The sequence below is a fragment of the Chaetodon trifascialis genome, chromosome 1 (assembly GCF_039877785.1).
Source record: "Chaetodon trifascialis isolate fChaTrf1 chromosome 1, fChaTrf1.hap1, whole genome shotgun sequence".
Classification (NCBI taxonomy): Eukaryota; Metazoa; Chordata; class Actinopteri; order Chaetodontiformes; family Chaetodontidae; genus Chaetodon; species Chaetodon trifascialis.
In genome coordinates this window covers 18,827,672-18,882,948 of record NC_092056.1, presented here as the reverse complement: position 1 = coordinate 18,882,948, position 55,277 = coordinate 18,827,672, and the positions used below count along the sequence as shown (strand labels likewise).

The window sequence follows — 55,277 nt, the reverse complement described above, 5'->3', positions numbered from 1 at the left end:
GTCAGCGTCAGACTTGGTTGTTGGCATAAAATGGGAGGCGAGTGGTCAAACAAGAGGAAGATCCAACACATTTCAGTTTACAGCTAAAAATCAGTCCAGTTTCTCTTTTCTGCTTTTTCTACTGTGTTAGTTCAGTTTCTTATTCTTTTCCATTACTGTCTTACTGTCTTCCTTTGTTAATGACCCCCCCCCCCCCCCCCTCTCTGTCCAATTCCAGTCACTGCTACATCAGGCAATAGTCTTGAGTACTGGGACTGGTTACTCACACACACACACACACACACACACACACACACACACACACACACACACACACACACACACACACACACACACACACAGTTACAGAGTTGTTCCCTCTGTGTTTAGGCCTCAGCTAAAGAAAGGAGTTTATATTTATAGACTCTGCTGTAAATACAGAAGGGTTATATTTGGTCTCTATGGCTGTGTGTATTTTTGGACGCCTGTGTCACTTTGGTGCGTGCCTCTGTAAAATCGACTCAAACAACAAAATAACAAAGCCATTTCTGTCGCCAAGACTCTTTCTGTCACGCGCGCACACACACACACACACACACACACACACACACACACACACACACACACACACACACACACACACACACACACACACACACACACACACAGAATCAACCAAGAAAACAAACCACCCTTCTTCTTAGCATGTCTATGCAACAACGGTTTAAATGAATAAAGAGGCATCAGTGCATGAATACAGCTGTTCATTTAGACAAAAAGGTCCTCCAGTAATGATTTGCAATAAGCTGTATATCTAAATGTGTTCAATAGGTTTCCCTCTGCAATCCTGACGCCCATCCTGTATGTAAGAAGGTGAAAACACCAGTTGGGAGGTTTTCACATAACAGCACTTTAAGGTACGTGTTAACTTAGTAGAACACATGTTATTCATCATATAATAATAACAATTACCCTCTATAACAGCTGGTTTGATGGCAGGTGTTAACAAGTGGTGTTGCGGTGGAAGTAAATCCATGCCTGCTCTCACATTTTCTCCCAAACTGCTGTAATTTGATGCTGCTCAGGATTGGAACAAACAAGGGAGCATCATCCACCTCATACATCACTTACTGACACCCTCCTTCTAACAGGACTAAGAGTCCACAGTCATGCGACCTTCCCTGTGAGGCAGAGAGGTGCTTTCAGTTAAATGCTAACGTCAGCATTCTAACACTTGCTAAAATGCTGATGCTAAGCAGGTATAGTGTTTACCATGTTCACCATCTTAGTTCACTGTGTCAGCATGGTGATACTTTCTAATTAGCACAAATCACAAAGTACAAGTGAAGCTGATGAGAATGTCAGTTTTGCAAGTATTTGGTCCAGCTAAGGAATGGACAAATAACATTTCTGGCCTGACGACAGACAAATTCCACACATTGAAAACATGAGTGTGACATCCTGACTGCAAAAAGAGTTTCTTTGCTTGTTGTTCTTGGCTGAACAACATGAAAAAGTGAAAAAAGAAAAGACTATATGACTACATAACAAGGATAGGACCAAGGATGGAAAATACAGAACGGATGCAGCGCTCGAAACAAGTGTCCAGTTTACTTTCCCAGTGCATGCATATTCTGTGTTTCAGGCCGTGTATGGACGCCCGCACAGGGGACCGTGCATACCTTCACGGCTCAGGTGCAGAAACCATGAATTGTCCTTCAAACGAAAAGTTAAAGGATCAAAGTTCTGATAATTCATTCTGAGGAAAACATCAAATTTATGTCTGAACCAAATTTCCTGCTGAGCATTCAATGATTGAAACATGTCAGTTAAGAATCATAAATAACAACCTCATGGCGGTGCTACAGAAAACGTCAGGGGGTCACCAAAGTCATGAGAATTCATCGTCTAAGAGCGATGAATGTCCGTGCAAAACGTAAAGCCAAGCCGTCTTCCAGACTTTGACCTGAAAAGTCAGGGGACCACTGAAGTCAGTCGGCTTCATCTGCTGAGGAAGAGGATTGTCTGCAGCAAATTTCAATAAAATCTATCCAATAAAAATGTACACACAGCACATTAAGGCACATATAGTGACGACTTCATCACTGTAAATTTCTCCATTTTAATTTCTACCAGTACTGTAGTTGACCCGGGTGAACTTTGTTGTAGTGGTTTTGAGGTCACAACACGAACATTTTCGTGCCACCCATTGCGGTCACCGCTGGACACCACAAGGGTTTAAATCAAATCCCCTTGGTCCAGATGGTTACACAAGTGGGTGCCTTGTTTGATGACTTTGTCGGGACAAAAGCCTCAGAAAGTTTAGATAAGACATAGAGAGAGTGTCAGGCAAAATGGAGTCGACAGCCTGTTGAACAACTGCCACCGGAGAGGAAAGAGGCCAGAGCCAATCCCAGGGAGGAGGCCTCGAGAGGGGGTTTGACTGTTTGTCTCCATGCTGCTGGAGGGACCACGCCCAGACCTCCACCACGCACACACACACGCAGGAAGCTGATCTGTCCGCCAGCCAACAGAGTTTCCTGTGGTTAAGGCAAGACTACGGACTCAAATTGCTTGTGTTCTTAACTCTTCTGTCTTAACCTTTTCCTCTCCTCAAAGTTCACCTCCTCTCTTTTCTCCACTCTCATCCTGTTTTCTGATGTATTCTCTATTCTTAGTCCTCCACCTCTCCATCGCCTACTCCTCTGGTGTGTTTCCCACCTCTCAATGTTTACTTATCCCCTCTCCTTTACACTCCTTCATTTCCGTCTTCCATTTTGTTTTTTTCCCTCTTCCTCCCTTTTTAACCTTCCATCCCTCGCTTCCTCTTCACCACAGAAAACATCCCTCCTCCTGTTATTGTTATTATGCAGAAGGGGCAACTGGACCTAAGTCATGCATGTGTGTTGCGTGCCCCACCCTTGTCGCCCCTCCTCACGTACACACCCACTCACCACAGTTACTAACCCAGAAAACACACACACGCTCTGTTGTTTCTTCTGCTGCCTGTAGACTGAGGGGAACAACAGGGAGTGGACGTTTTGGTCACATCCCCTTAGAAAGGTTTTACATGTGACTCTAATAATCTCAAGGCTGTTCGGTTCCTTGTCCCTAACCTCTTAAAACCTCAGCATGAATATAAAACAGTAGGAAAAAGTGATTACAACATGTAAGACGCTATGTGAGGGATTACAATCTGTGCGACCCATCAGCGATAAATACTCCCATCTGCTTATACGTTTTCCTGAACCCATTATGATCCGACGTTACAATGGGAACGTTAGCTGAGAGAGAGCAAGTTGTCCCAGATGTAGATCCCCGTGCTGTGAGCTAACAAGGATATTACACGATGCTACTTTCTGCGTTTGCTCAGAGGCAGACACAGCGTTCCTCGTATCCCCATTTCTCTGCAATGGAGGTGATGAGTGAAGTTAGCATGACCACGTTTACGTGAAATACACCTGGTTCAAATATACTGAAGATTTCCTTGAACAGATGCAGCACACACAAGCTTTGACACAGAAATGTACGAACGCATACAGAGTTTTATTTAAATATCTAAGTTGGCCTAAACTTTCATTTCTCCATTGGTGCTGCCCAGGCACGCGCCAGGATTTCAATTTTGGGTGGGCCTCTTAATTACAAAAATTAACAGTGTGTGGTACGGTGGGACAGTGGAAACGTCGCGCCTCGCCTAGAAGGTCCCGGGTTCGACTCCCACCTGGGGCGCTGGGGGCGTGTCCTCCATGCCTTCGGTGCCTGCTGCCCCTCGAGGAAAGGGGCCTTTCTGTGTGGAGCTTGCATGTTCTCCCCATGTTCACCGGGGGTATCCTCCATAAAAAATGAAACCTCTCTCTAAAAAACATGCATGAAGATCACCACCTGACCAATGGTGACGAAGAAGAAACTGGGTCCCCGGGCGCCGGTCGGCTGGAAGCCCACCGCTCCTGGTCTGCCGCGGAGGAAGGAGCACCAGGATGGGTCAAAAGCGGAAGAAGAATTTCACCAAGCATGGCACGTGTGTGCATGTTGTGTATAGTGTGACTAATAAAGGATGTCTTTCTGTTTCCAACTGGTAGTCTCACTTAAACAAAAATGACTGGTATCATGCTGTGTCATGCTGAACAACCGCCAGATTGTGACGTGCATGCACGAGCATAACATGTCTGGGGCGACCAATGATGGCCAGCTGTGACCGGACTAGACCTCATGTGATAATAGCCGAATAAGTGTTGTATTTTTATCTTTTTTTAAATGGAAACATTTTTGTTTTAAGGGTTTTATTAAAATGCTGATTTTAATCATTAAAAATAAATGTTAGGAAAATTCTCCAAGTCATTCAGGGTGGGCCAGTTGTACAAGTGGGTGGGTCCAGGCCCATCAGGCCCACCCCTAACGCCGCACCTGGTGCTGCCGCTGTGCTGACAAAAGAAACCTCGTCCTGCTTTACACAATGTTGAAGTTTCATGTTTGACGACTGAGGAGGGCGACTCAAACAGAAAGATCAGCCTGAAAGTTTTTAAAAATTAATGGAAGTTTGTTTCCAAAAATTTAAATGTTTTTCAGTGTTTTAAATAGAATTTTAACCAGCAGGATTTTATTCTACATTTACGAAATATATAAAAAGGCAAAAACAACACAGCACAGTAACAAAACATATAAGGTTTATCTCACACACTGGTCACGTGTTGAGCGCTTTTTAAAAGTCACCATCTGATATATCGTGATATTTTGTAGTCAAGACTCCAGATCTTCTGCTTACAGGCACACACACACACACACACACACACACACACACACACACACACACACACACACACACACACACACACACACACACACACACACACACAGAAAGAGAGGAATAAAACTCTCAGGCTGTGGCACTTTCTCTGCATCCTCTTCCTCTCTGGTGGGTTTTACGACATTCATGGCGCTACAGGAAGACAGACGGTCAGCATGACTGCACGGGCCATACATTCCTCATCAACCCACGAACAGTGTAAGAGCGGCTGTTCAAATAAGAAAGGACGTGCCGACATCAAGAGTCTTTGTGTGAACAGACAAGAACTAAAAGTGGATTATGGCGTTATTTACTTAATAATCCACGAGTGGAATTCACAGTGACGTGTGTCATCTGTTTGGGGATTGTTGCAAGATTTTCCTGTGGAAAATGAACTTTAGAGATTTTAGACGCAGCAGAAAAATAAACATTTTGAGTTTAAAACATTTGGTGATTTTGGAAGAAATTGAAATACGATACTGAGCGTTACCAAATGATCAAATCAGTAATGTGAATTAAAATGTGAAACTTTAGTGTTGTTCATTCATCACAGACAGCTCAGTATTAAGACAACTGATTTGTAGATACAGAACAAAACAAAGCAAGGTTCAACTCATGTTCCAGTGTGCATGAAAAAGCAGAAATTCAAGCTGCCTCACTTTGTTTTTAACGTCACAAGTGGCTCTTAGTATCCGTTTATAGAGGCGTATAAATCTCCAGTACTGATTTCAGCCGATATCCGATACCAGCATCACTGTTTCTCTAGTCCTTTAAAGGGATTATGCCACTGGACACACACAGATTTTAAGATCTTTGCCCTTTTATTGTCACAGATAAGAGTCCAGAGCAGGCTTGAGGATTGGCCATTAATCCACTTCTCAGTGCATGTTTGAGGTGGCTCATGCCTGTGTTTGTTTAGCAAGTGCTCAGGCGTCCTCTTCATTTTCTGTCACAGTAAAACAGGTAAGTTGTCCTGAGATAAAGGAGAGGCTTTGAAACCACTTTAAAAGAAGTATGTTTACAGGATTATTCTGAGATGTGCACGAAGACAAATTCAGGTTAAACTGGCAAATTAAATAAACGTCTTGCTAATCTCCTCATCTCGCCTCCTCTTGATCCCCATTTCTCGACCTACTGCATCCTTTAGACAAACATTCCTGACGGATAATTCACTGATCAGTTTGTTCAGAGAAATGTGATTCCTTCACTCCTTTCATCATGTCTTTCCCATCCTCTTAACTCCTCAAATCCTCCCCTCTAATCCTCCTCTTCTCTCCTCTCTGTTCAGGCTCGAGTTATGTTCCTGGGGCAGGAGGCTGTGACCATCTGAGAGGAGAGGAGAGGAGGAAACATGACATTATAAAACAGATAAGAACAGAAGAAACATGAGAGAAGAAGACGTTTTACTTTCATAGTGGCGTTACCTCGGAGCCAGCCGGTACCTCCCTCTGCTTTGGTACGATCCACGTCTGCTCTGTTTAGGTCGATGGAGCATGTTCTGGGCTCTTCCATCATGGAAGTGAGAATAAGAGTGAGGTTGAGGGGGGAAATGTCGGCCTCCTCTCACCCCCCCTATTCCGTAAACTCCTCTCTCCCACAGTCTCTCTGTGTTTTCATATTCACTCCGGTCTCCCCATGCCTCCCCGCTCTCCCTCCATCCTCCTCCATGGCCTCCTGTGGTCTCTCCTCTTTCTCTCCAGCTCTCACCACCACCTGGAGGCCGACCTGAAAGTGAAAATGAGGTTTTAGTTATGAGTCGACACAAGCCTTTATACTTTTATGAGTCTGGGAATTGACTAACAAAACTTACTAAATCTTGGTTAAATGCAGCATTTGGCACAAAGTAAGTATCAACAATTGTTCCTCTCTCTCTCAACCAAACGCACACACGCACGCACGCATGCAAACACGCACGCACACACACACACACACACACACACACACACACACACACACACACACACACACACCTTTCCTTAAAAGTCTGTCCTAAATTATTCCAAGGCTACCCACAGAACAGAAAAAGAGCCATTTCGCAGCAGCAGACATACACACTCACCATTTCTACCAATGCCAGTTCCAGCCGAAATATTCAAACAAAGAAGAAAGGTTTCATGACGCTGAGCGCTGACAGACCTCTGTGTCAACTGTCGTCTAACAAATAAAGAAACCTCAGCTCAGATGAGACATATTGCATTTATTGTACTCTGTGACTTTTGCTCTACTTCTTATTATAAAATTGATCAACAAGAAGAAAAAGCGAAATGTTTCCCTCTATCTGATATGCTGCCCTTAAAATTCATCCTTGTATTCATAAAAACTTGTGACACACTTTTCATGTAAGGAACTCTGACAGATGTGGCTGATTTCAGGACAATTATAAAGTGCTTGAAATGAAACACCAACTCCAACTTTAGGCCTTGCCAAAAGGAGCCATCCCCCCATCAGTCCGCTCACTGAGTGTGAAAGTGCAGGGAAAAGCACATGAAAGCATGCCATGCATAAGTGGATGTGTCAGTCAGGCCACAAGCACCAAAACTTCTTTAAGGCCTATTTCTGTGGTCAGTATGTCTTCTGGAGAAGTTTCAGTTTCTAAAACCAAAGAGGGAGTCGAATAAGATTTTAGAGATTAGAGAAAATGTGTTATTCCTGTCAGAGAGTTAAATATGTGTTAATGAAAATTATCAGAGGACAGACTGGAGGAGATAGGAGAGGTCCATCACTGCTCTCAGTCAGTAAAATGAACTCCAAAACCAATCTGAAAATGAGGTTGTTTTCATTTACTTTTTATCTTTTTGGGCAGAAATAAACTGAGGAGACGTGGGAGAGCAGCTATACTAGATTCTCTGTTGGAGTGTAATTGCAAGGGCAGGCGGGCAGAGGAGATATTTGCTGAGGAGACTAAACATCAGGCCTGATTCCAAACAAAAACCAAACCGGGCCCTCAACGATACCACATAGCGCCACCACTACTCTCACGCACACACATACTCTCTGTCTCTCTGTCTCTCTCTCTCTCTCTCTCTCTCTCTCTCAACACACACACACACTCTGTGTCTCTCTTGCTCACACACACACTCCTTATCCCCACAGTTCTGTAGTAATGATTGCTGTCTGCGTCTGGCAGAAATGAAACACTGAGGTATAAAGAGTGTACAGCCTTCCATCTATAAAACCAGAAACATCCTCATGAGACCCACAAGGGTTGACTTGGGCAAAAAGCAGACAGTTCGGCGCAATTCAGAGACTCTGCGCCAACATGGCACACAGAGAGACGGCCCCAAAAGGTTTACAAGTCACAGGGTTGAATTGAAACTACTGGTTCACATTTCATAAGCTACTGCTGAGTCGTCTTCTGAGATTGACCACCAGGCAGGACGGAGTACCGACAGGGCACAGAACAACTGCGAGCCTCAAAGCGTCATATACAGACAGGCCACATTAACACATGTCAAGTGTGTTGGAGGGTGAATATGTTTGAAAATGAGTGTATAATGAGTCGGAAAGGCGTCTGCACGCAGCACCAGAGAGAGAACAGTGAGAAACACAAAAACGAATCAGAGGGAGGGTGAAGGAAAATAAAAGGATGAAGAGTTAGAAGGGAACGACTGCGGGGAAGGGGAGCAAAACGAGGGGAGAGACAGAAGAGAGAAGTCTGTAATCAGTTAGTCTTGTTGTGTGTCTTAAAATAGAGCTCTCCGCCTATAAACAGAAACCTACTATTACTAGTGCACTGACAAAGCAAGTCTCGAATGCAAGCGTGCGCGTGTGCACGCGTGCACACAAGCGGCGGTATGCGTGAAGGCCACAGCACACATGGAGCTCATTACAGCACGGCCCTCTGGGTAATGTGGTGCCATGAGGGGCACCAGAGAACTACAACCACAGATGAACTGTCAGATTAAACTGCTGCTCCTCTGTTTGGCTCCAGCAGTATTTTCATCAGATTTTCAAATGAGCTACAGTATGTTTCTACCGCTCGACCAGACCACTCCAGGCCTGTTTAGCTGTCTGGACTTTGAACACTGATCAGAAACAAAGACTCCAAAACAGAAAAACTGAACTACTGGAGCCTTAAAAATAATACAGACATCACAACATCACTTTCATAATGATTGTTTTTGCCATTTTTGTCTATTTATTGGAAAGTTTACAGTATAGACGCAGACAGGAAGCATGGGAAGAGAAAAAGGGATGTGACATGCGACAAAGCTCCCCAGCCTGATTTGCACCAAGGACATTGTGGTTACATGGTATGCATCTTAACCACGAGGCCACCAGGGTGCCCTAGAAACACCATAACATTTCTTAATTCAGGTCAAAACGTTATTCTCTCTCTGACCTTTGTTTAACCAGGATGGTCTGAAGATCAAAAACTCTTTTTCCAAAGAGTCCTGGCCAAAATGGCAGCATAATTATGCTGAATGAAACAACACAGAACCAACATTCACAGAGAGTGAATGTTGAGTACGAGCAAGGACAGAGAAACATAAAAGACATTAAATCACTGACAAAGCCAAAACCAACTGAACGGACTCATTTCAGTGCTTAAAACACTCAATGATTAATTAGAAACTGGAAAATTTGGCAAATTTAAAGACACTGATATATTTTTGTCATGCGCTGTGACCCTTCTTATGTTTTTGAAGTCTGTAGGTAACTGTGGCACTTTTAAATGTTTCACATGTATACAGCCGCATCTTTGAGGACAAAAGACACAGGTAACAAGTCTCAGTCAGTCAAGTTTCTCACCTGTGTATCCATCTCTGTACCTGGGTCCTGGTGTGGTTTTAGGACTTTGTCCTGGATCACTAGGTCTGGACTGCAGGACTCTGCCTCGCTTCCGGCAGGTGTCTGTCACTTTCTCTCTCAGGAAGAGAAACAGAGACAAACAGGACGACTGGACACAGACAGACAGACAGACAGACAGACAGACATGCACATTACACATGATTCAGACACAGCTCAAAATCATGCTGTTCATCCAGCTTAAAAAAACACAAAAACTGCAACAGAAGACAACTTCATCACCCCCCCCCCCCCCCCCCCAACACACACACACACACACACACACACACACACACACACTCCTTTTTGTTTGTCTGTCTCAACTCACATCGCTGTCCAGCAACACAGTTTTCTCTGTGCTGCTATGTGACAGCAGGTACTTTGAGTGGAACAGCCGTCCATCGAAGCTGTGCCAAGGCATCAGGGCAGCGCTGGGCAGCGGGCAGCCGCTGGCACAGTTAGCACCCAGCAGGTGGCTCAGGCCTCGGACGTAGAGAGAGGCCAGCTGCACCGCACGACTGGAGAGGAAAGGCAGCTGAGAGCAGGGGAAGAAAAGGGTTTGGTTTTACATTTGGTTGGCAGTATATCTTTATGATGAAGATTGACACTTTGGTGTATATTCTGTTACTGCACACACACTTCATATTTTCACATGAGGCAGCCATGAATGCAGCAACAGTGACTCTCTTTTGAGCTCCCTGCAGGTCATACTTGACTTCACCACGTTTCACAAAGCAAACATCCTCATCCCCACAGTGAATGACCACACAGCCAATCACTCCCCCATACAGGGAGAGAGACTCACTCTTTCATTTAGTGACGTAATTAACTAATCAAACTACATCATCACATGTAATGGTCTTTCTCAGTCGTATGTCCTTATTGTTCAATAATACGTATCGATATGGGTCACCTTTGGCTCACTGGCATATTTATCATTCACATTAATAAAGCCTCTTAAACGTAACAACATTAGCTTCAATCAACACATGACAAATATCTTCCCACGCTGAAGTTAAACTGTCCTCCTGTAAAGAGTCATCTGTTTCTTCAATACGCTTCGTGTCACACACATTTCTTAACCTTTGACTCACAGCTGCTATAATAATTCCTGTATCCCAGCCCCACCTTGCACAACCTAATCTGCTCCAACCTGACACGTAAATCACTTACATACAACTCAGACCACCCACTTCACTGTCACCATCTATCTCGCTTGGTATGTGCAGGTAACAACACTGATTGGCTGCTGTGGCCACTATATCTGACAGGGAAACTGCTGAGATTTACTCACTGCAACAACATTTCACACTAATATGACAGTAAATTAAAAAAGTATATGTATAAGAATGTCAACTTGGCCTTACGCTATTTTTAATGAAATTATACACTACAAGTTGTAAACAGATGAGGAACTGACGAGATGGGGGAAAGGTGAGGGTGAAAAAACTCTGGTTCAATATTTATCCGAACATGAAGTTCCATAAGTTCTTATGTTTTAGGATATAATGACATAAGTGAGTGAGTCCTCAAGGTATTAAATATAAAATTATGAAAAAACAAGATAAAGAACTATAAATATAGCATCTAATCTCCAAATCACTGACCATGAAAACCAGCAGAGACAGACAAGAAAGGTGAAACTGGAGGACAATAAGGAAAAAGAAGACGAGGACAATAAAGAATAAGAGAGGAAGCTGACTGCAATGGCAGCAGGCAGATGTTCTCCGTAAGTGTGTGCGTGTGCTTTCAGCCCTCACCTGTCCTCTGGCAGATAGCACTGATAACAGTGATTACGTGTACACACACACACACACACACACACACACACACACACACACACACACACACGCACACACACACACAGCCCTGCCTGCCACCTGCCTCCAGTCAAACACAGCTTCACCTTCTGAAAACAATGAACCACTGGACAGAGACACAAAAGCCTGAAGGCACACACAAACACACACACAAAGAGAGAGAGAGAGAGCAGACAGACAAAGAGCAACGTGAAGAGAGACAGAAAAAGAGAAAGTGGTCGAGTGTAAAAAGCAGAACATGAGAACACATAGAGTGAGAGAGACAAAGACAGAAACGTGTGTGTGTGTGTGTGTGTGTGTCTGTCCAGTGGGGCGGAGTGTTCTTGGTGTAAATAGCTCCATGTGGTGAGCGTCAGCCAGGACAGACAGGCGGCTGTCGCCAGCACACTCTCTGTGTCACACAAACACACACACACACACAGACGCACACACACGCCACAATCACAGTCCCATGAGGAGGAATGTTGCAATGAAACCAGTGCATCCCAAAACCTCCCCACAACCCCTTTCCCCTAAACACACACACATAAACACACAAATGATGTGACTCATTTTTACTTAAATGAACGCACACACACACACACACACACACACACACACACACACACACACACACACACACACACACACACACACACTACCTAATTTTTTAAAAAGCAGTGTTTGTTGGGGACAGGGGCAGGTTTTCAATTTGCTTGCATTGTGATGTGCTGAAGTGTGTGTGTGTGTGTGTGTGTGTGTGTGTGTGTGTGTGTGTGTGTGTGTGTGCGCGTGCGTGCGCGTGTGGGAGAATCTGCATCTCTCTGTATGTTACACACACACACACACACACACACAAAAATGCATACACAATCATATATTAAAAACTGGCTTGTGTGTTCACCCAAATCTAGGTGTAGATGTGAGTATAGGAATTTATTTGTGTGTGTGTGTGTGTGTGTGTGTGTGTGCAGTTAATCCGTTCACTAGTCACTGAGTTAACTCCCTCCTGCTGCTCTGAACTTCTTCCAGACAGCATATTCAAATCAACGCCCAGCCCTAATTATTGTGTAGAAAACAGACAAGCAGCAAAAATACAAATTACTAGACACAAGTATGGTAATTAAGCAGTAAAAATAAATGGGCTTACAACAAGGCAGCAAACAGCTCGGCCATTTTCCCAGAGAATGGAAAAGCACAGCTGACTGTGATTCTCGAATCTGTGAGAGCGCACAAGTCAGATCAACGGAGCTAACTGAAGACTGAGAAGACACGAGAGTGACGCTGATTTCAGTGACACTTCTGTCTAGATTAGGACGGTCAACTATCGATTTATCCATGAATTAGGGTAGACAAGATATTCAATTAAGGGTGATGTAACAGAAAAAAGAGCAAATCCTCACGTTTAAGCAACTAAAGAAACAAAATGTGCAGCATTTTTGTTTGATCTCAATTGATTCTCAAAATAGTTTTTGATTAATTTCCTGTCAATTTCTGTCCAAACACTGAACTGTTCAGAACGGTCATTCTTCATTGCCGAGCATCAGAGTTTCGTGTTCTGCATGCAATTTTAATTTGTACTTTAATACAACATCAGTATCATTTAAAATACTGCGCAACAAGATGATCACAGTGAAGCTTTTTCTACAACACGTTCGGACATATTTGGCTCCGTTTTCCCTGAAAGCTGAACTGTCTCATTGTTTGTTCATTAGCTGTAACACGTGCGAAACAGTTACCACAAATATCAACTTTTAGCTACAGTTAATACAGTGAAATCACTTAAAATCATCAGGTTAAAAATTGTGTAATTTTTACATTTTATTCTTCATAATTCTATAAATGAATCTGAAAAATCTGGAAACGTATCTGCTTTCATTTTGAACCAGTAAGAAATTGGTTCACTTTATAAAAAAGTAGAATCACCATTTGTAATACAACCACAGTTTAAACATTATTGTTTTGGGTTTTTTATTTGTTTGTTTGTTATTCTGCAGACTCAATCAGCAGCTTATTTGCATTTTCTCCCCATTTGTCTCCTCACTTTCTATGACTGGAAATATTTTCTGAGCTGTGTTTGTCAAAAGCTGACCTTATTTACTGTAAACTACGAGGGACATTGTCTTCTTTGAGTAGGAAATTCAACGACTTCATGGTGCACTGGGACAAAACATGAGTGAAAAATGTGAAAACAGATCTGTTCCTTTTTTTAAAAAAAGAAAAAAAAATTAGTTGAAGATCAGCAGAAATCATACGTATGTTTGTGTTTGCAACTTGAAACTGACCTTGATCCGTTGAAGCTCCTGAGTGGACTTCAGTCTCAGACACACAGCCTGACTCAGGTAAGCATCCAAGTCCTCTTGAGACAAAGTTTGTACCTGAAAACACACACAAACACAAACGTGCACACAAACACACACACACGCATAGAGAGGAAAATATATGGTTAGCCAGTTCAGTCACATCCCAGCGTGTCTTCTATGTGGGTCAGTTTGTTTTGTCTGGTCTCTGTGTGACAATTCAACAGAGAAAGAAACAATGCTGAATGCAGAAACAAGGCTGCCCAGTTGTGTGTACAAAACAAACAAACCCTGAAGCTATTTAGACAGAGGAGTGACGAGGGAATGTGAATGCCGCAGTGATCAGACAACAACAGCTACTGTTGTCTGTCAGCCTGTCTGCTCGTCTTTGATTGTCCACTCATCTAAAAGTCCATCTAACAAGCTGCTCTTCTGTCTGTCTGTTGGTACTTCATCCATTTAAATTGGCTCCAAGTGTCCGTCCATCTGTGTTTGCCTAAAAATCTGCATGAGTCTGGAAGGCTGCCTGTCTGAAGAGAGTACTATTAGAGTACTATGTTGTGAATGCTAATATGTGCTGTATTTCTCTGGTTTGTTAAAACTTCACTGATAGCTCTCTCATGGCCTTATTGGGTTAAGTTAATTTCTGCACTGACAGGGAGAGGACATTTTACTGTTGTACAGGTCAGGCTACAATTTATTTGGGCACAATGTGAATAAGAGGCTGCTTTTGCTATTAAAGGAAACTGCACACGTTAAAGTCTGTTTACAGGTCTTGGGGAGTAAAACTGCATATGTGAAAACAGCCTTTCGTAACTCCAGAGGGAGCTGCATGAGGTCTGACAAATTGCCTCAAGTGATGTCACTTGAATCAGTGTCAGTTAGATCTGAAGAGTTCAAGTTTGAAAATGAAAAGAATCTGGAGGTGTGGAGCTTGAAAAAAGTGAGCTTAACAGGACCTCAGTGACCCTCGTCTCTACTAGCATAACATGACCTAACTGTCAGTGGTCGAGTTGCGTTGTGGGTAATGTAGGAACCAGGTTTTGAAAAGGAAACCTGCGAAACTAATAACAAACAATATTTCTGGTTTCGGTGCATCCATTTTGTTCCTTTTCTTTTTTTTTTACAGTTCATTGTGATTCCAACAACGTTACAGGAAAACAACACTCAGTTGGCAAGCCAATTAAGTTTTCATAAATAGATTTGAGATGAATTTCCTTGAAGACATTCTGTTCTTATTGAGGCATTAAAGAGCGATTTAAAACCTTTCTGTCACAAAGCTGATAAATGAATCTACAGTCTAATTTTTGTTTAACTTCTGCAAAATGACGAATACACCTTTATCCAGGTGGTGTGATCCTGTGATCTCTGTTGTGTTAAAGCTCAATCAGATGACGTCAAAGCAAAATGTACAAACGAAGAATCTAAATCTCTGCACTTTCCCTTTGAAAACAAGGCATTACAACAGGATTACAAACAGCATAAATGTTTTGGGTGTACAATTTACCACCAAAATAAGGACACGATTGTAGTAAGGTGAATTAAGAAATGGCTCTTAAGATATTCAAAGTCCCTGGGTGGTTATCAGAGCACTTGTTGGCAAAACCGCTGGAGTTACAAAGGCCGGTGTCTGTGGCTAATCCAGGGACTCAGTGAGTGATAGTGGCTTCCATTAAGCCACGGCAAAACAACACAGAACAGACCATCAATAAGTGATGTTTAACTTCAAATCACACATTGACAAAAGAGCTGAATAATTGTTGTATATGTTATTGATGTAAATCCCAAATCAAAAGCTGACTTGTGTGTTTAATTGTCGCTAAATACATTTGGTCTTTTATTTTCTGTTTACATAAATCACCAGGTGTAGCTTGACTACCCTGGCATTATCTTGACTGAAATGCCTAAATACAAACTGACTCCATTGTGCTCGACTGTTTCATTGAACAGCTTAACTTATTCACTGAAGGCTGAGCCAAACATACAACCCGACCAATGACAACCAAAACATAAATCAATCACAGTGCAGACGAGGTTTATTTGTGGCTAACAACACGTAATATGACTCAAAAGAAGGTTGTAGAGGACTATATGCGAGTATAACACTGGAGAAAATCACTTACATGTATTTTCAATTAAAATAAAACTTTTTTTTTTTTTCATTCATGATTGTTTCTATACTGGCTCATACATTTATATGATGAATGAGATATGAGAGTAAATAAGTCCCTTAATCAAATCATTAGACTGCATGTACAAATCTTTGATAGGGGTTTTTGGTTTACCTTTGGATTACATATAGCTAGATTAAGTATTTCCATCTTTTGAAGACAAGATGGCACCAGTGTGTGAGGCGCTCCATCAGCCGCTCCGGACACTGTGTGTGCTTATTCTGTTTGTAACAATTGTTGCACATAATGTCAACTCTCTGCTGGTGTATAATCGCCAAACGTTGCTAGATCTGAGAATCCTCGCTGAAGATCTGGTCAACTTAGATCATTATGGACATCAAACTCTGCCTCCTCTCCTGTCGGACATCCCGGCATCCTGTGCCGTACGTCAGGGGCGCTCCCTCTGCGAAAACGCCACTGCCACCAGGGCAAGCGTGGCGGCTGTCTGGTGAGGCTGAGGGCCGGGTTGGTGCGTCCTGATCATGGCGGATGTGGAGCGGTGCCTCGCCTTTGTGTCTCTCGACGTTGGCTGGACCCTGTCGCTGTCTGCTTGGTACCGGTGGCTGGCTCGGATGTCCCGTTCCTGCCCTGCGGTCCCTGTCCTCCTCATCCCCGCTGGCGCAGAGTGGATCCGGGGAAACAGACCCACCAGCTTCAGCCAGGTTTGGCTTGGTTAACGCAAGATCGCTTGCAAATAGAACATTCATCCTAAAGGATTTCTTCCCATCTCGTGAACTGGATTTCCTCTTTGTTACAGAGGCTTGGCTGAGTGTTGGTGAGTCCAGTGCTTTTACAGAACTTTTACCTGCCGAGTGTTGCTATTTCAATTCTCCACGGACATCTGGTCGAGGAGGAGGAATTGCAACTATTTTTAAAAGCAATTTTAAATGTAAACAGATATCGCTGTCATCGGCTCTCCCCAGCTTTGAATCAAGTTTGTTTGAGCTGGGAAGTCTTTACACAGTGCTGTGTGCTGTGGTTTATCGGCCTCCCAAATACACACAGAGACTTTTTAACTGACTTTTCTGTGTTCTTATCTGATATCATGCCGAAATATGACTGAGTGTCCCTGGCGATGGATTTCTTAAACATAATTGACTCTTTTAATCTTGTACAGTCTGTACTGGGCCCGACACATGTGCAGGGACACACACATGTTCTTGTTTCATCATATGGTTTGCCTGTTTTTAACTTGGAGGTCTGTGAAGCGTTTTTCTCTGATCATATGCCTGTACTTTTTTGAGCTGCTGTGTGCTGTAACTCAGTTAAACCTCCCGCTGCTGCTCGCAGATGCCGGGTTATTAACCCTTTCACTGCTGCTCGCTTCTCAGCTGCCTTCAGTCAGAACTGCGTCTTTCCCAATCCTATGTGCGATGATACAGAGGCTCTTAGCGCTCAGTTTCTTGACATTTGTCAAACTGCCATTGACTGTGCTGCCCCACTAAAGAGCAGGCAGCATAAAGTTGAATCAGAGCCTTGGTTGAATGAAACAACCCACACTGCCAGGCAGGAATGTCATAGAGCTGAGCGCAGGTGGAAAAAGGATAAACTGGAACTGTCTTTTCAAATATTGAGAGATTGTTGGCATCGTTACCAATCCTCTGTGAAAGAGGCCAAAAGAAAATACTTCTCTGATATTATTGTCTTAAACTGTCACAAACCTTGTGTGTTGTTTAAAGTGATCAACTCCGCTCTGAATGCACCACAGACTGTGGGAATTGAGCCCTCCCCTTCTGTGTGTGAAAACTTTCTTCACTGCTAAAGTCACTTCTACCAGAGCATTTATTTCACCTCCTGCTTATGACCCCTCAGCGTTTGTCCCTTGTCCTGCTGTTTTTGACTCATTTGAGCCTGTGACCCTGCCTGTTGTACAGGAGACTGTGGGGAATTTAAAGCCATCAGGCTCGCCCAATGATCCTGTGCCTTCTCAACTTTTTAAGGAGGTTTTTCCCACTGTTGGGCCATATTTACACAGCATTATTAACAGCAGTCTGTCTTCAGGAGTGGTTCCTGTAAATTTTAAACATGCAGTTGTCTATTCAGAAGATTGTCTACTCTCAGCTCATGGACTTTTTAAATGAACAAAATGTTCTTGAAATTTTCCAATCTGGTTTTAAAACATTGCACAGCACAGAATCTGCGCTTTTAAGAGTTTTTAACGACGTCGCTGTGTAATCCTTGTGCTCTTAGATTTAACTGCAGCATTTGATACAGTGGACCATGACATCCTGACTGCTCGTTTGGAGCAGTGGGTGAGCATCAGGGGCTCGGCGCTGGAATGGTTCAGGTCCTACCTGTCTCATTGGACATTCTATGTCAGCCTGGGTGACTGTGTCCTCCACTGCTCCTCTCTCATGTGGGGTCCCACAGGGCTCAGTGCTGGGCCCTCTTTTATTTTCTTTATATCTTCTCCCACTTGGTTGCATTCTCAGGAAGCATGGCATTTTATTCCACTGTTATGCTGATGACAGCCAGATCTATGTCCTTCTTAAAAAGGCTGATTCATTCTCCCTTAAGCCACTGTTGAATTGTTTAGATGATGTCAAGGCCTAGATGGCTCTTAACTTTTTAAATTTCAACAAAAACAAGACTGAAGTGATGGTCTTTGGTGGCACCTCGGTGACCCCCCCAGTCGATCTGGGTTCCTTGGCACAGTACGCCAAACCGATTGTTAATGATCTGGGGGTAAAAGTGGACGCGGATCTTAAGTTTGACAGCCAGAATAAAGCAGTGGTGAGAACGAGCTTCTTCCAGTTAAGGCAGCTGGCAAAAATAAAACCTTTTCTCCAGGGACAGCACTTTGAAACAGTAATCCACGCCTTTGTGACCACACGACTGGATTACTGTAATGCACTTTATATGGGGGTTAGTGGGTCCTCCATCGCACGTCTGGTACAGAACGCAGCTGCACGTCTTTTAACTGGCACAAGGAAATCTGAGCACATTTCTCCAATTTTAGCTTAACTCCATTAGCTACCCGTCCATTTTAGAATTCATTTTAAAATTCTTTTATTTGCTTTTAAATCTCTAAATGGTCTTGCCCCATCGTACTGAGCTTCTGCACCGCTACGCATCCAGCCGATCTCTCAGGTCAGGAGACCAGCTGCTCCTGAGGGTTCCCAAAACTGGGCTGAAGCTCAGAGGGGATCGAGTGTTTTCTGTTGCAGCCTAATTGTAAACCTCTTCTTAAAACGCACCTTTTTTCTTTGGCTTTTCACACCACTTAGGTTGTTGATTTTATGTGTTTATTATATATTTATATGTTTTATTGTGTTTATTTTACTGTACAGAACTTCAGAAACCTTTGTGTTTGTTTAAAATTGTGCTTTATAAATAAAATGGATTGGATTGGATTGGATCTTTTCCTGTTTAAATCATCGAACTTTTGTTCAATAAATACTCTCCTCAAATTGTCTAATGACCTCTGTTTGCTTTCTTCTGGCTGCATTGTCATTACCCCATAAAAACAATTAAAGATGAAAGAAAAAGTTGATACCTGGAGGACAATGTAAGTCACCAGGCACAGAGCGGCGAGCAGAGTGTCTTCAACAGCCCCATACAACTCGAAATATTCCTGGCAGTCGAAAACTGAGAGGAAGGACCTCAGGCGAAGAGCAGAAACTTCAGGGTCAGTGCCAAACCATAACAGGTCCAGACTGGGCTGATCACCTACACATTCAGATAGAGAAAAAACACTGTGGGACTCTGCTTTGGATGCAAAACTACTGCATGAAATGTGACAAGTAAAACGATTGAATTCAGACCATCAGATCATAACTCAGTATACAAAAACACTTAACAAGTAGAGTACATGGGAGGCTGACTGGGACGGGGTGAACCAAGTCAGGTTCCTTCAGAGGGTTTCCAGGGTAGACAAACCACTCCCTGACTGCTGGAGGGTCGACAGTGCTGCCTGAAAACACCAAATCAAGTCAAGGTTAGACTTGATTTTGCACCACTGTCAGGGAAAGACAAAAAGCATTCTTGTCTTTATTCTTTAACCACATTATACACACGAAACCAAAAAATAAAACTGCAAACTCCATTCTCAAGCATGTATTTCTCCTGTGCTGTTGTTACAGTATGTGTATGTCCACGTCTATATGCACAGTCTGCATGTATGGTAAAGTATGGCCTCTCCTCTACAAGTTTACATGTGCATTTGTTACAGTTGTAGTGTGGTTTTCTGACTGTGTGCATCGTGTTGTCAGACCACATACGTATCTGCGCATGTGTGTTTATGACATTGAATGTCTTTGTGACCCAACCACTGAGTTTACTGTCCTACCATCATGCCCATGCAGCAGCAGCAGCAGCCCATAGATGAGTTGTCTGCAGGGTTTGTAGACGAGGGCCTGAGGCAGCAATTCAACATCCTCTGCATCTTCCAAAGTGTTGCTACATTCAGTGACTCCCTCCCACACGACACCATAAACCATGAAACCCTCCGCTGCTACATGCTTCTCTCTACAGGCCTGGGGAAAACCACAAAGTAAAACATAATAAGCCAATGTGGCATTTGGTACTGTCAAAACAGAAGAGACAGGATGAGGCACAGAGCATACCTTTAATATTTCTGGACTAACATGATTCTCAAAGGCTGGGGCAGAGGGAAGTGCAGAGATGGCACCTCCCTGAAGAGCTTCCTGTTCAGGCAGTAAGTAGGAGCAAATCCCCCTCTTCAGGAGCTGTCTGTGAGAAGCTGACAGATTCAAAGACTGGGGGATAAGCCCAGGCTCTTCCTCCAATCTGCCCCACAAGGAGTTCACAAGGTGGGATACAGCAAGTACCATCTGACCCTGAGGAGCACCAGAATGTGGTGCGGTATTGTGTATCCTGGGAAACAACAGAAGTGCTGTCATGGAACGTCTTCATCTGAATTTTAGCTATGTTGCTCCCCGTTATAAAACATTATAAACATGATATTCATGTTGGCCCTGCAATCGGCTGGCGACCGGTTCAGGGTGTACCCCGCCTCTCGCCCATTGTAGCTGGGATAGGCTCCAGGCCCCCGCAACCCCGAAAGGGATAGGCGGTATAGATAATGGATGGATGGATGATATTCATGTTCTTATAACTAAATGTAGTCAATGACAAAGGTGACATTTATTTGGAACAACATAAGAATGAGAATTTCTAACAAATATTATTGACATAAAACTCCAAAATAAAACCCTATATACCTGTACGTTGCCATAGCACCGTTCCTGATGTGCTGCATCCGCTCCTCTGACACCACATCATTACCTAGGAGACAGGCCAGCACAGGTAGCTGGGTAACAGCCAATCCAATGGTTTGGCAGAGCCTCTGTCTGTCGTACAGGACAGTAGTAAGGCTGTCTATCTGCAGCATTGCCACAGACAAGTAGGGGGCACTTCAAAAGATAAAAGGACATGCTCAGATTAGACAGTTTATCCATATTTTCGCTGATTTATCAATAATATAAAGCCACAGAATCTATTAATCTTTTATCAAATTCAGCATTCTAACTGTGAACAGTAGTGCAAGTCCTTCTGCAGCAGTTTCAAGTAGTTTGCACATCCAGCAAAGTTTAAAGTACCACATGATTATTGTAACAAACCTGTTGTAAATGATGAAGTCCGAGTCCTGTCCCAGAATGCCCATACTGCCATGTAAACGAGCATAGCTGGCCACCTCATAGTCAGCCTCCTGTACTGAACAAAACACTTCCTGACCCAATGACCTGGAAGCAACAATTAAGTCTACAATAAATGATATTAAACAACAACAGCGACAATAATTCCACATGAACACCAATAACAAAAACCATCATCACGTATCACATCAAACCCCACTTAATGAAGTGAAGCCTTTTAAAATACACTAATAGCTTCATTATTCTACATAAAATGTACAGTCATAATGAGGTGTACATTTTATGTAGAAGAGGGTTACTACATTGTGATCTGTCTTGGAAAAGCTGACCTGAGAGCAAAGCACGTGAACGTTGCCAGACCAGAAGGAAGACAAAACAGCTCTCTACCAGGCTGCTCTCCATGTGCCTTCATATGACGAAATATTTTAGAAATCTCCCCATTCACTCTGCGCCTCCTCTTTACCTGTGGACAGGAGAGGATACAGGAGGTTCTGCAAGTTCAGTCTCATATCGTGCATCATGCTTACTGTATGTGATCTAAATACTATGACGATATCAACATCTACACAATAACACTACAGAAAATCATCTGTCAGTAAACTGTAACTAAAGTCTTTCAATGGGTGCTATTCTAAGATGTGTTGAATCACAGCATCTGCAATGTGTTTTCTTAAAAAATATATGAACACCACACAGTTTACACTTTCTTTCCTCACCCACTCCTGTCTCTTCTGCTCCCCCACCACCCCATCAAAGAAGAAGACCAGTCTGATGCCTGCTAAGGTAAAGGCCTCCACCCAGCTCTTCAGCACATCCATGTACTCCCTCCACTGCCCTCCACACACCCAGTCCTTACATGAATACCAGTGGCGCAGACAGGCCATACCATCCACAACGAGTGTGGGCCCTAAATGAGAGTGAAAATACAAATGTAATAGAGAGAATACACAAATCCCCAAGAAATGTCCAGTTACCTGTTCTTAAGACCTTTGGTTTACAAAGCTTGCATCTCTTAGATCATCAAAATTGTTCTTCCTCAATGCTGCCAGTAATGTCATAATGCTCATCCTGTCTAAACAAGATTAAAGCTGACAAAAACATATACTACATCAGTTTTGGGATACATTCACTGCTGCTCCCCCCACTGTCATACTACTTGCACAGTGAAATCAACTCAACTGGTTGTGTTAGCTGAGGTTGTGCAGACTTGCTGGCTTTTGGCAACATGTTGTCTGGCCATCTCTCTCAGGTCCACAGGCACACAGGCTTCTGGACAGCAGCGGTCCATGAAGGACTGGAGACCTTTCACGCCCATTTCTACAGAGGAGAAACAGACAGAGGGAGAGGGAAGTCCCTTGAAACTTTTAAAGTAGCCAACATGCTAAATTATGGTTGCCACATCAATGACGTGTGTGTAATATTATATTTTAAGTATTGTATGTGTGGGACTGTTTCGGTGTCACGTCGCTGCAGGACGACAGCCACAACGTGACATCCCGGCAAGTTATTTACTTCAGTCTTAACTGAGAATAAACCTGAATGCTAACAGTTAGCTTAGCTTCTAGCCGCTAAAATAATTCATTCGTGGGCTGACGCGCTTCTTGTCCTTACAAACTATCTCGGCTTATACGAAGCTATGCCTGTAAATACTCTTATCCAGTACTATTGCCTCACATAGCAAAAACTTACTTTAATATCTTGCTGTATACGTGCAGCATTTATCGGTGTTGTGACTGCTGGGTGTAAATTCAAATTACTTCCTATGATATACGCGTGGCGTCATCACGTTGCAAAACAAAGCACACGTGCTCGGCGCCCGGATCCCACCAGGACTAAAGTGCAGTAGACGCCATGGTAAATTCACTTTGATTAGTCTAAAACTAAACCCAAATATAAAATGGATCCCTGAAAGACAAATTGGACAGCTGATTTAGATCAATACTGCATTGATGCTGTAATGAAAAAATAAACGTCTTGATGTGGCATGAATGAAAATGGACCATTGAGTCCCCCCATAATAACTCCCCAGGCTAGGATCAGAGACAGGCTAATTGCTCTCCTGGAGAGAGGGGGCTCTTTTCTGGAATCACAAGCTATTAGGTGTACCGTCTCAACACAAAGCACCCCCATCCCTTCCACCCTATTGTCTGAGTGAAGCAGGAATAAAGAAAGGGACATATGCTGGATGTCAGTCCAGCTGTCAGCATCTGTCGTTCCTCAGCCAGATGCTCTGTGTACTGGGAGGACAATCCACCCCTCCCAGTCAACTGATCTTCAAGTAAGGAGGAGCTGTGTTGTAAATCTGCCCCCCTGTGATTGCATTTGAGAGTTATGACCACTGGACTCATGAGGACCACATAGGCATTTTGTTTTCAGACAGAACTTGGCCAATGGTTTCTTGGCTCCCAAAAACACCTGCAGCTTTAATGACCCTAGTTTAATTTTAAGTTTACGTCAGGATCACCTTAACCTTGAGAATACTTTTTGGAAAACAGGGCTGCAGACATATGCAGATGTGGAATAAACAGCTGCTTTACCTTTTCTCTTGGCCCACGTGTCTCAAAGTTACATATTCGTGTTCAGTACTGTTTTTCAATGATAAGAGGCAATGTACTACAAAGAGCAACACCAACATAACAAAAACTAAAAATGTCATGACACAGCCCAGAATGGGACACTGGGAGAACAGAACAGAACACAAAAGATTTATAACACATACAGCAACAGGCTGTTGATCGGGACCGATGGGGGATCAGCTCTCAAGTTACTGAAGAAATTGAGAAAATGTGCTTTTATTATCATTTTATCAAGCTGATACAGAATGCACCCTGTCAAGCTCAGACACCGATCAAACCCGGCTCAAAGTTTTTGGTTCCTGATATGAGTTAGAAATTGTTTTTATTGTCCCAGGGAAAAATGTTTCACAACCTGCCCATGTTCATGTTACACATAAAAACATACACAATGTATCCTGGATGTGGACTCTCATACACACACTATACATTCACATCCCTGCATATCTCCTCTATGTGAAGACAAAATACCAGCAGTGGAATGGTGTTTGGGTCTGTCGCCTATTCACGTTGAATCTTTTCAACTTCCTGCACTGACTCTTCTTTTCCTCTTCGATCTCCTCCCCTTTGAGTTCCTCCCCCTCTTGCCTCCCCCCTCCTCTCCGCTGCTGACCAAAGCTTGACTCAGGAGAAACAGAGGCAGATGTTCCAGGAGCACACGACTGCCCTCAGCCCTACCCCCCAACACCTCCCATTTGTACTGGATCAGCAGTTAACCCCCGGAAAGAATTGACCATACAAGCACACACACACAGATACAAAGAACGCTGCTGCACAAATCTGTACTGGCTCAACAGTTGTCCAACTGAATGAACAGCACACACACACACACACACACACACACACACACACACACACACACACACACACACACACACACACACACACACACACACACTCACACACACACACACACATATATATATACACACCAAGTGCTGTCCAAATCCCCTCAGTGTCCCTGATAGTAGCCACCCCGGGGTCAGGCTTGGTGTCAGCGTCCAGGACCCAGGGTCTCTCTGGGCAGCTGGCCTGGCTAATCCTGCTGCTGGAGGCCACTGGTTCTCAAACCAAAGGCCAAGGACCCCCGGAGGGCCACAGGGCAGGGATCTCAGGGAGCAGGGAGTGTGTGATTTGTCCAAAATGTAGTTTTTTTTTGTTTGTTTGCTTGCTTGCTCTAAGTCCATTAAACTTTAAACATTAAATTTCATGGTGAAGCAAGAGTTTAACTGTTACAACAACATCATGTGGGAATTTAAAACCTGGGTCATCATCATCACACATACAGTGTGATTCATCAACAAATTGATTGATAAATTCATCTTTAATAAATTGGCACTTTTCAATCTCGTATTTCACTCGATATCTGTAATGCAACTCACAAATATTTTCAGTAATCTCCTGATCATGTATTTAAAACAAATCAGTTTCAAATTTAATATTTTAAATGTCAGAAAATGATAAAAACCAGTAAGCATTGTAATTCTAGAAAGCTCAAGATGATGTCTTCAAATTGTCTGTTTTGTCCAACCAACAATCCGAAAAAGGATTAGATTTGACAGAATGTCATTCATCCTGATGGAAACTGTTGTGTGGCAGTTAGAGCACTTAGTAGAGAAGAACTCAAAAATAGAGCGTGCAATGCAAAACTACTTTTTGTTCAACACTGAAGTCACTGAAGTTGAAGAGGAAGCTTAGAAATACTGAAGTTCAAAATGTAGAATTTCACAAATGTAATCCAGACTTTATGCATATTTCCCACTAAACTGACGTCCTATATTTAATAAAAAGATAACACAGACACAATATCCTATACGTGCTGTAACACAGGTACACAATGTCACACATTGAGGGTAACAGTTGGTGTGAGCTGCTACAGTCTTAACTGGGATGGTCCTCAGGTCTCCATGTCTCAGATGGGGAGGGGACATGTGTGTCTCAAGTTTCTGACATCACAGTGTTATTGTTGCTGGGGGAGTCTTATCCATCAAGGCAGTGGCCTGGCCACACGACTCTCTCTTATCATTATAATCAGCGCTGGAGACATCTTCACCACATCAGCACCTGTCTATCTATCTATCTATCTATCTATCTATCTATCTATCTATCTATCTATCTATCTATCTATCTATCTATCTATCTATCTATCTATCTATCTATCTATGTGTGACAAAGCAAATGCATAATGTATGCAATGAATCAGACCAATGAAACAACATAGCGGCACAGGAACTTGTCTAAGTGAATATGGGTCTCTATTCAGCCGTTCGGAAACCCTCTCAGCCTGGGCCCAATTAAATATCTCAGTCAGCACCCCGGCTAATTGAAACCAGTATTCTTGTCGTGCATGTGGGAACCTGGCATAGAAGGAGTTACGTTTATTCTGGCTCAAATTGAATGATCCAGAGTCCCCGTGAACTTTGATTTCTATAACTGACCAGACCAAAGGCTGCCATGTAATGTGCAACGGCGTGTGTGTTGGGTGTGTGTCCATGTGTGGGTAGCTGGTGTGATGACAATATTGTGGAGGTTCCCACGACAGCCATCCGTCCATTTCTTGGCACGCATGCACACACACACACACACACACACACACACACACACACACACACACACACACACACACACACACACACACACACCATATGGCCATCTCATACCCCTTGCATGCCTCCACTGTGATTTGGCCCAGGGACCCATCAAGCAACTAGGAGCTTCACCTACAAAAGCATGAGGCCTGTAAATCAGAGGATGGAGAGAGAAATAAAGGAGTAAGAGGTAGAGGAAGGACAGATAGATGGGAGGAACAGATTGACAGAATGAGGAGGAAGGAGGGGATACAAAAGGAGAAATTAAGACGCTTTATAGAGAGATAGAGATGAGGAAGCCATTTGGTAGTTGGTTGGTGTTGTGGTGTTTGGGGAGCAGATGGCCGGGGCTCGAGGAGGGGCGTGTCTTGTCCTCGCGACCCTTCACAAATCACACGGTTTCTCCCCCGAGGGGCTCGCGACTCGCCGTTCAATAAGAATCAATGGGAATTACTTCGCAAGAGAAAGGGATGAATGGGCGGCGGAGCGCGAGACCTCTTCCTTTGTTGTCCCCCTGCGTGTCACGGGGCTCCTGGTCTCACTCACACACACACACACACACACACACACACACACACACACACACACAGGGACACACACGCGCGCACACGCAGTTGCACGTACACACATAGACAATAGAAAAGCACTTCAGTTAAACAATCGACCTCCAGTTTAACAATTTTTTAACCTCACGCGCGCGTGCACGAATACACACACAAAGGGGGGATCAGATGGGAGGAGTTTCTACTTTCTGCTGTTTCCTTAAGACACAATTAGAGAATCTCCTCTCATAAATGATGTTTTAGGGGAAAATGTCGTCTTGATGCTGGTGAAGGAGGGGGGTCACTTTCCATCTCATCATGCCTTTCAGTCACGCTTTGCTGGAGTAATCGGAAAATGTGTGCCACGTCATGGTGATGAATGACTGATAGTATATTGGCCTAATACAGAGAGGGAGAGAAAGAGCACTGGGGACCTCTGAAAGTCGCGATGAGTGTAAATAAAAGGCTTCAAGAGAGGGATTTTACGCCACGCCACATAGGAGCATTGTATGCCATTGAGAAGGGGGCTGAAATCAACTAGTTAAATGAAATGAGCTGCTCGGAGAAGCGTCCTATAGCTAAACACACATACGGGTATCTGGAAAGACTGTGGCAGGCAGGAATAATAGTGTTAAAGCTTAAGGTTAAAGGCCCCTCAATCAGCCTCAAGGGGTGTAAAGAGCACATCACGGACACGCAACCGCATTAGCCATAGGCTCCTCATTTATCTATGCAGGGACCACTGCAGCCACGCATTGTCATCAGACTTATGCAATGACAGGACAGCACCAGCCCCACACACAGCAATGCACCAGCACTGTGTGTGTTGACATGATAGGCTGAGAGTTGTCCATATGGGATAAGTTAATTGCGGTGTGTGAATGAAGGCCTTGTGTGGGGACAGCAGCAGACCCAAAACAGTGATTCTGTGCAGAGGGAGCAGCTTCAATTAGAGTTGTTAATTAAGACCCCGCTCCCCTCAATGCTTGTGTGTGTGTGTGTGTGTGTGTGTGTGTGTGTGTGTGTGTGTGTGTGTGTGTGTGTGTGTGTGTGTGCTGACATCATGAGCACACACACACACGCACACACACACACACACACACACACACACACACACACACACACACACACACACACACACACACACACACACTTCTGATGTTCTGTGTAAACATCAGAAGTGGTGTACTCGTCCTGCAGTGGGCTTCACTACCTGTCCAACACATTAATAAAGAAATCATTCAGACAGGAGACCCTCTCTGGATCTGAGTTGAAATGCGCTGTGAAGATGAGTTAACCCAATCAGCAACTCACCTCCCATCCTTTCATTTCTTTTTCCTTTTCTTTTTTTATGAACAGATAGCCAAGATCTTTTTTTTTTTTTTATCATAAGCTCATAATGGCTCAGTAGCTGATTGAATCAGCAGAACGCATTGGCTTCTGTTTAAGCTTAATGAAAGGTGAACAAAGCTCGTGGTATACCAGCATCTTCAGCTTCTTCACAGCCAGAGATGCGCTCATAATAACATCCTGCCAACAAGTGCGAATTCTTTCCCCGCATTTTTCTGCGGATGCGCACAGATATGCAAATTAGACAGTGGGTCCATGTGTTTAGTCAGTGTTATGTTCTTATTAATCTATACAGAGAATACTTGCAGGGGCTTCCATTGTGTGTATGGTAGCTGTAGTTGTGATGTTTTATCTCTTGTGATTGTATGCAGGGAATGATATTTTGTTGTCGGACATATTGTAAGATTACTGTTTGTGCAACCGGCCATGCGCTCTCTCTCTCTCTCTCTCTCTCTCTCTCTCTCTCTCTCTCTCTCTCTCTCTCTCTCTCTCTCTCTCTCTGGTGCTGTATTATTGTGGGAGAGCAGGTGCTGCCGGCCCCATTACCATACAGCTGAAAGCACAAAAAACTTTACTCCCTCTGTGCCTCCCCTCCGCCTCCTCCTCCTCCCCCTCCTTCTCCTCACAAAGTCCCTTAATGACAGCCACGCGAGTGACACACCACCAAGTCTTTTTTACTGCCTCCACCAAAGAGCAAGTAAGGGAAATACAGAGGCACGCAGTGAAAAAGGTTTAGGTGTGTTGGTTTGTAGCCAGCGTGTGCGCATTTTTGGTGCGTCTTTACGCACCTTATTTAGATTGTCATTCTGAGAATATTTCACCGACAGGCACATAAAACTGGTCATTGTCCTTTTCAAGTTGTTAATAATATAATTTAGGACTATTAATACAGTCAGTTAAAAGGAATTTGGGAAGTGAATACCGTAAACATGGGGTATGCGGTGAATTGCACATTTATTCGCGTAACATTATTCTTGGTATTTAAGTGATATTAAATTATATTGCATGCTATTTTCTAAAGGAAACAGCACGAATCGATTATTATTACATATAATGACCAAATATAATTATATGACGAGTGCGCATATGGAGACGGACTTGGAGAGGCATGTTGTAGGACATAAAACCACGAAATAAAGATACGGTAATGGGAACAGATCGACTTGTTTTTGGGGTGTGAACATGCGAAGTCCACGGCAGGGGCAACACCATAGGAATGCGGCGGAGCAGATGGTCGTTGTAACACAGTTGGGACGGCTGGCTGCCGGCTGGCCATGCAGGGAACAGGCCAGCCACGGCTTAGCGGAACACCAGATATGAGGAGGCACCGTCCGAGTGGCTGCCGCGTAAATAAATCACTTGATGCTGCGATGTGGAGGTTTTCGTGCAGAAGTTAAAGATTTGTCGGAATGTAATGGCCCCCGTGTGTTTTGTTGCCGAGGAGGAAGGCATCAGGGGAAGCAAGGGGTTGTTGCACATTTAACAGCTCACTAGCCATTTGGTCTGTCCCTTTGAGAGAAAGAGAGGAGGGGGTGGGGTGGGGTGGGGGGTTTACAAAAGTTGTGCGCACCCTCCCCCCCTCCTCCCCTCTCCTCTTTCTTTGTGATGGCCCCGGGGCGGACTTGTGGTGGTGGTGGAGGGAGGGGAAGAAGAGGAGCAGAGGGGCTCATTTGCATCTTATTACCCTTCGCCTGCTGGCCCGGTATAAAACCCTGTGCAGGGCTCGAGACCCATCAGACATACGCACTGTTACACCAAGAGAGGCAGAGAGAGACGGAGGCTAGGATCAGCATATCATTATTAGTCAAGTGGGAAAATAAACAAGGCCACCGAGAGCTGCCTGTATCTCCTACAACCATTGATTGGAATTAACTCTCTTAACATTTCCATCGGGGATTTCATTCAAGCTTCTCCAAGAGGATCCTTCTGCTGAGGATTACTTTACTCTGTAAAACTTTTTTTCCTTTCTGTCAATATCTCGTGCCTCGCATGGGGAAATAGAGGGGCAGAAGACAGACACACCACAGGAAAAGTTTCCCTTTCACCTTCCCTCCTGCGCGTTAAGAGTTCACCTTGACTGTGACATAACGGAAAGCTTTTAAAACTTTCTCCATGATTGTTTGAGCCGGGCGACACGGACCTGTGGAGCTTTCACTGCTTGCTGAAGGGCTGTCAACACAATGGGACGCCTGTGTCTGCTCCTGGTTGTCACTCTCTCCCTACTCACCTGCCAGGTAGGTTTTACGCACACGTTGTGTGTGTTTGCATGCTTTCTGTGGCTATAAAAAGGTTTTAAAGCATGTATGAAGTACGCTCATATTTCCAAACACGCTGGGCTGATTGTGTGTATTTATGTTGAAGGTTTTATGCTCCGGAGTGTTTGAGCTGAAGCTGCAGGAGTTCCTCAACAAGAAAGGGGTGACGGGGAACGCCAACTGCTGCCCCGGAGGTTCTGCTCATCCGCAAGGCCAGAACCAGCAGTGCGAGTGCAAGACTTTCTTTCGGGTTTGTCTGAAGCACTACCAGGCTAACGTCTCCCCCGAGCCTCCCTGCACGTACGGCGGTGCTGTGACTCCCGTCCTCGGCTCCAACTCCTTCCAGGTGCCGGAGACCAACGCGGACAGCTTCACTAACCCCATCCGCTTCCCCTTCGGCTTCACATGGCCAGTGAGTGTTTATAAGCATCCTATGAGGGATATTATTTGTACTATTATTCCCGCAAGAACATCACTGCAACGTTTCCTGCAAGACTGCAATAGGATTTTAACTTTCTGTGCCTTTAATTTCTAGTTTTGAAGTAATATTTGTGTCTTGAAGTCTACATTGTGATTAGTGTCACATTTTTAAGGAATAATGAAATCCTGTGAAGTTATTTTAGGCGTATTCCACTGGGACATATTAGCTTTGAAGAGTGCAAAACGCAACAGATGCTCCCAAACTCAACACTTGTGAGGGTCTTTGTCAGCAGTGTGTGAGAGGGGCTATTGTAGTATTTCTGTGCTCTTTGGTAGGATAAAACGGGGAGGGGAGGAGGGCGTGCGTGCGTGCGTGCGTGCGTTCGTGTGTGTGTGTGTGTGTGTGTGTGTGTGTGTGTGTGTGTGTGTGTGTGTGTGTGTGTGTGTGTGTGTGTGTGGGGAGGGGGCCTGTTTTCACCAAACGCTCCTCTCCTCCGACCAGGCGTGGTGGGAAATTTAACATCCTCTGAGTTGGCACATCATTGGCAGCGCAGCGTGAAATTCCGCCTCGTTTGGTTTTACGGCGGTGTCAGAGTGTGATAGTAGCAGGGGTGTGAAAAGGGAGCAGGTAGTAGCCCTTATTAGGCCCCTAATCAACACGAGAATTAGGCTGTGAAGTTTATTGGGAGGCCTTTTAATGGCCCTCTGCTGCTCTGCAGAGGGAGGGAGGCCTCCAGGCCAAGCAGCTGTTGACTCTCTCTGTCTCTCCTCAGGGGACGTTTTCACTGATCATTGAAGCTCTGCACACTGACTCCCTGGACGACCTGACAACAGGTGGGTGGCAGCCACAGAAGGCAGCAGTGTAACTCAAAGACAGGCCAGAAGGCTAATAGTGGCCTTATTTTCTGGCAGCAGCATGGTTTTCACATAGTGCTCAGTCATTTGTGCTAAACAGGGAAACACAAAGTTTGATGAGTGTTCCAGCTTCTCCCCCTTCAGAGCAGCATGCTGACACTCCAATCAGGAGCAAATTATATACACTTATTTCCTACATACAGAACTTCCTTCCCAAATACATTTTTTGATTTGTGTGGTCTTCTATATTTAAACTGAAAAGCCAATGTTGCCTTAAAATGCTGAAAATTAAAGCAGCCTGTTATTTACTGGCCATAAAATATGTGTACATTTGATGATAAATAATTTGATTTGCAGACTTTTTGCACTGGTCACACTGCTAGAAAAACTTCTCTACAGCTGAAGTTTATTTAACATCACATAGAGAAAAGACCACCCACAATTTCTGTAGGTGCCAGTTGAGATTTGCACCTGTAGTTGGAATATTTGCTGTTGTTATCTTTAAGTCTTGCTCTTATCACTGTACTAATAATGAGTAACTGATGGCAACATGAGTTAGTGCGTGTTTTTTTCTCTGTTGGTGGTGATGGTGGAGATATATGCTCTATACTCTATTTCTGCAAGGAGGATACACAATTCACATCTTAAAAGTTTTTTTGTTTTGTTTTTTTTTTGTTTTTTTTTTATGCAGCAGCATCCAGCACTTAACTCTCTTGCAGCCATATTAAAGTATCTTATTTCAGGGACTAAACCACCTCCCCAAAACAAAATTGTAGGTCAAAGATACTTCTATATATGTGACTGTCTCTCTGTAGAAGTCTGAACAAATATGTCCTCATTATTAAATGAATACAAGGCCTAAAATCTAGTTGACAAATAAGATAAAACGAATAATCAATAACAAGGACAGGGTGTCACCCGTCTCATCCACTGTCATGACATGACTCCTGCAGAACATCATTCTGTTAGCATTCAACCATAACACAAACAATAACATTCATTGATTTCTGCAGACAACCCGGAGCGTCTGATCAGCAGGATCACCACTCAACGTCACCTCACTGTGGGAGAAGAGTGGTCCAAGGACATGCAGACAGCCAGCAGAACTGAGCTGCGTTACTCCTACCGCTTCCTTTGTGATGAGCACTACTACGGCGAGGGCTGCTCCGTCTTCTGCCGGCCCCGAGATGATGCTTTTGGGCACTTCACCTGTGGCGAGCGTGGGGAGATCATATGCAACTCTGGCTGGAAGGGACAGTACTGCACTGAACGTAAGTGGGTTTGCTTAATAATCCGCACCTATCATTCAAGCTGCATGAAGCAACACGATGACATGCCCAACAGTATCAGAGAAAACAGCATTTCCTCTTAGTAGTATTGCACTGGTTGTATTTAAATTCACTGACAGCTGCGTGTGGGATAGATAAGGTGAAGGAGCAGCACTGTCATTTGTAGTAGGTGCTGATGTTTATATAGAGTGTCTGATCCCACAATACCGCCTCAATGTATGAGCAACAATAACGCAGCTTTACATTAGATTGCTAAGAGAAGAGTCACTCCCAGCTTAAAAGCACATTATTTAATGAGCTATTAACTGTCAAGGATGAGGCAAATAGTTTCAGAAAAGTTTATAAGTTACTTTTCAAAGTGAATCGCTTGCCTGTCTTAATTGTTTAGGGACTGTTTTCCACCTCCTAATGCGGGGCCCGTGTGCAACAGGCGTCAGTTAGTTATCCCATAGCACCAGAGGCCTCCATTCTAATGAGCCGCAGTGGCTCCTCAGTAATTCACACGCCGCGTGCCTTCTATTAGACCACTGGGGCCTCCTCGCCTCAAACCTCCTCCCCGATTGGCCAAGTGGGGGTCCTGTATTGTTGCGGCTCGAGCTGGTGATTGGCCGAGCGGGGTTGTGCATTGTTGTGGAGGGGGCAGCTGCTCGGTGAGAGGAGACAATGGAGCAGCTGTCTGGTGGTTAGCTCCACACAGACCAGCTGGCCCTGGGGGGAGGAGGAGGGGTGTGAGGAGAGACGGGAGGAGCAGAGGAGGGAAAAGCAGAACGTAGGAGAGAAGAAGAGAGGAAGAAGAGAGGAGGAGAAGAGAATGGGGATAGGTTGATGGAAGAGGAAGGGAGGAGAAGAGGATCAAAAGTAGGAGAGGAGAGGGGGGAGAGGGGGGAGAGGGGCTAAGGGTGAGAAAAGGGACTTCTGACCCACAGTCAAGGGGAGAAAGGAGGCTTTGTGTGGGATGCTTTTGTGTTGGAGAGCAACCATGTTAAAGGAGAGGGCTTGTTGGCTGGTTCCCTGGTTTGGTGACCAAAGCTGCCGAAGTTCCCTGTAGGCTGTTAGAGCTGAAAGGCAACTTTTTCAGCAACTTTTACAGCATTGAGGTATTTCAGCCAGTGGTCGGGGGCAACCTGATGACCCCTGATTGCCCTCAAGATTTTATCATTTTCCACTTTGGCAGCTACATTTGGTTCAGAGTGTCTTTAACCACCAAACATGAGCCACAGGCCTCTTTCTTTTCTGGCCTCAATGACAGATAGGTAAAACTAGAATGGAGAATGAGAGAGACTGTAGACCAACAGGTGGGCAGACAGGTAAACAAATTGGAAAAACAGGTAGGCCAGCAGACAGGCTGAAAGACAGGCAAACATTTAACAAGGTCGAGGCGCCACCAGAATGGGAGACTGATGGAGGGCAAACATGTTTCCAACACTGGATTTCCCATGACTGACCTGTCACTGTGTGTTTCCTCCCTGCAGCAATCTGTCTTCCTGGCTGCGATGAAGAACATGGCTTCTGTGATAAACCTGGAGAGTGCAAGTAAGTTATAAAAACGACACAATGAAAATTCATTTTTCTCATGCAGGAGTTGCTTGGATGAATCGTGAATAGATAAATGTTACATGTTTATGCAGCAAAATGTTTCCTGATGGTTCCTTTTCTGTTTTTGCTATGAACAGTATTTAATGAATGTTGTTTTCCCAGGTGTCGCGTGGGCTTCAGTGGGCGTTACTGTGATGACTGTATCCGTTATCCAGGCTGCCTCCATGGCACCTGCCAACAGCCCTGGCAATGTAACTGCCAGGAGGGCTGGGGTGGGCTCTTCTGCAACCAGGGTGAGTTTACTGAGAGATTTAATACTTTGCTGGGTCACTCGGCCGTCCTTGTCTCACTTCTAAGCTGTATTGTTTCTAAATGTTGCTTCTTTTGGATGTTTCCAGATCTGAACTACTGTACACACCATAAGCCCTGTCTCAATGGAGCCACCTGTACCAACACAGGCCAGGGCAGCTACACTTGCACGTGTCTGCCTGGATACACCGGCGCCAGCTGTGAGATCCAAGTCAACGAATGTTCTGGAAACCCCTGTCGCAACGGAGGCAGCTGCACTGTAAGTATCAGTCAAGACAACTGACAGATAGAAAGCAGTAAATCTGTGGCAACAAGCCCGTGTGTAATCGCTGTTTGCATTATTTCCAATATAGGACAACGACAACGGCTATAAGTGCACCTGCCCACCTGGTTTCTATGGCAGCAACTGTGAGTTAAGTGCCAACACCTGTGCGGATGGGCCTTGCTTCAATGGCGGGCGCTGTGCCGACAACCCTGAAGGTGGCTACTTATGTCAGTGCCCGATGGGATACGCTGGCTTCAACTGTGAGAAGAAAATTGACCACTGCTCCTCCAACCCCTGTTTAAATGGTATGTTGTCCTCTGTGTTTTTAAGTTCATCTACACCTACAATTAAAGCTAGACCTAGAATTAAAATATCTGGAGACTAATCCTCTGTCTTTGCTTCAATCCCTCTTCCTCCTGCAGGTGCAGAATGTGTAGATCTGGTGAACTCCTACAATTGTCAGTGTGCTGAGGGATTTTCAGGGCCTAACTGTGAGGACAGCAGCACTGTCTCTGGATACTGTCTGTCCTTCCCTTGTGAGAATGGTGGGACGTGTCAGGAGAAATTGAATGGCTACACCTGTACTTGCCCTCCAGGTATGCATGACAGTGCTCGACAGATGTGTTTTTTGTTAACATCATTTGTTTTTTATGTTGTCTTGTATTAGTTCTATTCTGGACTCTTAAACTCTGCTTCTCTCCACAGGATATACTGGTGAAAACTGCAGCTCCCCGATCTCCCGCTGCCATCACAACCCCTGCCACAACGGAGCCACCTGCCATGAGCGTGATGGTCGCTATGTTTGCGCCTGTGTGCTTGGCTACGGCGGTCACAACTGCCAGTTCCTCTTACCAAAGGTGCCCAGAGTTCAGCCAGTCGTGGACGGACCGGATCGACGATATTCTTCCCCAGATCGAGATGATGTTGTAGACGAGGAGGATGACGACAGCGGATTCCCCTGGACAGCCGTGTGCGCCGGCATCTTCCTCGTTCTTGTGATCCTGATCGGCTGTTCAGTGCTGGTGGTCTACATTCGGGTCAAACTACAGGACCGGCACAGTCACCATGGTGACAGTGTCCACAGCGACAGCCACGAGACCATGAACAACCTGACGACCACCAACAATTGTCTCCGCAGTGACAAGGAGCTGGGCACGATGATGGCAACATCAATTAAAAACACTAACAAGAAGGCAGATTACCATTCAGACCTCGCTGGGTCACTGGGTGGTCTGAGTGGAATCAGTGGGCTCAATGGGTCGGAGAAGAACGGCTTTAAGACTCGTTACCCCAGTGTGGAGTACAACCTGGTCCATGAGCTCCGGCCTGAGGAGCTGTCACTGTGCAAAGAAGAGGGGCATGATGAGCCAGAGGTTAAATGTGAGATGCTGGATGAGTCTGACTCAGAGGAAGGCTACAGGAAGAGACAAAACAGGTACGAAGCTGTTGAAATATAAATAATAATAATACTGTGACAGAAATACGTATAAAGCTTGGATATTTAGATATTGCATTTCTTAACATCAGCTAAGGAAACACGTGGAGAAAATGCACACTTGTCAGCCTAAGTGCAGTGAAAGCAAGGGTTGTGTGAAAGGCAGCATTTCTGAATGTGTTTGTGTTCTTTGTCCCACAGTGATGCATCGGAAAAGAAACAAGTAGACGAGTCACCGAGCTGCAGCGAAGCAAAATATCAGTCATCCTGTGATTTGAACTGTCATGCAGCAAGTGATCTTAAATACCAGTCAACCAGTGACATCAAATACCAGTCAACCACTGATGTTGAATACCACAGTCCCAGTGACAGCAGGTACCAGTGTACCACTGACACCAAATACCAGTCCGTCTACGTCATGTCGGACCAAAAAGATGAATGTGTCATTGCTACAGAGGTGAGTGCACACATAGAGGATTATCTGCCTGGCAATTATAGACAGAATAAATATAATGCCCCCCAGTACATTTCTAAAAACACACTAAACCCTGGTCTTTCTCTTACAGGTATGATACCAGTCCAAACAGGCCAGTTTCCTTTGGTGGATGGCGGTCCACACACACCAGCCCTGAGCAGTAGAGCTCAGCTTGTCTCCAGGAGGTTTTACTCCTGCTGTTTGCTGCTGTTCCCTGGGATTTACCGGAGGACTTTGAGCCAAGGTGCTACTGAGCCAGAGGAGTCAGTACTCACTTGGCAAGGACTTAGTACTACAGTAGTACTACGGGTGATTTTAGACCTACGATGGATGTAGGTCAAATGCTGACTCAGTGCTACAGATGAAGTACCAGAAGACAGCGTTAGCACTAGTACAAACTTTGTACAGAAACAGTGCTGAATGAGTACTCATGCAGTCAAATGGTGATTGCTGGAGAACTGGTGAAGAGCTCATTTGATGTCTGTTACAGTAGTGGAAGATTTACTGCTCGCACAAGGATGAACTATTCTCTCCTGATAAACTGTGGAGTATTGACTTGGATGTTGACCGATGATATTGTAGTACCATCGAGTACTGATTGAATGAACAGTGTAGTACCTTTGGAGTACTGAGAACTTTTGAAGTACTGTTGTAGTACTGTTACGTGCTGTGGTTTTACAATGCAGTGTAAAAGCTGTCGTGAATATTGGACAGTTCATGTTCTGTGCAGTGCTGCAGAGCAAAAGATGAAGTACTAGCAACAGTTGAGGTCCTTGACCTTCATTAGTACTGCAGCTGCTCGGACAGTCAATTTTACTGTTAAGAATTAATTTTGAAAAATTCAATTGGACCTTTCCTGATTAAACCAAACCGAATGAACAGCAGCTGTACATCCTTAACTCTGCAGCACTGACAGAGTCAGAGTTGGCTGAGCTGGTTCTCAGCAGAAAATAGAGAACTGAAGACTCCAGTAGTGACTGCAGATTGATCCAACATGGATCCTGTTGGGCCATACTGGCCCCCTGACCCCTGAAGGTTGTGATACACAGGGCAATGTTTTGGGCAGGGCTACTTTGGAAACACAACAATCATCATAAGAGAATGAACAAAGGAAGAGACAGTGAAACACACATCGGACAAAACATAAAGAGAAATGTAGATATCCAGTCACATAATTTTTCGTGGATTACTTGTTTGAATTGATTGCTACTCAATATTGCTGCAGCTACTTGTGTAAAACACAATTTGTTGACCAAATAACCTAAAAAAAAAGTCACTTAGTACAAAATCATCCCAACCTCTGATGATGCTGCTGTGTTTCCAAGTAAGCTAAGCTATAAATGACTAGTCATAACTGCCAAGACCTCATTGCACTATGGAGGCGTGCGTGTGTGTGTGTGTGTGGTGTGTGTGTGTGTGTGTGTGTGTGTGTGTGTGTGTGTGTGTGTGTGTGTGTGTGTGTGTGTGTGTGTGTGTGTGTGTGTGTGTGTGTGCATGCGTGCCTGTGTGCATGCATGCCTGTGCGTGGTGTCAAATGTATGCACTGCCCACTCCCGCTCCCGTCACTCCCATTCTTCCACTATTAGCCAATTGAAGGACACCATCACCCTGCCTGCCATTGGTTAGGATCATTTGTTTTTATTTTATTTGTTATCTAAAGAAAGATGTATTCTTTTAATTTAATTATGTAATTATTTGTGTTCCATACTGTCGTGATTCTTTTTGTTAAGCCTGTTATAATTTAAGTTGGATTGTTTTTATTTGGCAGATAATGTATGTATGTAAGTATGTATGTATGCATGTATGTTAGGCACTTGAGACCCCTGTGACTGTGTTGTATTTAAGAGAGAAGTCGTATGTACAGAGCCTGTCATTTTTATTACTGGAAAACAGCGCAATATTTTTCCAAAATAAAAGAGGAATGAAATATAGCAGAATTGCTGTTGAGTAATTTCATATTTAGATGTAGAATTATTAAAACAAATAAGCAACTTCCTGCTCTGTGTTGTGACACTGGCAGTGGCTTTACCTAACAGTAATGGGCTGTATGTTGTATGTTAAGTGTGCACAACTAATAATTTAGCTCAATTAAGTGGATGGCAGATAGAGCTTTGCATCATCACAAAAGATGGAATAACAAAACATTACCAAACATCTGCACTCAGGTACAGCCATTTTTACATTTGTAGTTCCCTTAAAGGGCAATCTAACAAATTCAAGCTGAGGGATTTATTGTCACTAAGTGATAGTGTGTTCACATATGTATGTGTGTGTGTGTGTGTGTGTGTGTGTGTGTGTGTGTGTGTGTGTGTGTGTGTGTGTGTGTGTGTGTGTGTGTTCGTCTGACGCAGCAGAAGACTGTCTCCTCGTGGAACCACTAAATGAGACAAAGACACACCCCATAATCATAGACCGCTTAGCTAGCCTCCTCTGAGGCCAGAGCCATCTCTTTGTGTGTGAGTATTTGTGTGTGTGTGTGTGTGTGTGTGTCTGTGTGTGTGTGTGTGTGTGTGTGTGTGTGTGTGTGTGTGTGAGAGAGAGAGAGAGAGAGAGAGAGACAGAGAGAGAGGGACAGAGAAAGTAATTTTATGTGTGTATCAGAGAGAGAGGGAGAGTGTGTGTTAGTTTGTGTCTTGGTGTGTCTTTGAATGAATGTTTTTCTTTTGAGCCTCTGTACATGAGTAGTGTGTGTGTGTGTGTGTGTGTGTGTGTGTGTGTGTGTGTGTGTGTGTGTGTGTGTAAGAGAGAGAGACAGACAGAGAGTGTGTGTGTGTGTGTGAGATCTTGTTTTAAGCTGAGGGGTATTTATAGGCAGAGAGAGAAACCACCAATCTGGATTTAGTCCCGGTTGCCCCTGCCTGACTACTCTGTGAGTATGTGCGTGTGGGTGCGTGTGTTCATTTGTGTGTATGTCATTTAGCGACCACTGGGAGTGTAGAAGTAGTCATCAAAGAAACTCATATGGTTTGCAGTCTCATAGAAACACACGCAATCAAGATGATGAAATTGGATGACAGACGAACGGACGTTCACTACAATTACAAACTGTATTAAGTGTCGACATGGGACACATTTGCACACATACGCACACACACATACTCAGACACCCACAAACACAGGTCATGGCCTTGCTGACTATAGTTAGAGTCATATAATGAGGGGAAAAAAAGAAAAGTTAAGTTCATTGATTCTTTCATATCATATTATTTCATTTCACATCACATTATATATATTAGTCAAGTTTCCCTCACATCCCCACTCCACAGACCAGCATGCTGGAGCAGAGACCTGCCCAGTTGCTGCAGACACAGGGACAGTTGCCTGTCCAAAGACTGCGACTGTGACTGCTCAAAAGTATTTGCTTGTATTACACATGCGGCAGGCAGTTGTTAGCACATACCATGCTAAGCTTTTTAACTTAACTTTTTTTCAGTGCCACAATAGCTTTTCGCTGAGTTGGAAAATCACAGGAGACAGGCTTAAAGCTGGTCCTTTGTTGGTGTTAGGCTGTCCTCCGGCCCCGAACAGTCGCACACACTCACATCCTCCCTCTCTGCATCTCTCTGGTGTCAATAGTCAGACAAAGCCCTGGTCACTGGCTGCCATATGCTGCTCTGCTGCACATAAAGAGCAGCACTCTTTGAACTTCTGAGGGGGAAATCGAAACTTCTTCATGGTAATATATATAGAAATGTTTATTAGAGCAGTCACATTCCCACGTGGACCTGTTTTTCCTTTTCATATGTTCTTGAACAGCCAGTTTCGATCTTCTTCTTTCTTGAATATCCAGCTTAAGGATATCTAAGTTAGATCATCATTTATATTGAAGGATTTAGAACCTCCAAACAACCACAGGTGATGCTGAATGCAAACAAACAACAAAAAAAACACACACAAATGTGAAAACACTCAAAGTATCCATATCAGTCAGATAATATATTGTCTCTTTTAGTCTCCCCCTCTTTCTCTCCTCACACACTCTCACACACACTTTTTATTCTGACAGGGAGTAGGCAGGACCGTAGCTAATCCACAGAACAGGCTGTTTAAGTGTGTCTCTGCTATAATCTGATTAATCTGTCCATTCATACGCTTCTCTCCTCTCCTATCCTCTCCTCTCACAGACCTGTTTGAATGTATGTGTGCGTGTCAGTGTGTTTATGTGTGTAAGCATGCATGTCAGTGTTCATTGGTTTGTGTGTGTGTGTGTGTGTGTGTGTGTGTGAGAGAGAGAGAGAGAGAGAGAGAGGGAGGGAGAGATTGCTGGGAAGACGGCAACAAGGGGGCAAAGAAAAGAGCTCGCACTCGGCCACTGACCCTTCTTTTGTCCACACACTGGTCACCTGTCACACACACACACACACACACACACACACACACACACACACACACACACACACACACACACACACACACACACACAGGACTTTGCAGAGAGTCGTTGAAACTCATCTGTAGGGGTTATTCTGTGCATTCTTGGTTCAAGTCCAGTCGATCTCCATCTCTGTCTGCCACTCGTTTCCTGTCAGCTCTCAGAAAATGTCTACATATGAGGGCCGTCAAAATGCTTGGAAGTTTGCTCTTATGTGCAATTTTGAAATGTTATATTATAATCCGGGCTTGCACGGTGGTGCAGCAGGTAGTGCGCGTGCCTCACAGCAAGAAGGTCGCAGGTTCGATTCCCGGGTCGGGCCTTTCTGTGTGAAGTTTGCATGTTCTTCCCGTGCATGCGTGGGTTCTCTCCGGGCACTCCGGCTTCCTCCCACAGACCAAAAACATGCTCATTAGGTTAATTGGTGATTGTAAAATTGTGTGCCCTGCGATCAGCTGGCGACCGGTCCAGGGCGTACCCCGCCTCCCGCCCGTTGACAGCCGAGATAGGCTCCGCCCCCCCCCCGTGATCCTGAAAGGGATAAGCAGCATAGAAAATGGATGGATGGATGGATATTATAATCCTTAACTTAAACCTGGGGTAAGCAGTTTTTGGTGTCATTTGAAAAAAAACAACAACTTTCGAATAACTTGATTTCAGCACCTCTTGCTTCTGTTCAGGTTCAGGCTTTAGAAAACAGTTCATTTCAGTGAGAGGGCGTTCCTATTGGCTGTTCTACATGTAGATGTGCGTGCCTGCCCCGTCAGGTGCTGAAAGTGTAGTCTTGCAGACCTACATATCTCCACATTTCACTTTCCAATAATCTTTCATCTTCAATGGTATTCAGGACAAAACACATGTCCTGTCCACACTGAGCTTCAGGTTCATTGTTTTTGGTTCCATGGTGCCCATATTGACAAATGGCAAAGAGGCTGATGACTACCACCAGCTTTTGAAGGGGGGCAGTGGTGTGTGTGTAGTGTACTGTACCATCCTGGCATCCTGCTGTCGAGAGCAGATTCTGAAGCATTGGGTCCAAAGTGGTGGAGCAGCGTAATAAGAAGATGAGTCACGGCGAGAGGGACTGGGGTCTTGGCGAAGGTCATGTTGTAGAGAGCGGCCCCTATGAGGCATGGGGTTTTGCAGGGCAGGCGACTCCTTCTGCTGCCATTTGAGCTTGTGGGTATGGTGGGAGGGGCTCAGAGGGGTGATATGAGGCAGCTTAGAGTTTGCATTGTGTATGCTCAAACTGCCTACTGCAGTTTAATTATTACTGGTGGCTGAACATCTTAATATTGGTTAGATAAAAACCTACCGTGCTAATAGATTAGGCAAAGTTCCCCTCCAGCCATCTTGTCGTGGATGTGAGTCATGTTAAACATGACTGCAGCAAAATCTTATTCCATTGTTGTTTATTAAGGAATTTAAGTGTACATTAGTCTGTGTTTACATCTATAGTAAAGACAGTCATGCAGGTTATAGTGTTCTATACCTGCTCCAAGCAAACCTTTTAGTGTAAGCCTCACAGATTTCTTGAAGAAATATTTGATTAAATGTGGTATAAAACAGGTAATTACGGATTATTACCCACTAAAGATGCATTTGTTTAGTTGATATTTGTCTCAGTTTATATGCAACAAGCTGAGCTCTGCCTGTATTTTTCTTAAATCATTTTATCTCGACACTCTAACGTATGATGGGAAACTGACCGCTTCTGTTTCTGACTGACTGACGTGTTGCATTTGCATTATTTAAGATTCTAATTTAAACGCCACTTCACCACTGAATACAAAGCGTAAATGCATAAAAGTCTTTTCTACAAGTGAATTCAATTGTCAAAACATGAAGCACATTTCCAGCCTTTTCACATCTGCATGTCATCACCTTTTAGCTGATCTTTCAGTCCCAGTCACAGCAAACGAAACAGTATTATAAGAGTGACTCACTGACTTTCCACCTCTCTCCACTCTGTCTTTTATTAGCATTTCAATTTGTCACTGGGACAAATCCCCACACACGGGGCATCACTGACTCGTGATTTTTTGGGGCTAAATCTTGTGGGAAAACAGAGATTTCTCTCTCAGCCATCCTCCATTGTTGACTTTGAACAAACGAAGTGACCACAGCGGCCCGAGTCACACAATGACGGACAGCTTATTCAGCTACTTCATCTGTTGCGGCTCCCCAGGGACCAGGCTCTGATCTTTTCCCAGAGCTCCATCTCTCTCTTTCACTTACTCTTTCTCCCCCTCTTTCTTCCTTTTTCCATGATTGTCTCTCCCGTCTGTTCATATCTGTCCAACATACTCCTTTATTATTAATAAATCTCTTTTTCCTCCGCATTAGCGGTCATATATTCTTCTTTTAAATTCTAGTTTTGGGTGTGTAGTTGGGAGTCAGAGCGAAGCAGAGCACATGTCTTGGTTCTCTTTGATTGGATGTTACAGTGTTGTTTTTGTTTTTTATTTTGTTTATTGTTGTTTCTCCCTGGGGGTTAACGCTGTTGTAAAGACAGTCATTCCTTCAGAGACACCAGCTTCCATCAGGGCCTTCTGGTCATTACTGGTGCATCGTGGGAACAGCTTGTGGAGGACAATGATTGGCTAGAACAATGAAGCTGGGGGTGCAACACAAAGGACACGCCCACTGCATGATGGGAAAGAGCAGCGGAGGAAGCAGATGTTGCTACAGAGGACACACAGGAGGGGATAGAGAGACAGAGAGAGAGAGAGAGAGAGAGAGAGACAGCAGATGTCTCTCTCTCTCTCTCTCTCTCTCTGAGGAGCTGGTTGTCTTCAGCTTTTTAAAGCAGGTAAGAAGAGACAGCAGCTTTACCTGCTTTGGACAAAGTGATGCTACCGAGCCCAGCAGGATGTTCAGACCTTTGCACTTCTTTATTGTGGTCAAGTCTCTCTGTTCTTAACATTTTCCTCAAAATTTCTCCTTAACCCCCTAAACAACTGACTTCCCAATGAAATGTCCCTGCATGTGAATAAGTATGATAAACGCACTAGATGACAACATCACAGACAGAAAGTTGACAAACTAAAAAAGAAAGGCTGATTAAATGAGACAACGATGAATGATGACGCATCCATGCAGGGTACAATAGCTCACTCAGTATTGTGATGAGTATGAAAATGATGGGAATCATATGGTCAAACCAGCTGAACTCCTCCTTTGAAGCGCTGTGTCATCATCAAATGTTAGAGTTAGCCTTATGCTGAGGGGCATTAAAGCTATTCTAGTGACTCATGGTGGAACAAACACCTTAAGAAGACACTTAATGTTGTTTTTTCTTGTAATGTATCATTCATCTACACATATTCTGATGTATGAACCTTTCAATGAGGAAAACATTCAGACTCAAGGAAGCTGATTTGTGTTGAACCATCAAACACACAAATGTGCTTATATGTGTTTTTATGAAAATTCCCCTGTAGTTTTAGACATCTACATTTGGTATCTTTAAAATTGTTATTTTCAACATCCCCATTCTGTGTGTTGGAACAACATTTGGTCAAAAAAAATGAGTTTGTGATTTGGAAGCTGCAAAACTTTAGAGGCCAAGAAGTGTATTTAGTGGATATTTTGTGGATATGACATTATCAGATCAGGTACCAAAACATAAATTTAATATAAGATTGGCAGCTAAAGCACAAATGTTGTTGCTCTGTTTGGGCGCATGCAGCACACCAGCCATGATAGAGAAAAGCCTTCAAATCGCTCTGCTGATAAACCTTGAAAGTGAATTGATATGCAACCTTGATTGTCTCACACCTTTTTCTCTCCTGCACCTGTTGGTTGGACAGATGAAGTGTTGGCTGTCTGGAGGCATTTATCTTCGTTTCACAAGATACAGCAGAGAAGGCTCGGAAAGACTGCAGTGAGATATTTTGATCACATGATGTAAAAGTCAAGTGTTCATAGTAATTTGAACGTCACTGTTGACACAACAAATGAGGAAACCCATGCAGTCTTGGTACAACAGAGGGATTTATCCAAAATCAAGCCTTATTCTCTTCATGTCTATGTCTTCTTGGTCAGACTACAGCAGCTCAGTCTCTTCCTGCCTCAGTCAAAACTCAGTGTCTCATCTTGAGTTCATGCACAACACAAAATGATTTAAAAAAAAAACTACATCTCCAGTTTCACCTTGTTTCCTCTGCTTACAATATAAAATTGTCAGATGTCACACCTTACTTCAAGATCACTTTACAGCTTCTCTGATCTTACTGATTTTCAAGATTCTTCACGTTTTATAGCAGTTTTTTTCCCCTCATCAGTTTTCTTTGGAGGGTGCTCTTATGGCTTCTTGTTATTCACTCCATCTACATACAGTTACTATATTAAATTCAGAGTCAGAACAACTTTTTACTCCCAAACATGGAGGTCATTTGGCTTCTTTACAGTTTACTGCTTTGTCTTTACGCTCACATTCACACAAGGTAGTCAGTTCATGGGAATGCTGTCTTCAATGTGGCCATTCATGGTGGCTAGACAAATTAGATAACAAATTCACACAATAGTACTTGCCAATTCATCCCATGAAGGAGGAAAAAAAAGAGAACAGCTGATGGGAACAAGTGTCCTTGTGTTCAGCGATGGTGCCACAGGGGAACAGTCATCACTTAAAATAAAAAGCAATTGAGACATCACTATAGGTTGCTTGATTTGATAGACAAAAATTTGCGTTGCCAGGTCTGATCCACTGAGACGAGAGGTGTGGTCGAGATCTACTAAAGCGTGCGCTGGGATGTTTCTGTGATTAGACGCTGTGTCTGTGTGTGTATGGTCTTTGTTTTCATCTGTGTGGTGTGTATGTGTGGGAATGGTCCCTGGTCTGACTTGTTGATTAATGGCTAGTGTGTGTATGCGTGAAAACGCTCCGGGTCCTCTTTCCATGCTAATGAGTAGCAGCAGATGGGAGAGAGGAGGCTGGACCAACAATGAACAAACACACCAGCAGCCACACAACTTAAAAAGACCGAACAGACCCTCCTGTAGAGTGTGTATAGTCACACAGAGATACTAAAAGATGGAGCATGTAAACACTGGATACAGTCAACTCTCTCCTGATATGATCATGGCATGTTGGGATATGTTGACAGCAAGCAGGACCCTACAGCTAATGCACTTCACCATTAGCTTATATGGACGCTTAAATGAGTTGCAGGCAGTGACGCGCAGACAGGTTGTCTCTAACAACATATTTACAGCCTTTTGATATTTAATAAATGTCCTCTACAGGTCTACAGTGTGCTCCACATAATAAACATGCATGCAATTCTTTTCTGCGTGCTGTTTTATAAAATGCTCACACAAAGCTTCTCCATCAAAGTTTGGTGTTCAGTGTTGTCTGGATTTATTGTAACCTAGCAGAACATTCAAATACAATTTGTCTTGCTGAGCCCTACCCTTCTCCCCAAAGATGAAAGTGAGGCTGACTAATACTGTAATTCCACACAGGAGACAGCTTCCTGTCTGCCCCTGTGCGAAACTAAAGAGCAGCTGTCGGATATGAAGTACCAAAATATAAATCTAGCACACATACTGTATGTGTGTCTATGTGTGTGTTAATGGATGTTGGGGGTGGGAGGAAATGGAGAAGAAGAGAAGGGGGAATACACTGTGGAGAATACCTGTGAAAGACACTGAGGAAGAAAATTATAAAAAGAGACGTAAGGGAAAAAGATGGAGGGATAAAGAGGAGCACGGTGTGAGGAAGTGTGTGTATTAAGTGTGTGTAACTATTTATGTGTTATATGTTATTGTGTGGTTGTGCTAGTGTCAAGTGTAGATTATGTTTGCATCCGTTTGGCTTTGTGTGTGTGTGTGTGTGTGTGTGTGTGTGTGTGTGTGTGTGTGTGTGTGTGTGTGTGTGTGTGTGTGTGTCACTCCCAGCACTGTGTGGTGGTTCAACCTACTAGACAAATATAAACACTTCCCCCCAAAAGGCCAGATAATACTGCCACTGATTAGAAACAAGACTCTGTGTGTGTGTGTGTGTGTGTGTGTGTGTGTGTGTGTGTGTGTGTGTGTGTGTGTGTGTGTGTGTGTGTGTGTGTGTGTGTTAGCAGCACAGGAAACCATGCCTGTTTCCTGCCAAGAACCTTTATTATTGTTCAATCTTTCTTTCCCCATCCTCACTCATTCTCTTCATTCAATGTCAGATTTTCTCTTCCACCATCTTCCTAAAATTCCTTTTCCATTAAACCAGACTATGACCCAAAAAACTCTGGGCCATCAAATGTCTCTCCAGCCCCCGTTGTGCCGCCTCAGACTGTGCCGTAAATGAAATGAAATGAAATGATGTTTAGTGTGCCCCCTCATATAGTCCAACCTACATACAGCAAAAGAAAAAAGCTCATTATGAATGACTGGCCTACAAGACAGACATCTTTAAGTCACTGGAGAGGACCACTGAAGACTCTCAGCCAACACACACTAATGACCCCGAGTCAAAGAAAAGCAAATCACGCACACACACTTACACTCATACACACACACACACACACACACACACACACACACACACAGTGGTGTTTCTTATCACATTTGGGGACATTACATAGACTTGACTCACTGTAACCATAACCCTAACGTTAACATTAAACCTAACCTTAAGTCTTCACCCTAAAAATTATTTAAAATGTAATGATTTATTATGGGGACTTGCATAAGAAAAAGTCCCCATAAGAAAAGTTAGTCCCCACAATATTACTGTGTAAACAGATTTATGTCCCCACAACCTGAATAATACATTCACACACTGTGAGCTGTAAGTCAAACCAGTCTGCAGTGCAGGGACACATGTGTAAATCTGTTTACACAGTCACATTGTGGGGACTCACCTTCCTTATGGGGACAAAATGCAGGTCCCCTTAATGTAAATCATTACATTTTGGGGTGCAGACTGAGGATAGGGCTACGAGTTAGGTTAGGTACAGGGTTAGGAATAGGCAAATAGTGGTTAGGTTTGAGTTATCTCTGTGTGTGTGTGTGTGTGTGTGTGTGTGTGTGTGTGTGTGTGTGTGTGTGTGTGTGTGTGTGTGTGTGTGTGTGTGTTATAGAGAGATTCCTGAGGAATGCTCTTAGCGCTGTTGTATTAGCTGCGAACAGGAAATGGATTCCCAGAGACAGGAAGTAACTTCGTGGAGAGAGGAAACATTTGCCAGCATCCGCCCTCTGTCTGTTGGATGGGGAAGGAAGGTGAGTGGGGGAGTGAGGGGTGGAGGGAGAATTAAATAGAGTTGTTTAAAGAAGAAGAGAGAGAGAGAGCAACAGAGTGTGTTAGTAGTTGTAAGGGAGAGACAGATGACGTCTGACCTGCCCTAAAAAAAAACAACACAAGGTGAACACACATGTTGTCTGCGGACGTTTTTCTGCTACGTTGCGATACATTAAAAAAATATTATTTACTTTATGGGCAGTCTGGCCAGTCCTTTATCCGCTGTGTATGAGGCTGAATTACACATCCAAAAAATGGCAGTGTTCTGGGTGAATCCAGGTGGATCAGCACTCAAGTGGTTTACCTGTCACACACCTAACTAACAAACAAGAGCAGAGATCTTTTGCCATAATACATAACATAAACATCAAAACCTGCAAAGCAGAGGTCAAGCAATTGAGTTGTTGCAATGGGTGCATTGTATATATATCAAGTCAAGTCACTTTTATTATAGCCATATATAGCCAACTATCACAAATTTGCCTACAGGGCTTTATAATCAGTACAGCACATGATACAGTCCATCCTTACAGACCTGAATGGTCTGAATGGGAGAAAATCCCAGCAACAGAGGATCCAAAATCTTCTGAAAAGTCAGAATAAAAACAACAACAGAAGAATAGAAACAGCTGTTCTTGCAGGAGATTAATGACCATGTTTTCTGAATGAGATGTTGAATAGTCTGCTCAGGCGTCTACATACCTCTGGCCAAGTAGTGTAGTTATTTTACCATGTCTGAGTTACATCGCTGAGACACACAATGCTGATGAAAAGATGTCTGTGTCCAGGTCACCTCCTCGCTCTCACACACTGAAAAACTCCCAGGAGATAAACTGAGGTGAAAGGTCAGAGAGAGAGAGAGAGAGAGAGAGAGAGAGTACCTGTATGCCTGTCTTGGTAAGTAGCTGAGAAACTTGAGTTTGCAGAGATGAACACACACACACACACACACACACACACACACACACACACACACACACACACACACACATTCCATCTTTGCCACATTGTTTTGTTGACCTCACGGCTTCTCTGAACTCGCTTCCAACTGTCACTCCGTCTCTAAAGACATGAAAGTCTGACTCTGCTGCTCTGACGGGGTGGAAACATGTGGAGTCAAAGCCAAACATCATACTAGGCTGGAACTCAAAGCATTTCTTCACACACTCCTACTGTAAACAGCCAACTAAGACGAACTGAGCCAGCCAATCAGTCAGTGGAGAGGAATAAACTTTGAACATAAACTTGAGTTTTTAAAAGATGAAAACAAGACGAGAAATGAACTGCACTGTCGAGGCATGTTGTCGGGAGGAAAAAAGTTTAATGCCGCGCGCGCGTGTGTGTGTGTGTGTGTGTGTGTGTGTGTGTGTGTGTGTGTGTGTGTGTGTGTGTGTGTGTGTGTGTGTGTGTGTGTGTGTGTGTGTGCGTGTGTGTGGAGATGGCACTCGATGGACAGATGGTCTTTTGTGACTCATGACACCTGCCAGCTGCTGCTCTGCTCCTCTTCACCTCTTTTTTTATCTCCTCTCACCTCATCATCTCTTCCCTTGTCTCCTTCTCCGCTCTATTTGTCCTGCCTTTCTTCTTTTTTGTCCTCTACTCTTAGCTGCTATTCACTGAAAAGACATCTAGAGGATCAAATAGTTTAAGCAGGAGGAAGGAGGTGTACTATACAGAGGACATCTGGGGGTCAGTAAAGGCTGGATGTACTCAGGTGTTGTAGGACAAATTCATATTCACTCTTCAGCTGGTTTATGAAGCGATTTGTTGGACTGACAATGTTTTTAAAGCTGAAATATGACACCCAAGCATGCCTGTGTTTTGAGGCTTGTAAGAGTTAGCCCACATTATAAACTTTGAATTAAAAAATCCACAAATAACACACACACAAATAACATCAGTTGACTTGTATGCCCAGTATAACCATGATGCATTTAGCTGCAGTGTGGTGGTGCAATAAAAGAAAGAGTGGCAGAACCTGAATGCTGTGGATGTGTGGAGCAGCAGGTAGCTTGATTGAAACCAAAAGGCTGCAGGCTCATCAACCAGGTGCTGCTGAGGATTATTTAATCACTTATACTGGTCTGTGCCATGTATGTTCTTTGAGGCAAGTAGCAAAAAGCCCTCAGCCAGTCCAAGAAAGGCCATTTCCTCACTCACGTTGTTAAATCTGAAATGTTAAAAACTGCTTTTATATCCTCATTAAGCTGGTGTTTTCAACCACCAAAAATAGACGTGTGTTTCTCTTCAAAGTGGACAAACTTGGAAACGATGGTCTGTGTGTTGCATTGTGGTGAGGTAAGAGGGGTTTTACAAAAATGCTGAGGTTTGAAGGTCATGTGACCACAGACGTTTGACCTGTTCCTGAGACTCCTGACTCACTGGCACAGTCGGGTTTTTTCATGTTTGTTCTGTAAACAACAACCAATGCCACCAAAACAGCAGAAAGCCGCTTGTCTGACATTGCACAAAGCTGATGGCTGACGTGTTCTCCTGCACATGCCCAGTGAGACAAGGGGTATTATCATTTTAGGATTTATGTATGGACGGTAAACTTTTTAAAAAGTTCAGAAACATAGCGCGGAATATATTGTGGTCATGGGATTAGGTTAAACTTGAAAGAAGTGTCAGTGATAGAGGTTAAAGTAGGCAACATTTTACACACAAGCAAAGATCTTGCTTCACTATCAACTATTTGAGATTTGTGTTCCGTATTAAAACACACTAAATTCAACCTGTGCTGCCTGGCAGGTCTGGTAGAGACCAGAGGCTCATCAGAGGGGCAGTAATGTATTTTATGCTTCAAGCAATGAAGCTTGAGCTTATTTTGAATAAACAGGCGTGGTCGTTAGATCAAGCAGCAATATTCACAATAGCAAAGAGGAGAAGCAGAAACAAACTGGAAATCAAATACAAAATGTCTTAAGACAAAGGTATCTCACAGGATCTCATAGACATAAGCGGCAAAAAACACAACAAGAGATAATTTGACACGCATGTTGAAATGTCATTAAAAAACCACCAGAACACCAAAGAACACCAGACGTTCAATAAAAGGACAACTCAAAGAAATTGTACATTTTCCAACATCTTTGCATTCAGTTGAGGTGGAAAAGTGGAAGTATTGATAGAGATGTGCAGAAATGTGAACATAGACAGCATTTTGTATTATTAAGCAACAATGATCATAGTTTGCCTACAGTTACAAAGCTAAAAGATGTCTGATTTGAAAAACCACACATAGTTAATACCACACATTCTCAAAGTAAGAGTGTGAGGGAGGCCACTTTAAGATTTCAGTAAAAGGAAAGGAAGATGTTTGCTTTCTGTTAGCGGTTTACTTCTGTGATCGCTCACAGCTGTTTAAGGTGAAGGAGGTTTATTTCCTCCTAATTCATGACATCACAGCGATCCGCAGTTGGAAGAAATGTGAAAAGAGGGTCTGCTGCTGTGTGTTGTTTTCCCTGCTGGGTGACACATGGGCTTGAAAAAGTCTGAGTGAATTCCAGACTCACTCTCACAGCCTGAGAAAACAATCCAGTCTGCTTGCCCGAATGTCACTCTCACCTCCTCTCTGTCTCTGTGTGGGACAGTCAGCCAGCAAGGACAGCTGGCTGACTGAGTGTGGATGTACATCTGCGTATGTGTAGGTATCTGGGTTTGTGTGTGTGTGTGTGCGTGTGTGTGTGTGATCCTAAGATGTCAGAGGTCAAGCTGTGGTTCACTGAGAGGCGCGTTGTTCCACTCCCAACAGGAAGGGAGGGCACTGTCCATATGCTGTCTTCACTCTCTCTCTCTCTCTCTCTCTCTCTCTCACACACACACACACACACACAGGTTCACACGCTCACTCACCATGCAGATTGGTGCACTTACAAATTCCAACAGGTACACACATGAGCTCACAGACACTGACACACCATACAGATCTGCTCATCCTCACACATGTGAACACTTTAACACACTGAAGCAGAAATATGCACTGTTTTTACACCACATAAGTGTCAACACATGTGCACAAACACACAGCTCGCACTATGTTCACACTGCGTTGGATAAATCTGAATAACAACTTTTTCTCTCCATTTTGGCTTTCAGTCCATGTTAAGTCTGTGATTTTTACACTCAGCACAGAGCTTTAAAGGTACCCTGTGGATGTTTTGACCACTAGTATCATTATGGAGCAGCGTTTTTATGAGTGGATGCAGATTTTCTTTGTAATGTGCTTGTGTATGAGGATGTAATTCAAGTTCCTGCTACCTGTTTCACATGTTGTCACCTGTTACACATCATGTTTTTTATTAAGGAATACTGAATGTACTTTTTTTTTGTCTATCAATCCCACAGAGCACCTGTGTCTCTGGAGTGGATGAGCCTAATGTTTTATCTTGATGGACAAAATGGAGGCTTTGGCAAATGATGATGTAAATGTCTTAGTGTGTTTCAAACAACCTAGTTTGTTTGAAGTTGGTATACTTAGATCACATGATGACAAGTGAGCAAACTCCATCCACTGTGAGAAACACTGTGAGATGCACTTAAAAGCGCGAAGCACAGCGAGATGTCTCGTGTGGTTGGTGCCTGTGTGGCCGTAAAATTAAAAAGACAACTCTGTCACCTGTGATCACTTGTTTTAAATTTTATTATAGCTGATCACACAACACAGGTATTGCCTTTAACCTGTATTTATATTGACCTCTCAGCATGTGTTCGCTGCATTCAACCGCGGTGTCGACGATATTGAGCCAAGTCCGTGTCTGGTGCGCTCCTCGCCAGATGTTGGCTGTGATGTGAAGTTTTGTTTACAGACGGAGAGAAGAGGAAAATATTTCCCTTTTGCTTTTGGAGTTCAGTGCCAATAGTGACCATAAAAACAATCTAAAAACACAAGTGTGGACACGTGGATTTTACATGTAAACTACATCCATGTCAAGCCTCAGTGTCACAGCTCTTTAGGACTGCAGTGTAATGTTTGGGACTCAAGCATAAACACACGCATTGACACTTTTTTGGCTCTCTCTTACTGATTAGATGCTTCTTTTCCTTTCAGATGACTTTATTTTCTCTCTCTCTGCCAGCAGGATCCAGACATATGCACAGGATGTGTGCAGCCGGTCGGCAGCTGCACACAGCTGTGTCCTCATAGCATCTGACAGCATCTTTTACAAGCCATAGAGGTATTACACACACATAGTGGAGTAGAGTCCAGAAGTTATTGTGCATTCACACATAGAGATAAACACAGAAGGCAGTTTCAGACACACATCTCGTTACTATGCAAACAAAAGAGGAGGTTCAGAGCAGAAAACAACAAGATGCAAAGAGGTTTTTCAGTCAAAGTTCCAAATATCCAAAATAAGGCAAGAGAGTCATTTCCACAGTATAACCGTGACTTCGGGAAACATCAGCCAAGACCACGGGTTATAATCTCCAGAGAAACTACTCTGCAACGCTGCAGAGAAAACACAGTAGAATCACCTCCTTTTTGGCCTCAGTAGATCAATTTAAAGCAATCTACAAGATGTCTCAGTTAACGGGCAGTTAACAGTTTGAGGACAAAAAAACCTCCCACAATAACAACTTCACTGTAAACAATGTCAGTAAGTTCACTGGAGGAAGTAAATATTATATATGTCAACATACAGTATATTCTCCAAAAAAGCTACTCTCTTATCAGTGACACTGTTAAAGCGACAGTTCAACCCAAAATCCAAAACACATTTTTTTCCTCTTACATGTGGTAATATTTATCCATCTAGTGCCAAAGTGCCAAAAAAAACAGGAAGGTCCCTTTCCAGAACTCATGACCCAGTTACTCAAGATAATCTTCAGACCTTGTTGTGAGCAGTTTTATGTTGGAACCATTTTCTTTCTACCAAACTACACCCATCACCTGCATCACTGCGCAGAAGGAAGAACCTCCTCCCCAAATCCTAGTCAAAAGAGACATCTCCACAGCTGATATCACCAGAACTCAGCAACCCACAACAAAACAATCGAGATGGATAAACAGCACACAGGTAAGAGGAAAAAAACATTTGATTTTGGGGAGAACTGTCCCTTTAACTATTTAGATTTATGATAAAGTATATATGGAAGTGTATTAGACAGCACTAAGGTATGTTTTTTATTATTGTCCTTATACACTGCCCAAAAAAATAAAGGCAACACTAAAATAACACATCCTAGATCTGAATGAATAAAATATTCTCATTAAATACTTTGTTCTTTACATAGTTGAATGTGCTGACAACAAAATCACACAAAAATTATCAATGGAAATCAAATGTATTAACCCATGGAGGTCTGGATTTGGAGTCACACTCAAAATTAAAGTGGAAAAA

The 55,277-nt window shown here is 43.7% G+C and overlaps 2 protein-coding genes across 2 annotated transcripts; one reads left to right on the top strand and one right to left on the bottom strand.

Moving 5' to 3' along the window:
* Positions 1 to 5,272: 5,272 nt before the first annotated feature.
* On the bottom strand, positions 5,273 to 23,209 carry fam120b (family with sequence similarity 120 member B). Its single transcript, XM_070969606.1, has 15 exons — positions 23,128 to 23,209; positions 22,618 to 22,755; positions 22,155 to 22,345; positions 21,768 to 21,901; positions 21,403 to 21,525; positions 21,004 to 21,195; positions 20,386 to 20,656; positions 20,109 to 20,295; positions 19,632 to 19,733; positions 19,317 to 19,489; positions 13,635 to 13,727; positions 9,879 to 10,085; positions 9,515 to 9,662; positions 6,187 to 6,487; positions 5,273 to 6,088 (listed from the first exon to the last, which is right to left on the bottom strand). Exons 2-15 carry the CDS (start codon positions 22,751 to 22,753, stop codon positions 6,058 to 6,060), a joined length of 2,289 nt encoding a protein of 762 aa, XP_070825707.1. The 5' UTR covers positions 22,754 to 22,755; positions 23,128 to 23,209; the 3' UTR covers positions 5,273 to 6,057.
* A 7,430-nt stretch (positions 23,210 to 30,639) lies between these two features.
* On the top strand, positions 30,640 to 37,477 carry dld (deltaD). Its single transcript, XM_070962868.1, has 12 exons — positions 30,640 to 30,725; positions 30,853 to 31,158; positions 31,940 to 32,000; positions 33,035 to 33,292; positions 34,783 to 34,843; positions 35,009 to 35,139; positions 35,245 to 35,414; positions 35,509 to 35,725; positions 35,843 to 36,016; positions 36,126 to 36,855; positions 37,057 to 37,312; positions 37,422 to 37,477. Exons 1-12 carry the CDS (start codon positions 30,672 to 30,674, stop codon positions 37,425 to 37,427), a joined length of 2,424 nt encoding a protein of 807 aa, XP_070818969.1. The 5' UTR covers positions 30,640 to 30,671; the 3' UTR covers positions 37,428 to 37,477.
* Positions 37,478 to 55,277: the final 17,800 nt, after the last annotated feature.

What these genes read in the sequence shown, in the direction of transcription:
- fam120b (XM_070969606.1), bottom strand. Translation starts at nt 22,753, where the DNA reads ATGGGCGTGAAAGGTCTCCAGTCCTTCATGGACCGCTGCTGTCCAGAA. An exon ending in CGTCCCAGTCAGCCTCCCAT is followed by an intron (nt 19,490 to 19,631) that starts GTACTCTACTTG and finishes CTGAATGTGTAG; the next exon opens with GTGATCAGCCCAGTCTGGAC. An exon ending in GTACAGAGATGGATACACAG is followed by an intron (nt 6,488 to 9,514) that starts GTGAGAAACTTG and finishes TTTCACTTTCAG; the next exon opens with GTCGGCCTCCAGGTGGTGGT.
- dld (XM_070962868.1), top strand. Translation starts at nt 30,672, where the DNA reads ATGGGACGCCTGTGTCTGCTCCTGGTTGTCACTCTCTCCCTACTCACC. An exon ending in TGGGCTCTTCTGCAACCAGG is followed by an intron (nt 35,140 to 35,244) that starts GTGAGTTTACTG and finishes GGATGTTTCCAG; the next exon opens with ATCTGAACTACTGTACACAC. An exon ending in GCAACGGAGGCAGCTGCACT is followed by an intron (nt 35,415 to 35,508) that starts GTAAGTATCAGT and finishes TTTCCAATATAG; the next exon opens with GACAACGACAACGGCTATAA.